At 40.5% G+C, this 72,089-nt stretch overlaps 2 protein-coding genes and 1 pseudogene across 2 annotated transcripts; 2 read left to right on the forward strand and 1 right to left on the reverse strand.

Moving 5' to 3' along the window:
• Nucleotides 1–9,914: 9,914 nt before the first annotated feature.
• LOC149246681 (putative aquaporin PIP1-4 pseudogene) lies at nucleotides 9,915–11,825 on the forward strand (annotated as a pseudogene).
• A 6,146-nt stretch (nucleotides 11,826–17,971) lies between these two features.
• Nucleotides 17,972–19,558, reverse strand: LOC149246682 (uncharacterized). The gene is made up of 2 exons (XM_089442219.1): nucleotides 18,936–19,558; nucleotides 17,972–18,596 (listed from the first exon to the last, which is right to left on the reverse strand). Exons 1-2 carry the CDS (start codon nucleotides 19,556–19,558, stop codon nucleotides 17,972–17,974), a joined length of 1,248 nt encoding a protein of 415 aa, XP_089298345.1.
• Nucleotides 19,559–29,724: 10,166 nt separating this feature from the next.
• On the forward strand, nucleotides 29,725–30,344 carry LOC149246683 (uncharacterized). Its single transcript, XM_089455737.1, has one exon. The coding sequence runs from the start codon at nucleotides 29,806–29,808 to the stop codon at nucleotides 30,100–30,102; it is 297 nt and encodes a 98-aa protein (XP_089311863.1). The 5' UTR covers nucleotides 29,725–29,805; the 3' UTR covers nucleotides 30,103–30,344.
• The last annotated feature ends 41,745 nt before the right edge of the window (nucleotides 30,345–72,089 follow it).

Genomic DNA, 72,089 nt, shown 5'->3' on the forward strand with positions numbered 1-72,089 from the left:
AGTAGGTATAATACTCCTTGTTTGGCCACAAATTATTCAAGTTGGAAAAATTAAATCATCTTATTTTGGATTTTGAGTTTTCTCTGGCTGGAAAAATACAGATTTCAATTAATCTTCTTCAATTGCACAGTTCATCAGTACAGAGAAGAACAGGGAAAAGTACTGAGCAAAAATGTATTTCAGATACAAATGTAAACAGATTTTTCGTGTAATATAAGTTGTATCACTGGAACATATGACAACAAAATTTGAATTCTTTTGACAACTTTTTATTTCACTTTGCATTGTGGATTAATTATTTTCCTTTTCTTAATGTTCTCCAATTTTATGTCATTATAACAAGAAACCATATTACGAAAGGTGTGCCAAAAGTGAAAACAGATGCCAATCGGTGACTCATTGGCATAGGACCAAAACCGCTTAGTCTGATTATCAAATCCTTGTAAGCTGCATAGAATTTGACACTAGAAATACAAGAAACAAATCACCGTGAGATTTCCCCTAATAAAACATTGCACTGAGAACCATGCAGGGTAAAGGTTGGTTCTTAGAGTTGAACAGAACAAGCACCAATTGTTTGAGATTGATTTGAACTAGGAGCCATGATAACCCTACAGATTCACTACAAAACACACCCCTTAAAGAATGAACACAATCCTCAAATAATCTGAGTTGCATGCAACTTGACAGCAATATCAATAAGAATGAAGATTATCCAATTGAGAGATGAAGATCAAACTTACCATGACTGTCATTTGTAGAATTTCCACGAAATTCTGATCTGCTGTTATGAATAATCTGAAAATAATTTTTCTTTTCACACGGACACAAAATTTCTCTACCAAATAGCAGCGAAATAGAACAGAAATAATTTCACAAAAGCAACACAAAAACAACACAGTTTTTCCAGGGAACCCAACAGGGAAAAGCCTTGCTTGCTTCAGAATTTTATTGAAGAAAAATAGGGTACATATCTCTCACAAAATCCAATTGTTTCAATAGAGAATGCAATTTGATCTCTCAGCCTTGAACTAGGCTTGAAACAACTCTGCAAGAATATTGATCTGCTTCCCAAGGGAAATTCTCCTCCAACAATTCGCACAATATAAATCCTCTTGCTTGTTCCTCTCACAAGCTCTCTTGCTCACAAACTCGTGCGCAAGAATTAAATGAACAATTGTGTGCCGTCGATCTCCTTATAAGCATTTCAATTAGGCTATTGTTAGTGAGTTTTCTAAATTAAGAGTTGAACTGGAGCTTTTTTAGTTAAGAAAAGTCAACACACTTAGTCAACTGGATCCTCCTAAAATTTAGGAGGCTAACTCCACTTGTTTACTCAGTTCCCAATTTAACTAACACTAGAAGACAATTAACTTAGTCTTCCACAAATTCACACTAGTCAAACAGCTTCTTGAACTCGTCCTCCTCACTGGAACTCATGCATGATTAAGAAGATCACAATTTTGATTCCTTAAATTAAGGCACAAATCAAGGAATCTATTCATTCACTATTTTCAGCACTTCCTTTAATTTGTTGGTAGGTTAAATGATTCTACATTTATTTTTAAGTAAATTGGAATAGTTAACCAGGTTAATAAGTTATTGTTTGGAATGTGATTTTCTATCTCTGGCTGTTGGCTTGAATTAATTAACCAGGATAATAGGTTTTTTTATGTCTATAATTTTATGTTTTAAAGTAGGTATAATACTCCACGTTTGGCCACAAATTTTTCAAGTTGGAAAAATTAAATCATCTTATTTTGGATTTTGAGTTTTCTCTGGCTGGAAAAATACAGATTTCAATTAATCTTCTTCAACTGCACAGTTGATCAGTACAGAGCAGAACCGGGGAAAACACTGAGCAAAAATGTATTGCAGATACAAATGTAAACAGATTTTTCGTGTAATATAAGTTGTATATCACTGGAACATATGACAACAAAATTTGAATTCTCATGACAACTTTTTATTTCACTTTGCATTGTGGATTAATTATATGACAACTTTTTATTTCACTTTGCATTGTGGATTAATTATTGTCCTTTTTTTAATGTTCTCCAATTTTATATTATTATAACAAGAAACGATATTACAAAAGGTGTGCCAAAAGTGAAAACGCATTATTAAATCCTTGTAAGCTGCATAGAATTTGACACTAGAAATACAAGAAACAAATCACCGTGAGATTTCCCCTAATAAAACATTGCACTGAGAACCAAGCAGGGTAAAGGTTGGATCTTAGAGTTGAACAGAACAAGCACCAATTGTTTGAGATTGATTTGAACTAGGAGCCATGACAACCCTACAGATTCACTACAAAACGCACCCCTTAAAGAAATGAACACAATCCTCAAATAATATGAGTTGCATGCAAGTTGACAGCAATATCAATAAGAATGAAGATTATCCAATTGAGAGATAAAGATCAAAGTTACCATGACCATCATTTGTAGAATTTCCACGAAATTCTGATTTATAAACAATTTGAAAATAATTTTTGTAGAATTTCCACGAAATTCTGATTTATAAACAATTTGAAAATAATTTTTCTTTTCACACGGACACAAAATTTCTCTACCAAATAGCAGCGAAATAGCACAAAAATAATTTCACAAAATTCACACAAAAACAACACAATTTTTCAAGGGAACCCAATAGGGAAAAGCCTCGCTTGCTTTAGAATTTTATTGAAGAAAAACAGGGTACGTATCTCTTACAAAATCCAATTGTTACAATAGAGAATGCAATTTGATCTCTCAGCCTTGAACTAGGCTTGAAACAACTCTGCAAGAATATTGATCTGCTTTCCAAGGGAAATTCTCCTCCAACAATTTGCACAAGATAAATCCTCTTGCTTGTTCCTCTCACAAGCTCTCTTGCTCACAAACTCGTGCTCAAGAATTAAATGATCAATTGTGTGCCGTCGATCTTATAAGCTTTTCGATTAGGCTATTGTTAGTGAGTTTTCTAAATTAAGAGTTGAATTGGAGCTTTTCTAGTTAACAAAAGTCAACACACTTAGTTAACTGGATCCTCCTAAAATTTAGGAGGCTAACTCCACTTGTTTACTTAGTTCCCAATTTAACTAACATTAGAAGACAATTAACTTAGTTTTCCACAAATTCACATTAGTCAAACTGTGTCTTGAACTCGTCCTTCTCACTCGTGCATGATTAAGAGGATCACAATTTTGATTCCTTAAATTAAGGCACAAATCAAGGAATCTATTCATTCACTATTTTCAGAACTCCCTCTTAGCGAGGAAGGAATTCTGTACAACTCCCAACTTATCTTTGTGATGAACAAAATTGCTTCTTGCCAATGCCTTGGTAAAGATGTTTGTTGTTTGCTCCCCTGTTGGAATGTATGGTAGCTTGACTATCCCCTTTTGCACGTAATCTCTAAGATGGTGATACCATATTTTGACATGTTTTGTGTGATCATGAAACACTGGATTCTTAGATATTTTAATGCAACTCTGATTATCACAATGTATCATGGTAGTCTCCATCTTTTGTCTGAAAAGTCCCACAAGTAACTTCCTCATCCAAATAGCCTTGCAAGCTGCTTGACTAGCAACCATGTACTCGGCCTCTGTTGAACTGATCGCAACTGATCTCTGCTTCTTGTTGTACCAAGAAACTGCAACCGACCCAATGCTGAAGATGCCACATGAAGTACTCTTCTTGTCTGTGGAGCTCCCTGCCCAATTTGCATCAGTGAAGCCCTCAAACTTCACTCCAACTTTTTTGTACCATAATCCATAGTCTGTTGCGCCTCTAAGATATCTCAACACATGCTTTGTAGCAATCCAATGCACTTTGGTTGGTTCAACCATGAACTGGCTCAATTGGTTGACTGCAAAACAAATATCAAGTCGTCTGTTGACCAAGTACATCAATGATCCAAAGAGCTGCCTGTATATTGTAGGATCCGCTTGCTCTGTTGTAGTAGCATCCACCTTCCTCCAGTTTGTGACTAGAGGTGTAGCATCCACCTTCCTCCAGTTTGTGATTAGAGGTGTAGCCATGGGCCTGCAATCTTGCATATGAAATCTCCAGAGAATGTTTGATGTGTACTTGCTTTGTTTCACAAAGATCCCACCATTACCCTGCCAAACTTCCAAGCCAAGGAAATAGTGCATTAACCCCATATCTTTCATCTCAAACTCCCTTGCAAGGTCCTCCTTGCAATCCTAGGTCAAGCTCTCATCTCTAATCAGTATAAGGTCATCGACATAGAGAACTAGAATGAGTGGAAGCCCTCCAACCATGATGTAGTATAGGTTGGCATCTGCCTCACTCTTAGTGAAGCCCAATCCTCGAAGGTAGCTGTCTATCCGAGTGTACCATGCTCTCGGAGCCTGCTTGCACACATGTGTGTCTCTGCTGATTTGCTCGAGCTCCTTTGGCTGCTTTATATAGATCTCCTCCTCAACAACTCCATTGACAAAGGATGTCTTCACGTTTATCTTGTGGATCCTTTACCCCATCTATGTTGCAAGTGCCAGAATTGTCTTGATGGATGAATACTATGATGTTGGGGCAAAAGTCTCCTCATAGTCTATGCCCCCAATCTGTGAAAAGCCTTTGGCCACAAACTTGGCCTTGAACTTCTCCACGCTCCCATATGCTCCATGCTTCAGCTTGTACACACATCTGGATCCAACTATTGATTTCCCCTCAGGCCATGGAGCAATCTCCCAGACATCATTCTTCATGATAGAGGAATACTCCTCCACCATGGCATCCTACCAAACCTGTTGAGAAGTTGCCTCATCATAAGAAGAAGGCTGAGTGTCCACCAACTCTGTCATTAGTGCTGTATAACCTGTGTATTGTTGTGGTTGTTTACTCTGCCTAAACATGGTGTAACACCCCCCTCCCACATCCTACCCAAGTAACCATGCTAACCGGGGTTAACATGCGAAGAGAGGCTACTATCTGGATTCGACCTCTTATGTGACCTTAAGGAAGTTGAATCGACGAAACATGACTCTCAGGAACCAATCCAACACCTCAGACAGCTTGCCCTTCGGTCCTATTGAAGTTTTGACCAACTTAAGACTTAGTCGCTCTCATGCTATAGACATGACAACGTCCAGAAACTCAGAGTTGCTCTCACAGGCTTGCCTGCCAGCATCCAGAGACTCATTTTGCCAGTTCTGTGCTAGCGTCCCGGAGATTTAAGCCACTTTTTCAGGCCCAAAACGTAGGTCACTACCCAGAATGGAATGATAACTTAGGAACAGTAAAATAACAGGGAAACAATGATGCAAAAGAAATAAGTTAAACAAGACCTTAATCAGACCCCTACTAGCCATGACAGACATTTTGTTGAACTTGTCACAAACATGTAATCTACAGGTGTAACCAACAGAATTAAACATAGGGATCTTGTACTTATCTGAGAATTGCTAAAAACATGTAATCGACAGGTGTAACCAACAAAATTAAACATAGGGATCTTGTACTTATCTGAGAATTGTTAAGAACCATTGTTCCCTCATGTCATTTGCTGCATTACCATCTATTAGACCATAGATACATTATCCATTCATTTACAAGTAAAAACATGTTGAGAGTCATACATAGCTGTTGTCATAAAACACACATATAACCAACATAATAACAACATAAATACTCATGAAAGTACAACCATATAGACCACATATAATCCATCAAAATGCTCATAAAAATACAAGGAGAAATAACTTTTCATTAATGATGCAAAAACCAAACTCGGGATGTGACTTCCACGTTCCACCTGACCATAGAATGGCTGAGCCAAATCTCTCTTCAACCATTCACCCCTGTGGCATATTCCAAGCATGAATGTGGGACTCAAACCAAAAGAACCAACCAGGGCATACCGAGGTTAAACCACTTCACCCTCATTAATAAAAACCAGACTTTACTGTCATCCATCCCAGATCATTAGGCCAACACAATGAACACATCATAACAGGCTTTATTGTGATGTCCACCTGTCACTAGGCCATACAAGCATGGATGCCACTGGATTTCTCCATCTACACTGTGAGGATTTTCTTGTCTCCTAGTCTCTTAGGCTTTACCGCAATCCAAGCCCGAATTACTAGGCCCTAAACTGAGACCCACTCTCCAGAGTTCACTGCATATCCCAAACCTGATATTACTAGGCCCAACAGAGAACAAACCACTTCTTGGCTTTACCGTATATCTTGCCATTCACTGGCAAGAATTCCTAGGCCATCTGATGCTGTTAGGGTACCACCCTAACCCCCTTATTTATGTAATGGGATCACGTCATAGTCAAGAGTCAATAAAGCCCATATTAATAATTGTAAGTGGTTAATCCGCAATTAATGACGGGACCACAGTTAGTTGCAAATGGGCCGTAGTATTAGATAGATGGTATTAATAAAACCCACGGCATTGGCCCGTGGTATTGCATGTATGAGTCATATATAAAGGATAGAGACTCCCTCCGAGGAGCATCGTGTCTTATTTTGTAATCGAGCTCTGCTCTATTGGAGGTTGCCCCCTCGAAGAGGCAAGTGAACATTACTCTCTGAATAATAAAATCATTGCTATTCTGTGTTCTGGGTATCTTTTCTTCGCATATTCTGTATTTGGGTATCATTTTGCAGGTTAAGAGCATAACAAGTGGTATCAGAGCACTTTCCAGGGCCGGTGGGATCTACATTTCTTAGCAATTTTTTTTTTTGGCTAGAGACGTGTTCCGGCGTCTTTAAACCACGAGATCTGTCGTTGAGCGCATAAACTTGCGGATTTGGGGTGGCATGCACACAGGAAATACAAGAGGTGGTCACATCTGTTGGACTCCCTTGTAACCCCTGTGGGTACCCCTTCGAGTAGTAGCGCATTAGACAGAACCGCGCACGGACTGTCTTCCACGTACCCTCTGGGTATATCAGAAGCCCCCTAGGCTCCATTGAAACCTCGCCATAGATAAACCGTCAGCCGTCTTGCGGCTACAGTACACCGAGAATAGCACTCGGAGAGATTACTTGCCCGTACGATAGGGTAGTCGGGTTGTACGGCTAAGGGTACGGTTGATCCTCCTTAGTTAGAGCCCAGAAACATTGGGCCGAGTACTACTGCCAGACCCTTATGTATATTGCGATCTGTAGCACCTGACACTCCTCAAGACCATAGTTCCCTTTTCTATCGGGGGATCACACATCATCTCTTCCAGATCCGCTTGTGCAAAGGGGTGCAACAGCAACAGACATTAGTCCCGACGTCTCGAGTTCGCAGATCAGCTATTTCGATCTATTAGATCCATCAGATCCGCAGAAGCAGTCTGTTCCGCCGCCCAAAGCTATCAGATCCGCCATTCAGATCTCTCAGCTCCACCAAATCGGAGTCGTTCCTATATCGGGGTATAATTTTCGCAGGACTTTTGGCCGCATTGACATTTTGAGGATTTGGCGACCGCAGTATTGATAAGGAAGGAGTAAAACTCCGTTGGGAGTTTTCAAAAAAAAAAAAAAAAAAAACACCCTAAAGCAAATTAGAATTGACTGTGGGGTCCAATTTTCCCCCAAAAATAACTCGTTGGTCATGCGTGTGGGTTGCTGGCCGAGCTGGCCGGTTTGTTACCGAGCCGACCGAGTTGGTGACTGGCTTGGCCAGCTCGGTAACAAACTGGCCAGCCGGCCCGTTTCCTCCACTGAGCCGAGCCGACCTGGCCAAGCCTTGGCTCAGTCTGGCTCGGCCGAGTCGGAGCCGGCTTAGCCATTTTTTAAAACATTGGGACTTTATAGTTTGCCTCTCGATTACCATGGTATTGTTCTTTCCTTTGATCATTAGAGTGTTCATCCCCATAACCTTGCTTTGGTGGGCGGCTTGAAACCTAGAAATTGGTTGCATATGACAAATTTCATCTAAACAATATTTTCTCCCACTTGACCTGGTGATTGGCCTTTTGTTTGCTAGGAGCTATTGGCCTAAGGATATTTGGCTTGGCTTCATTGTCGATCTTGACCATTGATCCAATGAGAGGTCTTTCCTCCAAACAATTCTTATTCATAGTCCTTTGTTTCCTCTACCTCCATGTTACGCTTACATCTTCACTATTCAAGTAGTTGTTTTTGCTGGGCCCTCTTCTTCCATTGACTCAAGGCACCTTTGGGAGCTTAGCCCTCTTCATGTATTTGTGCATCTACAAGCCACCACTCACCTAAGGTCCACCTTCTTCCCTTTTAGATTATAGGCTTTCCGTTCCAAAAAATGGCCTTTTATACTTGTAGGTCACCATGCCCAAACACAGGACATTCATCATCTCTACCCTCGAGTCAACGCGCCTCTACACTCTACCATGCATGCACCAGCAACAGTCACATAGCTACGCGTTCTAGGAGCGAAATGAAATATTTGACAACATAGGCATCCACAGATCACTCTTGTTAGAGAAATCCATGGATCACAGCATGTTCTCTCATATGCTCCAAATCTTCTACAAAATAACCTGGCAAAATAACAAGGTGTGGATAGTTTTCTGCTTTCTCTAGACATCCTCTTGATCTACCTGTACTAGATGGCTGCTTTGATTTTGATCCCTGATCCTGCTTCTCTTTTTTGCTGCTGCTCAGCTTTTTGTAGGAGCTTGCATTTCCTGCCAGAATTTCCTTGTAGGAAGGAGGAAGGGCAGCACCCCCCGCAGAGGAACTCATGGATGGAGACTAACCAGAAACCCTCACCTAACCAAAAACCTTAGCCCTTTACCAGCTCATCTCCTCGAGATTACTGATTAATTGGTCTTACATTCCTGTGTTAATAGTAAATATTGGCTGTTTACAACATACTTCAGCTGCAAGTTGGTGTTATCATATGGGGATCATTCTTTAGTTTAAAATTTGAATTTGTAGGTGACCTTATTACCAATTTGGGTTATCTGCATAAGCATGAGAAGGATATTGTTTTTGTCTTCTGTGTGGTTCTTTGACGGTAAACTAATGATGTTCTATTTCGGTAATAGTTTTTTCAAAGGTCATGGCACCCTATTGTAAAATTTTGAGGCTTTTCGTGTTTGAAACTAATAGAGTTGAGCCAATTTGGTGTGTATCAGATTCAGTTAGTGACAACACTAAAACTATTTGTTTTGGTAAAATTTCCAATTCCAAGTTATTTCGAAGTGATCGTGAATTATGATTTGAAAATCAATTGATAAAGAGATTTTTTTTATTGAAGCTTGGCCTCTAGCCCTAACAAATGTACTTTGTAAGAAGTCGAATCTCCAACAATGTGTTTTATGAGTCATTAATGTGTGACATAAACAGTTCTGTATTCTCAGCTTGGATCTCTTGCCAAAATCTGCAAAACAACTCTGTAGAGCAGAAATTAAGAGTCTTTCACAGCAGGGATAAAAAATTCCGTTACAGACAGGCAATGGGAGTTGGAATAACCTCCAAACCAAAAATCCCCTTCTTTTTATTTCTCAATGTCCATGATAAAAACAAAAGAATTCTGTGATTATATGATAAATTCTCCTATTTTGAGCAAATACTGTTGAAACAGACTCCACAACTGTACCTAAATTTCTCAACTAAAACTATTAACTATCCACCACTGGACCATAAACATAAAATTTATTAGACATGACTAATTTAAAACATTTCCCAGCGATGTCATAACAAGCGTACAACTCTATAAAACTTGAAAATGACCTCACTTCATCTGAAATCTGTGTACGTAACGGGCAGTGCATGAAGCTGCCTACTGTTCCTAGGAAAATCTGCATAGTGGTCCAAAATGTTTATCAAAGTCATTGAGTCATATTGGTCATATAAGCTTTCAATGTGGGCCATTTAGAGTCAAAGCAAGTCAAGTGCTGCCCTCTCGTGTTTATTGAAGGCTAATAGATTTCCAGATAGGTATATATGTTTATCACATTAATTGAGAATGTAAATGGGGTTGGATGCAATGTGGTTAATTTTGATTTGCAGCATGATTTTAATTTCTAAATTTCAGAAAATAAAAGGAAAAATTTCTTTGTTCTTTTGTATTTGAAGTTTTGGAAAATAAAAATTAATTCTCTTATAGTTGAGATTTTGGGTGGCATTGATTGTTATGGAGAGAATGGTAAATGGTATAAAATCCAATGTCCTCAGATGCATATATGGATGTTATGAAATATATTTTTCAGATTTTCGTTCCTATACATTTATTTGTAGTTCTTAGTGGGTAGTTAGGAAAAGTTTGCCAGGACTAGTTGGGTTAGCCATTAAGGTTAGTTTTTATATCTTGACTATTCAATTAGATAGCTGAGTCTACATACGTGCTCTTAAAATTGTGAAAACTAAAGAGTTAGTGGTAAATGAGCAATAATTTCCAATTTCTTTAACAACGACAAGAAAATTTTAGCCAACTGGAAAAGGGCTTCAGTTACCAATTAATTTTCGGAGTAGTCTACCTAGGCGGTAGAATGGCCCGTTTTCCGGCACCGGCCGGAAAATCGTCCGGCTCCAGCCACCGGGAATGTCTCCGCTCCGCCACCCTCCTTCTCCGCTTCTCCACCACGCTCCCCTGGCAATCCTGACATTCCCTGACACGGCCTGACAAAAAATCGGATTCGGATCGCAGGGAATGGGGCCTGACATCCCCTGACAGACTACTCCGATCGGGGACGAGCTATTGTAGCCGCGGTGTATTGTTCCGGGGAGTTGCAGACGTTAAGGTCGGGGCGAACAAGTATTCCGAGAGGCAGCCGCTGGGGACTGCGACACAGACGAGGGAAAAGGATTACAAGGAGCCGGATCCCGCGTCACTGTTCGAACCCGGGGAGTTGGCGTCATGGTCCTTCTGGAGGGCGGGTATTGCAGAGTTCATGGCGACTTTCTTGTTTCTTTACATCATGATCCTCACGGTCATGGGTGTCAAGAGGGCCGACAATGTTTGCACTAGATCTGTTGGAATTCAGGGGATTGCATGGACCTTTGGGGGAATGATCTTCTGTCTCGTCTATTGCACAGTATTTCAGGTGGTCACATTAACCCAGCCTTGACCTTTGGGCTGTTCTTAGCCAGAAAGCTGTCTCTGCCCCGGGCTGTGTTCTACATGATATGTCAGTGCTTGGGAGCCATCTGTGGCGCTGGTGTTGTGAAGGGCTTCATGGAAGGCGAGTACCAAGCGGACGGTGGAGGTGCTAACTCTGTGGCTCATGGCTACACCAAGGGAGATGGCTTGGGTGCTGAGATTGTGGGGTGGAGGTGCTAACTCTGTGGCTCATGGCTACACCAAGGGAGATGGCTTGGGTGCTGAGATTGTGGGAACCTTTGTTCTGGTCTACATCATTTTCTCTGCTACCGATGCCAAACGAAGCGCCCGTTATTCTCTCGTTCCTCTGCTAGCACCACTTCCAATAGGGTTTGCAGTTTTTCTGGTTCACCTTGCCACAATTCCCATCGCTGGAACTGGCATCAACCCTGCCCGAAGCTTGGGAGCTGCCATCAACTACAACAAGTCTCATGTTTGGGATGACCATTGGATTTTCTGGGTCGGTCCATTCTTGGGCGCTGGCTTGGCAGCTATTTACCACCAGATGATCATTCGTGCCATTCCCTTCAAAACTCGCTCCTAGAAACAGCCCAGCCTAGCCCAGCATATTGGAGAGGGGGCTTAAACTTTAAGGCTGAGAGGTCTGTTAACGCATGTGTATTGTCGTCTGATAAATGGTTTTACAGGATGGATGATATCCATATATTATGTTTTAAGTGTGATTTAGGCCAGCGGAAGCCACTGGCAGATTCTGCTCTCGTGGGCTTCAGTGGAGTGTATTATTCCTCTCACTGTAAAATAATGGACACTTTGGTTGTTGCACTCAGTGGGTCTGTCTGTAAATTTCGTCTTTATCTTCTTTTTTAATGGAAGTTATAGCCAGTGTGGTTGAAAAAAAGTCTAGTTTCTGGAACAGCTAATTCTGGTTTCTGAAACGAGTTTAACGAACAACAGGCGTGACTTTAGTTAGAATACCATCTTCTCTGGTTTCTTTTCATTTATATAACATACATTGTTATTGTTATTATTGTGCCTGAATGATATAGTGTGTTCATTCCTTACCATCTGTGAGTGATTTAATAGTTTTCATCGTTATCATCATCTTTGAATTTTATAAAATCTTCTGTTTCTGTCTTCATTGCATTCTTTCCTGATATCTGCAATGCAAAAGAAAAGTAAGGGAGCCATCAACAGCAGGGGCTGTCATCAAATGTCATGCGCAGAAGAGGATTCAGGGTACTCCCAACTTGAGAGAATATTTACAGGATGTACCCACTTTTGGAAATCCTCTTATGCATAACCAGTATTTTCACCCCATTGAAGAGTTTTTTGTGACTGAGAACGATATGGTAATGGAGGACATTGTTGTGGATATCCAGACAATGTCAAGGGAAACACAAGTACTATATCACAGAGCAGGGCCTCGGTCTAAGATACGTTTTAGCCCTGATGAAGTCCATGCTGCCATTGTTACATGTGGGAGGTTATCACCTGGCGTTAACGCAGTCATCGGAGAGCTTGTAATTGGTCTCTGGTTTCGGTATGGAGTAAGGGATATAAGAGGGATCAGGTCAGGCTATCGTGGGTTTTATTCATCACTACTCCTTTTCATTATGAATCAACATGTCTCTAGTGGAATCATATCCACCAATAATGTTTCCTATTATGGTCTTTGCCAAGTCAATTGATTTAGAGAATGACCCCAGGTCATTTAGGACTACTATGAGCAAAAGCTTGAGCGAGTGAACTGCGATGACAAATTCATAAATGGCTAGTACTGACCTCCAAAGCCAAGGTGAGAATGTCGGTGCTTGATAAGAATGGAGCTACATTTGAGCCCTTGGCTTATGAGCTCAAAATTGAACTCAAATCATAAAGAGATTCTATTTAATGTCAATAGCATTCTTACAGATCCCCCCACACCTTGATGGCTATTAGTACTCTGCTTCTAGCAGCTAATGAGGCTAAGGCAACCGATGTTGTCGATAACTGGCATTCTGCTTGCTGGCTACTAGAAGGTCGTGGATGAACACTACCTATGGCATTGCTGCTAGCAACTAGCCCTCATCTAGTCAATTACGTACTTACCTCTAGTGATTCTAAAAAATGAGATGCAACCAATGCCCTTATTTGCCATTAACTCGTCATTTACTCCTATTTTAGTTGATCCACATGGTACTTAATGGCTTTGCGCAAGAATAACAATTAGTTCTTGACTCAATAGTTCTTGAATCTTCAAAGTATCAAGATTCACGTTAGTACATCCAAAAAGTCATTGTGACATGTCGCTATCTTTGCCGTTGAACCTTGGTGTGTGGTCTGGCATGCCACATTCTTCACCGCTGAACCACAACCCCATTAGCCTTTTCATAGATAATGGCTAAATGCTTTAATGTAATTACAATCTGATGGACTTAGAACCTTTAGACCTTCACGGATTATCAAGGGATTACTGGCCAGCCTGGTTTTATGTGGTTGACATGATTTATTAACTTGACTGGAGATGCTAAGTGAAATTTTCAGGATGCAATTTTTAATATGAACCCCATAAAGGGTATCCTATTTATTGTTGTGAGTGTTTTATAGAAATCACATTTTCTGATATCTCCAAACTTCAAAGTGATTAACTGAAAACAGGGTGCACAATTTGATTGATAACAATTATAATATATGTGTGAAAGTAGCTCATCTGCAGAATAGGTATTATTGAAGGATGAGCATAAAGTAACAGGAATTGCCACAAAATCTAAGTAGGGCAGTGAACCTCTCCACTCATGTTTAGATTCCAACTCGGTTGACAGTTAAAATGAATGATTTCATAACTTTTTTTTTTGTAAGCTGCAGTGTTGCTCTACTTTTCTATTACTTCAAATCAAAAATACACAGTATGAGTAAGGTTGCCTTCAACTCGCCCTCTTGGGGAAACCGAGTATTTCAGCCACCTAAAGTTTTTGATAGCCAACCAAAAATAGAAAATCCATAGTCTGATTATCCAAGCTAAATACACTAAACAGTCTTGCAGATTTCTAATTCTACTTGCATGCATATATCTATTTTCCTCTTCTAATACTTTAAACAAACTGAAATTATCTATACTATGCAGCTTCATAAAAAATAATACATATCTATCTTTAATCAGCTTCTGCCTTTGGTCGCTGGTTTGTCTCCTTGTTTGCATTCTGCTGCCCTTCCCTTATCATTTGCTGAATCTCCTCAAGCTTCTTCTCTTGCATCTCCAATGTAATCTGAATGATCCTCAGCTCCCTCCTTAGGTTGGGGACTCCTTGCGCCAGTTCTGCCATCTCTGTTGCAGCTTGTTCCAAAGCTTTAGCCAACAATCTCTTCATCACCCAGTAGATATGCAAAGACTGTTTAAATAGGGACATTCTTCCCCTAGTGTTGCCAGGGTCGTGGAGTAGAAACTCCCAATCTTCCATCTCTGAGTCAGACTGAGCTTGCAGCGCATCTTCCTCCATATTCTGGATAATTCTCCTGATTCTTGGATTCGTGTTCTGATTATACGCCTTTTCTGCTTGTTGAATTTTCTTGTCCAACGACCGGCTTGTCTTTTTACCCGGTCTCCCTCTCTGCCCCTGTCGTCCTCCCCTTACTCCTCCGTATCTGCTCGTTCCTCTGCCTCTCCTGCTGCTCGGCTCCAGCCCACTACCCGCGCCTCTTCTTGCTCTCTGTCTGCCGCGCTGCCTTACCTTTCCCTCCCGCTGTCCTAGCTGCTCGTCACTGGTTTGCTGGGTGTCCCAGCCTCCTACGTTTCCGCCTCATTCCTTACCTTGCCTGCCTTGATCTTGCTGGTCCTCCTCTTCCTCAGAGTCATCATATATTTCATATATCTCCTCTACAATCTCTTCCTTCGCTACCGCCTTGCCCTTCCTATCCCTGTCTCTGCGCTCCGCGGCTTCCAGTTCCTCTATTGCCCTTGCTCTCTTCCTGGTTTCCATAGCGTCCTCAGTAAGTTTTCGACGCAACCTCGCTCTGTGCCAGCTCTCCACCACCTTTTCTCTCCTCGCTCTCTGAGTTCCTAAACAGTTTCCTCGTTGTCGATTCTTTCGCTGCCTCCCGTTTATAGTCTTCCTTGCTCTAATCCGCCTACCTGTCAACTTGGCCTTCCGCTGCCACCTGTTACTTTGTCCTCTGCCTTTCCTATCACTTATCCTTCTTCCCTCATTTCCATTTATGGATTCTGACATACCGTTTTTTCCTCCTCTCCGATCACTTGCGTTTATTATCTTGCTGCGTGGTGGTTGATTCTTACCTATCGTCGCACGCTTCTGCTGTACTGTAGCTTGCCTGCCCATTATATCATTCCCCCGCCTTGACTGACACTCATTAAATTTCTGGGATTGCCGATCCATCTCACCTGTCCGCCGCACGAATGCTATGATTCTCGTTTGCTGCTTGCCCTTTATTTCCATTTGTTGCTTGTTCATGGTCATAATTAATAATACCGCCTCCCATTCTCTATTGGGCCGCAACGTTCTCCACTGATTGTCTATTTTGCTGTTTCGACCCTTGCAGCCCCAATTCGCAAGGAAATCTGCCGCTCGATTTCCATTCCTTTTCACATGATTAAAGATTTTATAGTCGATTCTTTTTAGTAGGTCCGCCATTTCTTGAACAATCCCTGCCGTTCGCCAGCTATTGGTGATCTGCTCCCAGTTCTTCCCGTTGTTAAGTTTCTTTAGTATTTCAATTGCTATCTGAGAGTCTCCTTCTATCTCCAGGTTTCTATAGCCATTTCTAATCGCGATTCTGAGGCCTTGGTGGATCGCCCATAACTCGGCCTCATTATTTGTCATCTCCCCGCCCCACTCTGCATAGATCCATCTGGTGTTTCTCTGGCTGTCTTGCAAGATACCTTCGAATCCGGCATTACCTGGGTTCCACTTCGATGCCCCGTCAAAGTTTAACTTCATAAAATTACCTTTTGGATATGCGAACTTGTCATAGCTTTGAGATCTCATACTATTTCTGCCAATTTTTTTGTTATGCACCATTTCAAATTTCAAATTTAATTTCTTTAAAATTTGCTCCTCTCCCTGATCTACTTTCCAATCATCCGCATCCCATTTTTCCACCAGAATTGATTCTCTGGTTAAGTTCACTACTCTGTTCCATATTGTTTCCGCGTTTTTAGCTTTGTCTTGGAATACTCTGCGGTTCCTTTCTTTCCATAACATCCAAATCACAAAACCTGCAATGAGATCCCAGGCCTTTCGGACTACTTTACATTGGAATTTTTCCTTTTGCCAATGAAAAATTACTTCATTTATTTCTCTCGGGGACCCCTCAAGTTTCTGGAATAGTTTTCCGGTTTCAATCCATAGCTTCCTGGCATAAACACACTTGATTAATAGATGATCTTGAGTTTCAGCTTCCTTATTGCATAGGTAACATTTTGAAGGTCCACTGAAACCTTTCTTTTGGAGTTTATCCCACGTCAGGATCTTGCCCTTAGCTACTGGCCATGCAAATAAGATAATTTTCGGCCACCAATTGTTACCCCAGATGACCTTCCAGTCTTGGTTTTCTTCATTGGTCCCCTGTTGGTCTGCCAGATAGTATGCCTCCTTGACTGTGAAGGATCCTTTCATTGAATTCCCCCATCTGAGGATATCCCTACCCGTTCGAGCTTTTATTTTCCTGGACTCTACCTCTTCCATAAACGCTTCCTGTTGCTCTTGATCTATCTCGAAACCCCATTCCTCTGGTGTTATCCATTTCCGCCAGATTCCATCCAATTCGTCCTCTTTCCAATAATCTTTGACATATATACGGTTATCCCCTATTTTTTCCTGTATGTTTTGGATTTTTTGTATTCTGCTCATTTTCTCTCTTTGCTGCCATTTCTCATCCCAGAATTTGGCTTCCCCTCCTCCTCGAATTTCCCAGAAAGCATTCTTTTCTACTATATCACGATTTTGTCGAGCTAGATCCCAGATTGCCGAGCCTTTCAGGGTTTCCTGCATCCGGTAGATATCCTCCGTAGTGTTTGGCATATTGTACTTGTGCCTCCATAGTGTCTTCCATAGGTCATTGCCCCCTCTTAGCCATCGCCACCAAAGTTTTGCACCAAGCACTTTGTTGAGTCTATCCGGATCGCGCAGACCCAAGCCTCCTTCCTCCTTTCGTTTCGTTAGGTGTTTCCATGATACTAGGGCCCACTTCTTCTGTTGGGTCGATCCTCCCCAAATGAACTTCCTCATAATTTCTCTGATCTTGGTGCAGACTCCTTGTGGTACCGCCATAATCGATAGCGGATATATGGGGATTGCCCACAATACTGATTTTACTAAAACAATCCTTCCAGCAATATTTAAAGTTCTGAAGGCCCAGTTAGCCACTCTGTTTTTTAATTTCTCTAAAGACTCCTTGCCAATTTTTCTGCCTTTTAGAGTTGAAATCCAGTAAGTTTCCCAAGTATTTAGTTGGGAGATCCCCTTGCTTAAAACCTAGCATCCTGGTCAAGTGGATTTTGACTGCCTCCATGGTATTGAATATAAAGGTGCATGACTTTTCCTTGTTGATCTCCAACCCAGATGCTTCCGCAAATAAGTCCAAAACCTTCTTCAGATTTCTCACTTCTTTTACGGTTGGCTCCCCAAATAACATGATATCATCAACGAATTGCTGATGGGTTATAGGAAATTCATTACCCCATAGTCTTAGCCCTTTGATTTTATTTGCTGCTCTTTCTTTTTTAAGATACCTACCCAGACCCTCTGCTGCTAGTATAAATAGGAAAGGAGATAAGGGTTCACCTTGTCTTATTCCTCTAGATGCCTTAAAGGTTTTCGAGGGAGTTCCATTGACTAATATTGAAAAGTTTGGAGTTGATATGAGACTATGAACCCACTTTATCCACCTAGTACCAAAACCGAAACTTCCCAAGATTTCTTCCAAGTATTGCCAGTTGATTCTATCATAAGCTTTCAACAAGTCCAGTTTAATCATCATTCCTTTTGCTTCTTTGCCTTCAGTGAATGAATTACTTCTTGAGTAACCACTAAACCATCTAGAATTTGTCTACCTTCAACGAAACCAGTTTGTTCAGGGGATATTAATCTATCTAACAGGAGTTTCAGTCTTTTGGCCATCAGCGATGCAATTATTTTGTAGATAACATTACATAGGGCAATGGGTCTAAATCCCTTAGCATCCTCTGAATTGTCATTTTTTGGAATCAAAGTGAAAAAAGTAGAGTTAATGGTTGGCCATACCTTTTGATTTATACAGGATTCTTCTATCAGGTCCAGAATCTCCCATCCCATAAAGTGCCAACACGCTTGATAGAAATCAACCGTAAAACCGTCCGGTCCTGGCGCTGTACCCTTCTTCATGCTCATCACCACATCCTCCACCTCTTCCAAACTAGCTGCTCTCATTAGGGCTCTATTCTGGTCTTCAGTTACTATGCTGGGAATGGCCTTGCAAACTTCTTTTATAGCTTTAGACCTGTCTATGTGGGGTTCAGTCAATATTCCTTTGTGGTATTCCATCAGCACTTTTTCAATTCCTTCCTGTTCAACAATCCTCTCTCCACTCTCGTTCTTGATAGATAGTATCGTATTCCTTTGCCTGTGTTGTATCATTGCTTGATGAAAAAATTTAGTGTTCCTTTCCCCCTCCCTAAGCCACTTTATTCTAGACTTCTGTCTCCATAAAACTTCTTCCTGCTTTCTCCTCTCCTCCAGTTTTCCTATAATTATCCCTTCTTCTCTGCAAGTTTCCTCTGTCCTACCTTCATTTATTATCCTTTGTTGCAGAGCTTCCATTTCTTCTTCCAACTTCTGTTTTTCCTCCATGATGTTTCCGAATTCTTCCTTGTTCCATTTCTTTATCCTTCCTTTTAACTCTTTAAGTTTAAGTTGGAAGGTATGCATTTTTCCCTTTCCCTGTACTGTGCTTTGCTTCCACCATTCTTCCATTTTTTTTATAAATTCCGGGTCTCTAAGCCAAAAAGCTTCAAATCTGAAGGGCTTCTTGCCAAGGTTATTCTTAATATCCACTTCCAGTCTAATTGGCCAGTGATCTGAGCCAAGGGATGGCATGATCTTTGCTTCTATGAATACATCTTTGTTCATAATTGTTTCTGATACTAAGAACCGATCTAATCTGGATGCTATTTGATTCCTTCCCCCTCTCCTGTTATTCCATGTATAGACTCCGTTGATAGTTTGTAAATCTACCAGCCTCAGACCATCTATCATGTCATTGAACATTTCCATATATTGATCTGTTTTCCTTATACCTCCCTTTTTCTCTTCTAGAGACCGGATTAAATTGAAATCTCCTCCTACAATCCATGCTGTCTCCGGATGTAATCTTCGAGTTGCTTGCATATTTTTAATGAAGTTTTCTCTGTCTCCCGGAGTATGAGGACCATAAACCCCTGAAATAATAACCCTTTCCTTCGTCCCCGCTATTCTTCCTGTGCCTGTAAGGATTCTGGTCATGCTGGTCCAGCTCTCAAAAATTATCTCGTTTGGGTTCCACAATATTGCAATGCCGCCCGCTGATCCGATTGCATCTTGTCCCATGACTTCGTATTGGAGTTTGCTGTTTTTGATTATTCCTTCCATCTGCTGCATGGTGATCTTTGTCTCTTGGAGGATCATAATACTTGGTCTGTCTTTTCTAAGTTTCTCTTTCATATATCTCTGCTTACCCTTACTATTCAGACCCCTAATATTCCAACTGATAATAATCATTTTAAACTTTTGGAGGAGTGGAAAAATACCTGTGACAGAGGTATCACTTTACCTGAGTTTATCAATACTTCGCCAACTGTTTGGATCGTTTCATTCATCGTTTTCCTCCCTCTTTTCCTGCTGCTTTTGCCAGCACCGCCAATTCCCATCTGACCTCTTTCCTGTTCTCCTGATGTGATATCCTGTTTATCCATATTCTCCCCTTTTTTGTCTTTGTATTTTTGAAATGCCTCCTTATATAATTGTTTTTGACTGTCTGGTATGAATCTTTCGTCCAAGTTTTTCCATTCCTGAATTAGTTGTCTCATAATCCTTTCTTCCTCTGCCTCGTTTTCCTTCTGGATTTCCGTCTCCATTTGGGTTTGGTTAGTTAGTATTTCTATCTTTTCAGCAGCTTCCTCTTCATTCATTACTCTTGCTCCTGTGTCTTTCTCTCTGGTTTCCTTGACTATTTCCATGGGTTCATTCTCTGGATCTTCTTCCTCTTCCACTTTGTCCTCACCCTCTTCACTATTTTCCTGGAGGATTTTGAACTTGTTCTGACTTTCGATGCTCAGTGATTTCGCTTGTTTCTGTGTTTTTAGACCTTCTTTACCAGCTTTCTTCTTTCTGGTACCCTGTTGGAAACCCTTGTCTGACTCCTCAGTTCTCTCTGCTTCCCTTTGCTGTTCTTCCTTTTTCCTTATGTATTCTTCCTCCTTGTTTAATGGGCATTGTCTGTATAGGTGTCCATACTCATGGCATCTTCTGCATCTGAAGGGGATATGCTCATAATCTAATGGCTGTTGCCATACTTCATCATGATATTCTAGTTCTATGTATTCCGGCAGAGGTTTGGCTATATTCATGTATACACATAATCTTGCATATGATGTATACTTGCCTTTTTTCGTTGCTTCCGCTACCTTGACAAAGGCACCAATCGTGTTGCCTATCCCCTCCATAATCTCAGGATCCCAAAATTCCACTGGTAATCCAAACAGTCTGACCCAGATCGGGGCTTCCAGCATCTTTTCATTATCAGGGTTATATCTTTCTTCCCAGTACTTCATGAACAGTCCTGCATTGTTCATGAAATATGGCCCTTCCTCGAAAACCCTTTCTTTATCCCCCAGATTCGCAAATATGGCTGTAAAAAACCCTTTTGCTCCTAGTTTCAGCTCAATGTGCCCTTTTGGCCTCCATCTTTGGTAAATCCACCTATGTAGTTCTTTTTCAGTAGGCCAATACCCTACGAACTTGCAGATCAATGCATGATCTTTCATGTAGCTGTTGTATTCCTCCAGCTTGTTGTTGGGTATTACGTATCTAGGTTTTTTCTGAGCCCTTGGTAAGCACTTTCCTCCGGTCTTCATTTGCCACAAATTGCCCATCACTGGTGCTTCTTTATTATTCTCCCTGGCATCGTTCTGGTTGCCGCTGCCGCTTGCCTCTCCTGCAACGATATTCTTATAGGAGGGGATCTCTCCCCTCCCTTGCCGATTTTCCATTTTTGCCCTCAGCACAAACTGACTTATGAGCTTCCGCTCCTGTGCTAGGGTTTCTTACTATCCCTTTCGCTCCAACCCCGGCTTCTCCTGCTCGTTTCCCCTGCGCGCGTTTCTTCCAGCCCTCCCTGCTATTTCGCCTGCAAACCCTAGCCCGCCGATTGCAGCCGACTCTCCTGTTCCTTCATCACCTCCCGGTCCAAGAATCTTCAAAATGTGGCCATCTGTGGTCGAATGATTTCATAACTTAAGCCTTCAGACCTGGCAATAATAATCATAAAGCATACATGTATCAAACCCAATTGGGCTATCAAGTATTATTGATTGATAAAGACACCAAATCTCTGTAAACTTCAAAGAGCTGTTGAAATAGTTCCCTATTAAGCAGATGTGAAATCACTACACATCAGAACTTGAAGTCCCTAGATTTATTAATGAAGTCTTCTTGTACGACTAATAAATTTATCTGAGCTCAGATATAGCTAGATTCCATGACGTCAGAATTAAGAGGGCATAGATATGCTTCATCTAGGTCATTATCCATATCTAACACAAACAAAGATTGATTTCAAAGTGGTGTTTTCCAAGAATGTATATGAATAATGAAAAATGCACCTGTTTAAAGCTACTATGGCTTTGTTTCATTTAACATTCCATGTAAACTGATAAAATAAACTAACAGTTGTTTATTCAAAGAAACTCAGTTAGCGAGATTAATATGTTTCCAGAGGCACAAATATGACAATTATCGATAGTACATAACACAAACTTAACCTGAAAATGTGTACTATAATTAAGTGAGGATTTATTGTAAGCATGCTACATGGGTTAGATTTTGTTTAGCAAAGCAATCAACACCCTTTTCTTTGATTTTTGGTAGACTACTCCCTTTGGCCTGAAAGCCAACCCCTATTACATTGAAAATGATCAACTTTACAGAGAAATAAAGCTACTAGCTTTAAGGAATGAAATCCTAACAATAAACTAAAATAAAACAATCTCTGGCATGTTACAGGAAATCTGGAAATGGAATGCTTCAAATCTGAATTAGATCCACAGTTGATTGCTGACCCAATGCCTTGAAATCTGATATATACTCCACAATTGCTGATTCTTCTCCATAAAATCTGAGACATGAAGCTGTTCCCTGAAAATCTGTCAGATATCCTTTAAACAACGCAAATTTTGCCACCTATCTGTTGTCACACAACACCTTTTTCTTTTACCAGGAGGAGTATTCTCCCTTGAGGAAGAGTAACTCAAATTAAATCTTGAGCATTTTGCTTGTTTAAAGCATCAGGTGGTTTTGAAACATGAACTACAAAATGAGTGCCCAAAGGAGCAGATTCAAAATACATAGAGGCGCCACTGGTTTGTGTGTCTAGCTTTCGACGGCTCTCCTCTGGCTCACATAGCTTCGCTTTTCACTTAATACATTCCAAAACACCGTTGGTTCATCCGCAGACTTTATCAAATCCTTTGACAGTCTATTACCCACTACAACACTGTTTGTTCCTCTGAAGATTCATTTGCAGATTTCAAGAATCTGTTCACTTCCATTCCTGCCCTTCCAGAGATGTAGTGTATAGATACAAAAGGAAGTTACAAATTTACAACATACACTTTTTAAGCTTGAAATGAAGCCATAGAAAATGGATGCACCGTTAGAATTAGTATTCAAAATTTCTCATTTTGTGACCAAATCACTCTCTTTGTTTAATGCTTTAGAAAATCAAATAACCGTATTCTATTACCGTGCCACAACTGAATGATATACAGACAAAATCAATAAGAGCCATGCTAAATATGAGCTATAACTCATTCATATAGTTGAATTACCAATGTCAAGCCATTCATAGGCAAATATAAAAGAGATCAACGCTGGTCCATAAGGCAAAGTAGAAAAGAAAAGAAAAGGTACCTTAGATCACTAATTCACTCACTGAATGCTAAAAAGGACTAAAACAAGTATATAAGCAATGGGTGAAACTGTACACAGAATTGAACATCTTCATTTAATCTCAATCTAGTTCTCACATTTAGGTTTGTAAAATATGTGAACATGTCTTTGATCAACCAGAGTTTGTTGATGGAGAGGCAAATCACTTCAACAATTTCATAAAGGTGACTTAGACACTATAACCTTGATATGAGATTCAATCAATATTTAACAAAATATATTTTCTATATTTCCCAATCATTTGTGTCATGAGATGATATAAAACTATGATGATGTCAACATTGTAGTATGTTACTATGCCAAGAAATTTGAGGCTGGAGGCCTATAACCCTCCTCAATGTCTCCCACAAGGTTATTACAAACATTTTAAGAAAATGATTCAAGTCGCAAGCTTCCAAAATCATAAGAAAGAATATTATCTCCTTGCAGAGCATCAAATTGGCCAGGGAGATGAGTAAGAAGGCTCACTTCCTTGAATTTGATCTTGACAAGTCATATAATATAATTAAGTGAGGATTTATTGTAAGCATGCTACATGGGTTAGATTTTGTTTAGCAAAGCAATCAACACCCTTTTCTTTGATTTTTGGTAGACTACTCCCTTTGGCCCGAAAGCCAACCCCTATTACATTGAAAATGATCAACTTTACAGAGAAATAAAGCTACTAGCTTTAAGGAATGAAATCCTAACAATAAACTAAAAATAAAACAATCTCTGGCATGTTACAGGAAATCTGGAAATGATGAAATGGAATGCTTCAAATCTGAATTAGATCCACAGTTGATTGCTGACCCAATGCCTTGAAATCTGATATATACTCCACAGTTGCAAGAGATCACAATATCTAAAAATTCCAAATTTCAATGGCATTCTTTTTATTTGTGGGTTTCTTATTTAGTTTTCTTCTGCTGTGTATTTAGCTTTTATCATCACTGCCATAAGCAGTTTTCAGAACTTCGATTTGCTTTGCTACTTTGTCTCATGATGCTGCCTTCCTTGTGTGATTTAATTTATAAAGTTTTTCCATGCATTTTTCCACAATTTGTTCTTCTAGAATTAGGAGTGTAAGATTCTGTCCCACTACAATTTTCCCCTGTTGATGAGCAGCATAATTATAATTGCTCAATCTGGCCGACTCTGAACAAAGAGCAGCATTATCATTTTTCATTCTTGTCGGCAAATATCACAAGGCTTTTCAATGCCTTAGTTACATGACTTGGACTTTGGAATGACTTGACAAAGGCACAGAGTAAGAGGCTCTAGAAAATTTCAGGGAAAACACCACATATGACTCCAGTTATAAAAAGACAAAATAATACTAGTCTTATCTATCAAAATGATAAACGTGGTCAAACTCGTTGAGTAATTCTGTCAAGCTTGATCAAATTCATGGAGTCCTGGTCAGAGTCTCCAAGCCTAGGTCAAATTTTCTCAGTGTTGGCAAGTAATGAAAAGAAGATAAATAAGGTTCACACTTCTTTCCCTAATGCTAGCAAGAGACCACAATATTTGAAAATTCCAAATTTCAATGGCATTCTTTTTATTTGTGGGTTTCTTATTTAGTTTTCTTCTGCTGTGTATTTAGCTTTTATCATCACTGCCATAAGCAGTTTTCAGAACTTGGATTTGCTTTGCTACTTTGTCTCATGATGCTGCCTTCCTTGTGTGATTTAATTTATAAAGTTTTTCCATGCATTTTTCCACGATTTGTTCTTCTAGAATTAGGAGTGTAAGATTCTGTCCCACTACAATTTTCCCCTGTTGATGAGCAGCATAATTATAATTGCTCAATCTGGCCGACTCTGAACAAAGAGCAGCATTATCATTTTTCATTCTTGTCGGCAAATATCACAAGGCTTTTCAATGCCTTAGTTACATGACTTGGACTTTGGAATGACTTGACAAAGGCAAAGAGTAAGAGGCTCTAGAAAATTTCAGGGAAAACACCACATATGACTCCAGTTATAAAAAGACAAAATAATATTAGTCTTATCTATCAAAATGATAAACGTGGTCAAACTCGTTGAGTAATTCTGTCAAGCTTGATCAAATTCATGGAGTCCTGGTCAGAGTCTCCAAGCCTAGGTCAAATTTTCTCAGTGTTGGCAAGTTTGATCAGGTTTAACCAAGTTTGGAGCAGACTCAGGTTTATACCACTGTCTTGATCTATCTTTGTTCTTGGCTTTTACCTTTTCTATTGTTTTCCATCAGCGAGAATTTTTTGTAAGACCAATTTGGACTGAACTGTTGCATCAATTGAAATGGTGACATGCATAGCTTTCATAAGAACACTGATGCATGAGTTATGACATTTCTAGTTAAATTTTTATTTGTTATTATCTCGATTCTCTATACATCAATGGTAGCCATATCAATGTGGAATGAAATCCTCAATGAAGGAATATGCCACTGGGATTCATTAACCTTCTTGCATTTAAGACGACATCATAAAAACAACCACCACAGGCAAGGGGAGTCCACATGACACTCGGGCAATGTTCCACCAAGACTCTGGTAAATGTAGTAGGACTTCTATTGTAATTTATCTTGAATATGTATATGTAGGGCTTAAACCGATGAACAGTTATTTTTTAGGGTGGATACATTGGAGATCCATAGTTGGTTTGACGTTAGACTTAGACATAGTGCAGATGTTGAGTGCTGCCATACACATGCTTATGTGTATTTTCATTTTTCCTTGAAACAGAACTGATTGAATTTCTAGATTTTCATACATGGTGTCATTATACCAAGGTATCCTTTTTTGGCCTCTAAATCAGACCTTGTATGCTTGAGGTATATTCCAAATTGCAGAATCTATAACCTTCTTCTAATAATCCAGAATTTTTACCCTCTTTGAATAATCAGGTCGTACGTTAATTTACTTCTAATTAAAAGCAGATGTCTATGACAAAACCCTTGTGTTGATGGAATCAATGTAATTGATTGTGCCATGAATCATGACTAATAGTAATGGGAAATAGATAATCGACAACTGATATTTGACAAAACTCAGGGATATAAGTTGGAGGATCTGTTTTGAAAATTACTTTTTACTTTTAGTTGATCAAAGCTTTTGTTAGGTCCTTTTGCATTTCAATGAATGAAATGCACAAGTCTAGGTGCACACACTTGAACACACACATCATGTTGTGCTCTTGTTATTATGTCACGGCTCATAATGCTTCTAATATTTTTACTTTAACAAACTGAAAATCCTGCATTGCTAACAAAGTTAAATGCCCAGCATACTATTGACTTTGAGCTGTTATAGTTGATCTCCACTTTATTTCACTTTATATTTCCTTCTATCTTCTATTTTTTCCTGGTAGGGGAAAATTGGAAATGCTTCCCTGCATTAACATGGGCATAGTACACTGTCAATGGCCCTAATAGACGCACTCTGAGTAAAACTGAAGATGAAAGTTGAGTCTGAAGCGATGGCCAGCACCATGATTTCTTATGTAAAGGAGACAAATGTGTTGGTTGGTATGGACATATTTTTTATTTGTGTACTTTATAAAACTACAAACTTGTATTTATGTAAGCATTGAAGGTTATAGAGTATGGACAGGATGTAACCTCTGCTCACTATTTTTCTGAAGGCATATGAGGTTGGTTGTGCTTGTGTGATGCATTACCCTTCTGGTTACTTGCTTATGGTGGCCAACAACTCTTTTCTATGTTCAGGTCTAGTTTCAAGACTTCACTGATTTGAGTGCTATGAAAACCAAGGCTAGTTCTCGACAATGGAGCACCCCACTCATCAAAATAGTTCTAAGCATATCCAGTGCTGTTTCTAGTGGTTCAATGTGTTGGCTTTGAGATGCCAAGACAATGCTCTGTACATGAATGGCTACAACCAGCCTCTGTAGGTGATGTCCACTAGCAACAAATCTACAACCTAGTCAATGCCCCTGGATTCCTTGCATGTGTTCAAGCCCAGTGGGAACAATGCACCAGTTTAAACAATTTCCGAGTTGGGAAACAAGGCATGAAGGTGAGAATGTTCACATTCTGAATTGAGGGACCCAATGATCATCAATATTCAAAGTCGGTTACCTCCTGTTGTCGCACAAATTGTCACGACAACGCTCAGATCGGGGGCTGTCACTCTGATCCCCGATCTCTCCGTTTAACCCTGTCTCCCGCGGCTAAGGGGGGTAGACCCTGTAGGGAAGGACGACCAACTGTGAACCAGTTGGGTTGGGAGACACGAAAGGAAACCAGCACTAAATAGATTTTATTAGATTAACAGACCAGTGCCACCGTCGAGAGTATCCGATCCGCAGACAGGTTAACCTTCACACGAATAAATCTTTCAGCGAAACCCAGCTTCTAATCGATTCCTTCCAGCCAGAAATCCTCAATGACTGCAATCCGTCTGTCGTCCTCACCATCCAGCCAGGTAATTGCTTGAATCTACTGCGTATTATCGGTAAGTATCAAATCGATTTCATAACCTCCGCTGTCGACTGTGTATTTTTCGTCTGTGACTTAGTTTACTCATGCAAATCGTATTGTAAGTCAAAATCGAAATACGTTATGTTTTAATTAGATTATATTTTAATGCTTTAGATTTAGGTTTTAAACTTTATCATTTAGATTTTAAATTCATAAAAAATAAAAAGGGTCAGACGTAGGTTAACTTTAGATTTTAGTTTTATTTTAAGGATTTTTTTTATTTAAATATAACATAAAAATAAAAAGAAAAGGTTTTCATTTAGGATTTTATTTTTCTGATTTAGTTTAGTTTTTGGTTTTGATTTAGATTTTAATTTAGAAATAATATTTATTTTTGATTTTGATTTTAGTTTAGTTCAAATTTCTTTTTTTTAGGTTTTGGTATAGTTAGGATTTCTTTTAAATTTATTTAAAAAAAAGAAAAAATTTTTGGAAAATTTTCTCTTTTGCTAAATCCATCTATTTTCAGGAAATTATCATGCTGAGAATTCAAATTTATCGATGCGGAATGAATGTTTATCTGTACATGAATGATCATCTTAAAGATTAGCTGCATATGGTATCTGGTTAATGATTCATGATTTATAATTGCGTTGTTATTTCCTTAATTGCTGGGTATTGTTATTGAGATTTGGTCATTTCAAGATCTTTGTAGTTTTAGAAGATAATCTTGCGTTGTTTCGAGTTATTTGATGACAAATGATTGTTGTTCATGGTCTATAGTTCTATATCATCTAACAAGTAATCGTTTAAATATCAATCTTTTAAGGCACTGGTCTGTTAATCTAATAAAATCTATTTAGTGCTGGTTTCCTTTCGTGTCTCCCAACCCAACTGGTTCACAGTTGGTTGTCCTTCCCTACAGGGTCTACCTCCCTTAGCCGCGGGAGACAGGCTTAAACGGAGAGATCGGGGATCAGAGTGACAACCCCCGATCTGAGCGTTGTCGTGACAATTTGTGCGACAACACCTCCCAAATCTTAAACCTCTCCCACAACAGCCCAGCATGCATCTTACTATCTTGGCTGGAAAGACACTTTAAAGCCAATTCTCTGTCACCCAACAATATTAAATGAATCAGCACAGGATGATTCCCAACATTCAAGAAAACATTCAATGCTTCTTGTATAAGATCCTCTAGTTTATTCACAAAAGGCTACTTGTCAAACTGATAGGTGTACAATCCAAATGTATAAAACTTAGAAGCAGTCTTCTAGAATCAATATGACTCGTGTTCATTAACTGACGATGTTCAACAAACAATGAACATGTGAAACAAATTCATCAGATAGGTTCAACATCGCAGATAGCACCATCCTTTGAAATATAGCTGTCGAGCTTCAATGTTTTTTGAAAATGCTTGCTAGAAGAACAGAGTCCTGAAATTCCACACAAGAATAAATCCTCCCAAATGTGAACCATTAGCGCACATATTTCCCTTGACCCAGCCCAGGTGATGATAGAAATTCACTCAGGCAATGAAACGACCGGATAGCAAGGAAATCGACAAGGGAAAAATAGAAGTTGTTTCAGGAACGCAACCAGGCCGGGATGTCCTCGGATTTTGCACAGAATAAAGAAAACACGAGACCTACTTGCAGGATCAAAGGCAAACAGGCTTTTCAGTCTGATAGCGAAGGGTACCTGCGAGCTGAAGAGTACCTGGCCTCCGAGCTGCAGAGCGGAATCGCAGAGCGGTAAGCCAGCACAGCGGAATCGCAGAGCAGAGCGGGAAGTGAGCTGCAGAGCGGAATCGCGCGCGAGTGACCATTTCGAACCGGCCATAATACTCCCCCGCATGAATTCTAGCTCGTCCCCGATCGTTCAAGGGATGTCAGGGGCTCTAACTGCATTTGGATTTTTTTGTCAGGGAATGGCAGGACTGTCAGGGAGGGTGGCGGAGAAAGAGGGTGGCGGAGCTAGGAGATGGTGGCGGAGGATGGAGAGATTACCGGTAGCCGGAGCCGGATGATTTTCCGGCCGGTGCCGGAAAATAGGCCATTCTACCACCTAGGTAGACTACTCCTTAATTTTCTACTACTAATTCTGTTTTTTTTTCCAATGCTCAACAGAGAAAGAAGCTTAGTAGTAAGGAGAAATTGCAGTTTCACACTTGGACTTCGGTTGTATTTCTCAATTACAGTGAAGTATTGAAGGTATAGAAGATGTCTTTGAGGCAGTTCTTTGGCTTGTCTAATGGGGAGCTGATGAGGCCAGATGCAAAGCCCTGCTCAGCCATGATGAGACAGACAGCTAGCATCTTCTGCATTGGGGGAGCTTTAGCATTTTGGACTCTCTCTAGGGTACACTACGGTCCACGCATAACATTTCCCAGAGCTGTCAGGTGGGGCTTATGTGGAGCAGTCACTTGTAGCAGTAGCACAGCTTTACTTGTTCGTCTCTTTTCAACTGAATGTGAGCCACAAAATATAGCTGCATACGACAAACCTACTTCTCCATGATGTTGCCAAGTATTAAATTTTGTTCAAAATATTTGATGTCTTGAAATAAATAGGTTGGGTTGAGTATCCCTTTTAACCACATCTGCCATTTCTATCTCCATAATTCTAATGCTTGTACCATGTTACAACTTACATCATTGGCATAGTTTTAACTTTTTGCATTGTTCATGTCACGACGTAGAGACCTTTTCGGTTAAAGGAATGTGAAAGCTACGAGCCCTTTAATTTGTTGGTAGGTTAAATGATTCTAAATTTATTTTTAAGTAAACTGGAATAGTTAACCAAGTTAATAAGTTAATGTTTGGAATGTGATTTTCTCTCTCTCTGGCTGTTGGCTTGAATTAGTTAACCAGGATAATAGGTCTTTGTATGTCTATAATTTTATGTTTTAAAGTAGGTATAATACTCCTTGTTTGGCCACAAATTATTCAAGTTGGAAAAATTAAATTATCTTATTTTGGATTTTGAGTTTTCTCTGGCTGGAAAAATACAGATTTCAATTAATCTTCTTCAACTGCACAGTTCATCAGTACAGAAAAGAACAGGGAAAAGTACTGAGCAAAAATGTATTTCAGATACAAATGTAAACAGATTTTTCGTGTAATATAAGTTGTATCATTGGAACATATGACAACAAAATTTGAATTCTTTTGACAACTTTTTATTTCACTTTGCATTGTGGATTAATTATTTTCCTTTTCTTAATGTTCTCCAATTTTATATTATTATAACAAGAAACCATATTACGAAAGGTGTGCCAAAAGTGAAAACAGATGCCAATCGGTGACTCATTGGCATAGGACCAAAACCGCTTAGTCTGATTATCAAATCCTTGTAAGCTGCATAGAATTTGACACTAGAAATACAAGAAACAAATCACCGTGAGATTTCCCCTAATAAAACATTGCACTGAGAACCATGCAGGGTAAAGGTTGGTTCTTAGAGTTGAACAGAACAAGCACCAATTGTTTGAGATTGATTTGAACTAGGAGCCATGACAACCCTACAGATTCACTACAAAACACACCCCTTAAAGAAATGAACACAATCCTCAAATAATCTGAGTTGCATGCAACTTGACAGCAATATCAATAAGAATGAAGATTATCCAATTGAGAGATGAAGATCAAACTTACCATGACTGTCATTTGTAGAATTTCCACGAAATTCTGATCTGCTGTTATGAACAATCTGAAAATAATTTTTCTTTTCACACGGACACAAAATTTCTCTACCAAATAGCAGCGAAATAGAACAGAAATAATTTCACAAAAACAACACAATTTTTCCAGGGAACCAACAGGGAAAAGCCTTGCTTGCTTCAGAATTTTATTGAAGAAAAATAGGGTACATATCTCTCACAAAATCCAATTGTTTCAATAGAGAATGCAATTTGATCTCTCAGCCTTGAACTAGGCTTGAAACAACTCTGCAAGAATATTGATCTGCTTCCCAAGGGAAATTCTCCTCCAACAATTCGCACAATATAAATCCTCTTGCTTGTTCCTCTCACAAGCTCTCTTGCTCACAAACTCGTGCGCAAGAATTAAATGAACAATTGTGTGCCGTCGATCTCCTTATAAGCATTTCAATTAGGCTATCGTTAGTGAGTTTTCTAAATTAAGAGTTGAACTGGAGTTTTTTTAGTTAAGAAAAGTCAACACACTTAGTCAACTGGATCCTCCTAAAATTTAGGAGGCTAACTCCACTTGTTTACTCAGTTCCCAATTTAACTAACACTAGAAGACAATTAACTTAGTCTTCCACAAATTCACACTAGTCAAACAGCTTCTTGAACTCGTCCTCCTCACTGGAACTCATGCATAATTAAGAAGATCACAATTTTGATTCCTTAAACTAAGGCACAAATCAAGGAATCTATTCATTCACTATTTTCAGCACTTCCTTTAATTTGTTGGTAGGTTAAATGATTCTACATTTATTTTTAAGTAAATTGGAATAGTTAACCAGGTTAATAAGTTATTGTTTGGAATGTGATTTTCTCTCTCTGGCTGTTGGCTTGAATTAATTAACCAGGATAATAGGTTTTTTTATGTCTATAATTTTATGTTTTAAAGTAGGTATAATACTCCACGTTTGGCCACAAATTTTTCAAGTTGGAAAAATTAAATCATCTTATTTTGGATTTTGAGTTTTCTCTGGCGGGAAAAATACAGATTTCAATTAATCTTCTTCAACTGCACAGTTGATCAGTACAGAGCAGAACCGGGGAAAACACTGAGCAAAAATGTATTGCAGATACAAATGTAAACAGATTTTTCGTGTAATATAAGTTGTATATCACTGGAACATATGACAACAAAATTTGAATTCTTATGACAACTTTTTATTTCACTTTGCATTGTGGATTAATTATTGTCCTTTTTTTAATGTTCTCCAATTTTATATTATTATAACAAGAAACGATATTACGAAAGGTGTGCCAAAAGTGAAAACGCATTACCAAATCCTTGTAAGCTGCATAGAATTTGACACTAGAAATACAAGAAACAAATCACCGTGAGATTTCCCCTAATAAAACATTGCACTGAGAACCAAGCAGGGTAAAGGTTGGATCTTAGAGTTGAACAGAACAAGCACCAATTGTTTGAGATTGATTTGAATTAGGTGCCATGACAACCCTACAGATTCACTACAAAACACACCCCTTAAAGAAATGAACACAATCCTCAAATAATCTGAGTTGCATGCAACTTGACAGCAATATCAATAAGAATGAAGATTATCCAATTGAGAGATAAAGATCAAACTTACCATGACCATCATTTGTAGAATTTCCACGAAATTCTGATTTATAAACAATTTGAAAATAATTTTTGTAGAATTTCCACGAAATTCTGATTTATAAACAATTTGAAAATAATTTTTCTTTTCACACGGACACAAAATTTCTCTACCAAATAGCAGCGAAATAGCACAAAAATAATTTCACAAAATTCACACAAAAACAACACAATTTTTCAAGGGAACCCAACAGGGAAAGCCTCGCTTGCTTTAGAATTTTATTGAAGAAAAACAGGGTACATATCTCTTACAAAATCCAATTGTTACAATAGAGAATGCAATTTGATCTCTCAGCCTTGAACTAGGCTTGAAACAACTCTGCAAGAATATTGATCTGCTTTCCAAGGGAAATTCTCCTCCAACAATTTGCACAAGATAAATCCTCTTGCTTGTTCCTCTCACAAGCTCTCTTGCTCACAAACTCGTGCTCAAAAATTAAATGATCAATTGTGTGCCGTCGATCTTATAAGCTTTTCGATTAGGCTATTGTTAGTGAGTTTTCTAAATTAAGAGTTGAATTGGAGCTTTTCTAGTTAACAAAAGTCAACACACTTAGTTAACTGGATCCTCCTAAAATTTAGGAGGCTAACTCCACTTGTTTACTTAGTTCCCAATTTAACTAACATTAGAAGACAATTAACCTAGTTTTCCACAAATTCACATTAGTCACACTGTGTCTTGAACTCGTCCTTCTCACTGGAACTCGTGCATGATTAAGAAGATCACAATTTTGATTCCTTAAATTAAGGCACAAATCAAGGAATCTATTCATTCACTATTTTCAGCACTCCCTCTTAGCGAGGAAGGAATTTTGTACAACTCCCAACTTATCTTTGTGATGAACAAAATTGCTTCTTGCCAATGCCTTGGTAAATATGTTTGTTGTTTGCTTCCTTGTTGGAATGTATGGTAGCTTGACTATCCCCTTTTGCACGTAATCTCTAAGATGGTGATACCATATTTTGACATGTTTTGTGTGATCATGAAACACTGGATTCTTAGAGATTTTAATGCAACTTTGATTATCACAATGTATCATGGTAGTCTCCATCTTTTGTCTGAAAAGTCCCACAAGTAACTTCCTCATCCAAATAGCCTTGCAAGCTGCTTGACTAGCAACCATGTACTCGGCCTCTGTTGAACTGATCGCAACTGATCTCTGCTTCTTGTTGTACCAAGAAACTGCAACCGACCCAATGCTGAAGATGCCACATGAAGTACTCTTCTTGTCTGTGGAGCTCCCTGACCAATTTGCATCAGTGAAGCCCTCAAACTTCACTCCATCAACTTTTTTGTACCATAATCCATAGTCTGTTGCGCCTCTAAGATATCTCAACACATGCTTTGTAGCAATCCAATGCACTTTGGTTGGTTCAACCATGAACTGACTCAACTGGTTGACTGCAAAACAAATATCAAGTCGTCTGTTGACCAAGTACATCAATGATCCAATGAGCTGCCTGTATACTGTAGGATCCGCTTGCTCTGTTGTAGTAGCATCCACCTTCCTCCAGTTTGTGACTAGAGGTGTAGCATCCACCTTCCTCCAGTTTGTGATTAGAGGTGTAGCCATGGGCCTGCAATCTTGCATATGAAATCTCCAGAGAATGTTTGATGTGTACTTGCTTTGTTTCACAAAGATCCCACCATTACCCTGCCAAACTTCCAAGCCAAGGAAATAGTGCATTAACCCCATATCTTTCATCTCAAACTCCCTTGCAAGGTCCTCCTTGCAATCCTAGGTCAAGCTCTCATCTCTAATCAGTATAAGGTCATCGACATAGAGAACTAGAATGAGTGGAAGCCCTCCAACCATGATGTAGTATAGGTTGGCATCTGCCTCACTCTTAGTGAAGCCCAATCCTTGAAGGTAGCTGTCAATCCGAGTGTACCATGCTCTCGGAGCCTGCTTGCACACATGTGTGTCTCTGCTGATTTTCTCGAGCCCCTTTGGCTGCTTTATATAGATCTCCTCCTCAACAACTCCATTGACAAAGGATGTCTTCACGTTTATCTTGTGGATCCTTTACCCCATCTATGTTGCAAGTGCCAGAATTGTCTTGATGGATGAATACTATGATGTTGGGGCAAAAGTCTCCTCATAGTCTATGCCCTCAATCTGTGAAAAGCCTTTGGCCACAAACTTGGCCTTGAACTTCTCCACGCTCCCATATGCTCCATGCTTCAGCTTGTACACACATCTGGATCCAACTATTGATTTCCCCTCAGGCCATGGAACAATCTCCCAGACATCATTCTTCATGATAGAGGAATACTCCTCCACCATGGCATCCTACCAAACCTGTTGAGAAGTTGCCTCATCATAAGAAGAAGGCTCAGTGTCCACCAACTCTGTCATTAGTGCCATATAACCTGTGTATTGTTGTGGTTGTTTACTCTGCCTAAACATGGTGTAACACCCCCTTCCCACATCCTACCCAAGTAACCATGCTAACTGGGGTGAACATGCGAAGAGAGGCTACTATCTGGATTCGACCTCTTATGTGACCTTAAGGAAGTTGAATCGACGAAACATGACTCTCAGGAACCAATCCAACACCTCAGACAGCTTGCCCTTTGGTCCTATTGAAGTTTTGACCAACTTAAGACTTAGTCGCTCTCATGCTATAGACATGACAACGTCCAGAAACTCAGAGTTGCTCTCACAGGCTTGCCTGCCAGCATCCAGAGACTCATTTTGCCAGTTTTGTGCTAGCGTCCCCGAGATTTAAGCCGCTTTTTCAGGCCCAAAACGTAGGTCACTACCCAGAATGGAATGATAACTTAGGAACAATAAAATAACAGGGAAAAAATGATGCAAAAGAAATAAGTTAAACAAGACCTTAATCAGACCCCTACTAGCCATGACAGACATTTTGTTGAACTTGTCACAAACATGTAATCTACAGGTGTAACCAACAGAATTAAACATAGGGATCTTGTACTTATTTGAGAATTGCTAAAAACATGTAATCGACAGGTGTAACCAACAGAATTAAACATAGGGATCTTGTACTTATCTGAGAATTGTTAAGAACCATTGTTCCCTCATGTCATTTGCTGCATTACCATCTATTAGACCATAGATACATTATTCATTCATTTATAAGTAAGAACATGTTGAGAGTCATACATAGCTGCTGTCATAAAACACACATATAACCAACATAATAACAACATAAATACTCATGAAAGTTCAACCATATAGACCACATATAATCCATCAAAATGCTCATAAAAATACAAGGAGAAATAACTTTTCATTAATGATGCAAAAACCAAACTCGGGATGAGACTTCCACGTTCCACCTGACCATAGAATGGCTGAGCCAAATCTCTCTTCAACCATTCACCCCTGTGGCATATTCCAAGCATGAATGTGGGACTCAAACCAAAAGAACCAACCAGGGCATACCGAGGTTAAACCACTTCAACCTCATTAATAAAAACCAGACTTTACTGTAATCCATCCCAGATCATTAGGCCAACACAATGAACACATCATAACAGGCTTTATTGTGATGTCCACCTGTCACTAGGCCATACAAGCATGGATGCCACTGGATTTCTCCATCTACACTGTGAGGATTTTCTTGTCTCCTAGTCTCTCAGGCTTTACCGCAATCCAAGCCCGAATTACTAGGCCCTAAACTGAGACCGACTCTCCAGACTTCACTGCATATCCCAAACCTGATATTACTAGGCCCAACAGAGAACAAACCACCTCTTGGCTTTACCGTATATCTTGCCATTCACTGGCAAGGATTCCTAGGCCATCCGATGTTGTTAGGGTCCCACCCTAACCCCCTTATTTAGGTAATGGGATCACGTCATAGTCAAGAGTCAATAAAGCCCATATTAATAATTGTAAGTGGTTAATCCGCAATTAATGATGGGACCACAGTTAGTTGCAAATGGGCCGTAGTATTAGATAGATGGTATTAATAAAACCCACGGTATTGGCCCGTGGTATTGCATGTAGGAGTCATATATAAAGGATAGAGACTCCCTGTGAGGAGCATCGTGCCTTATTTTGTAATCGAGCTCTGCTTTATTGGAGGTTGCCCCCTCGAAGAGGCAAGTGAACATTACTCTCTGAATAATAAAATCATTGCTATTCTGTGTTCTGTGTATCTTTTTTTCGCATATTCTGTATTTGGGTATCATTTTGCAGGTTAAGAGCATAACAAGTGGTATCAGAGCACTTTCCAGGGCCGGTGGGATCTACATTTCTCAGCAATTTTTTTTTTTGGCTAGAGACGTGTTTCGGCGTCTTTAAACCACGGGATTTGTCGTTGAGCGCATAAACCTGTGGATTTGGGGTGGCATGCACGCGGGAAATACAAGAGGTGGTCACGTCTGTTGGACTCCCTTGTAACCCCTGTGGGTACCCCTTCGAGTAGTAGCGCATTAGACAGAACCGCGCACGGACTGTCTTCCACGTACCCTCTGGGTATATCGGAAGCCCCCTAGGCTCCCTTGAAACCTCACCATAGATAAACCGTCGGCCGTCTTGCGGCTACAGTACACCGAGAACAGCACTCGGAGAGATTACTCGCCCATACGATAGGGTAGTCGGGTTGTACGGCTAAGTGTATGGTCGATCCTCCTTAGTTAGAGCCTTGAAACATTGGGCCGAGTACTACTGCCAGACCCTTATGTATATTGCGATCTGTAGCACCTGACACTCCTCAAGACCATAGTTCCCTTTTCTATCGGGGGATCACACATCATCTCTTCCAGATCCGCTTGTGCAAAGGGGTGCAGCAGCGGCAGACATCAGTCCCGCCGTCTCGAGTTCACAGATCAGCTATTTCAATCTATTAGATCCATCAGATCCGCAGAAGCAGTCTGTTCCGTCGCCCAGAGCTATCAGATCCGCCATTCAGATCTCTCAGCTCCACCAGATCGGAGTCGTTCCTATACCGGGGTATAATTTTCGCAGGAATTTTGGCCGCATTGACATTTTGAGGATTTGGCTACCGCAGTATTGATAAGGAAGGAGTAAAACTCCATTAGGAGTTTTCAAAAAAAAAAAAAAAAAACACCCTAAAGCAAATTAGAATTTACTGTGGGGTCCAATTTTCCCCCAAAAATAACTCGTTGGTCATGCGTGTGCGTTGCTGGCCGGTTTGTTACCGAGCCGACCGAGTTGGTGACTGGTTTGGCTAGCTCGGTAACAAACTGGCCAGCCGGGCCGTTTCCTCCACTGAGCCGAGCCGACCTGGCCAAGCCTTGGCTCAGTCTGGCTCGGCCGAGTCGGAGCCAGCTTAGCCATTTTTTAAAACATTGGGTCTTTATAGTTTGCCTCTCGATTACCATGGTATTGTTCTTTCCTTTGATCATTAGAGTGTTCATCCCCATAACCTTGCTTTGGTGGGCGACTTGAAACCTAGAAATTGGTTGTATATGACAAATTTCATCTAAACAATATTTTCTCCCACTTGACCTGGTGATTGGCCTTTTGTTTGCTAGGAGCTATTGGCCTAAGGATATTTGGCTTGGCTTCATTGTCGATCTTGACCATTGATCCAATGAGAGGTCTTTCCTCCAAACAATTCTTATTCATAGTCCTTTGTTTCCTCTACCTCCATGTTACGCTTACATCTTCACTATTCAAGCAGTTGTTTTTGCTGGGCCCTCTTCTTCCATTGACTCAAGGCACCTTTGGGAGCTTAGCCCTCTTCATGTATTTGTGCATCTACAAGCCACCACTCACCTAAGGTCCACCTTCTTCCCTTTTAGATTATAGGCTTTCCATTCCAAAAAATGGCCTTTTATACTTGTAGGTCACCATGCCCAAACACAGGACATTCATCATCTCTACCCTCGAGTCAACGCGCCTCTACACTCTACCATGCATGCACCAACAACAGTCACATAGCTACGCGTTATAGGATCAAAATGAAATATTTGACAACATAGGCATCCACAGATCACTCTTGTTAGAGAAATCCATGGATCACAGCATGTTCTCTCATATGCTCCAAATCTTCTACAAAATAACCTGGCAAAATAACAAGGTGTGGATAGTTTTCTGCTTTCTCTAGACATCCTCTTGATCTACCTGTACTAGATGGCTGCTTTGATTTTGATCCCTGATCCTGCTTCTCTTTTTGCTGCTGCTCAGCTTTTTGTAGGAGCTTGCATTTCCTGCCAGAATTTCCTTGTAGGAAGGAGGAAGGGCAGCACCCCCCGCAGAGGAACTCATGGATGGAGACTAACCAGAAACCCTCACCTAACCAAAAACCTTAGCCCTTTACCAGCTCATCTCCTCGAGATTACTGATTAATTGGTCTTACATTCCTGTGTTAATAGTAAATATTGGCTGTTTACAACATACTTCAGCTGCAAGTTGGTGTTATCATATGGGGATCATTCTTTAGTTTAAAATTTGAATTTGTAGGTGACCTTATTACCAATTTGGGTTATCTGCATAAGCATGAGAAGGATATTGTTTTTGTCTTCTGTGTGGTTCTTTGACGGTAAACTAATGATGTTCTATTTCGGTATTAGTTTTTTCAAAGGTCATGGCACCCTATTGTAAAATTTTGAGGCTTTTCGTGTTTGAAACTAATAGAAGTTGAGTCAATTTGGTGTGTATCAGATTCAGTTAGCGACAATACTAAAACTATTTGTTTTGGTAAAATTTCCAATTCCAAGTTATTTCGAAGTGATCGTGAATTATGATTTGAAAATCAATTGATAAAGAGAATTTTTTTTATTGAAGCTTGGCCTCTAGCCCTAACAAATGTACTTTGTAAGAAGTCGAATCTCCAACAATGTGTTTTATGAGTCATTAATGTGTGACATAAACAGTTCTGTATTCTCAGCTTGGATCTCTTGCCAAAATCTGCAAAACAACTCCGTAGGGCAGAAATTAAGAGTCTTTCAAGCAGGGATTAAAAATTCCTTTACAGACAGGCAATGGGAGTTGGAATAACCTCCAAACCAAAAATACCCTTCTTTTTATTTCTCAATGTCCATGATAAAAACAAAAGAATGCTGTGATTATATGATAAATTCTCCTATTTTGAGCAAGTACTGTTGAAACAGACTCCACAACTGTACCTAAATTTCTCAACTAAAACTATTAACTATCCACCACTGGACCATAAACATAAAAATTTATTAGACATGACTAATTTAAAACATTTCCCAGCGATGTCATAACAAGCGTACAACTCTATAAAACTTGAAAATGACCTCACTTCATCTGAAATCTGTGTACGTAACGGGCAGTGCATGAAGCTGCCTACTCTTCCTAGGAAAATCTGCATAGTGGTCCAAAATGGTTATCAAAGTCATTGAGTCATATTGGTCATATAAGCTTTCAATGTGGGCCATTTAGAGTCAAAGCAAGTCAAGTGCTGCCCTCTCGTGTTTATTGAAGGCTAATAGATTTCCAGATAGTTATATATGTTTATCACATTAATTGAGAATGTAAATGGGGTTGGATGCAATGTGGTTAATTTTGATTTGCAGCATGATTTCAATTTCTAAATTTCAGAAAAAAAAGGAAAAATTTCTTTGTTCTTTTGTATTTGAAGTTTTGGAAAATAAAAATTAATTCTCTTATAGTTGAGATTTTGGGTGGCATTGATTGTTATGGAGAGAATGGTAAATGGTATAAAATCCACTGTCCTCAGATGCATATATATGGATGTTATGAAATATATTTTTCAAATTTTCGTTCCTATACATTTATTTGTAGTTCTTAGTGGGTAGTTAGGAAAAGTTTGCCAGGACTAGTTGGGTTAGCCATTCAGGTTAGTTTTTATATCTTGACTATTCAATTAGATAGGTGAGTCTACATACGTGCTCACAATTTAAGCTAAAGAGTTAGTGGTAAATGAGCAATAATTCCCAATTTCTTTAACAACGACAAGAAAATTTTAGCCAACTGGAAAAGGGCTTTAAAAAAAAAAAGTCTGAGATCTTTCGGGGCGCTTATTGGTGATCTAGCCCATCAGAATCAGGACGCTGAGCATGGTGGTACCATTCACTTCTTAGTGAAATTTTTTTTAGGCGGTCCCAATTTTCGAAAAAAAAAAATCAGGTTGGTGTATGGTAGAAACTAGAGCTCAAGCGATGGCCAATGACAGGATGGACAAACTTGAAGAATCAGTACAAAACCTCCACATTCAGCTTACCGGACTATGTAGCATGGTCGAGAAAATAGTCTTGAAGGGCAAGGAGCAAGCCCATGAGGAGGAGTATAATGGCAATGAACACAATGAGGGTGAGTCTAGCCACTCTCCTCACGTCTGGCACACCCACCAACCACCTAGTCGGTGACCTCCCAAGTTGGATATGCATAAATTTGACGGTTCTCACCCATCGGCGTGGATAGCACAAATGGAGCAGTATTTCAAACTGAATCACATCTTCGATGATGCGACTCAGCTTATGTTGGGGAGCATGTACTTGGACAATGAAAGGTGGCAATGGTGGGAATGGCATCAACGTTGCACTGGATCTTTTAGGACTTGGACCAAATTCACCAAAGCTCTTCAAGACCGCTTTGACTAGGAATCATCTTTTTTGGGTCGTCTTACTAAGCTCCAACAGACTGGTACAGTGGATGAATATATTATAGCTTTTGAAGCCTTAGCCTTCCGCACTTGGGGTCTCTCAGATGTGTTCTACACGGAATGTTTTATCAGCGGTCTTAAAGAAGCTATCAAAGCCCAAGTCCTACTGCACCACCCTCCCACATGGACGGAGGCTTGCAAGGTTGCTCGTAACGTGGAACATGCATTAGCAGCCCAATACAGTCGCCCAGATTTCTCAGCTACAGGTCGCCCCCCACAGGCTCACAACACGACTCAAACACTTAAGGTCCAAAAGGTGTCACCTGCGGAAATGGCCGAAAGAAGAAAGCAAGGCCTATGTTACTACTGTGATGAAAAATACTCCCCAGGCCATAAATGCAAGGAGCCCAAATTTTTTCAAATTGATGCCACTGACTACAGCTCAACAGAGGAAGATCCACCACTTGAGGAACATGAGCCGCTAGAAGAAGACAACCAAAAGGACAATGTCTCTGACGAACCAGTTATTTCGTTGCATGCTTTGACAGGGATTTCTTCCCCTCAAACTATCAAAATCCGAGGTTTTATTAAACATCGCCCAGTAGTAGTCTTGATTGATAGTGGAAGTACACATAATTTCATCCATCAAAAAGTCGCAGAAGCAGTGCATTGTTTTGTACGAGCAGTTTCTAACTTCCAAGTTCAAATTGCGGATGAAGGCACAATGAAATGTGAAGACCGCTGTGAAAATGTCAAACTTCAAATGGGGGATTATCAGTTGAAAACCCACATGTTTGCCATACACATGGGGGGTTGCGACATTGTCCTCAGCGCTGAATGGCTCCGCACTCTTGGGCTAATCACAATGGATTTCTAGGAGTTATATATGAGTTTTAAGCAGAACAACTACACACATACCCTCCGTGGACTCCAGGCGGGAGCCCCCTCTATCATCAGCTCGCATAGGATGGAAAAATTGTTAAAAAAGGGCAATCATGGAGTTGTAGCTCAATTTAATGCCATCCAGGCAGTCGAAACCAAGCCTCTGCTAATTCATCCTGAGATGCAACAGATTTTAAATAACCATCTGCCGGTCTTTGACAAGCCTCATGAGCTTCCACCCTCGCGAGGGGAACATGATCATAGCATCACATTGGTTCCAGGGGCCCAACCCCCAAATGTGCGCCCATACAGATATCCGTTCACCCAAAAGAATGAAATAGAAAAAATAATCAAGGAACTTTTGGAAGCAGGTGTCATTCGTCCCAGCATTAGTCCTTATTCATCCCCAGTGGTCATGGTGCTCAAGAAAGACGGGGAGTGGCGGATGTGTCCCGACTTCAGGGCCCTCAATAAGTTGACAGTCAAAGATAAATTTCCCATCCCGGTGGTTGATGATTTGTTGGATGAACTCAATGGGGCTCAATTCTTCACTAAGCTGGATCTTCGCTCAGGCTACCACCAAATTCGCATGAAGGAAGTCGACATTCCCAAGACTGCTTTCAGAACTCATGAAGGCCATTATGAATTCCTGGTCATGCCATTTGGTCTTTGTAATGCCCCCTCTACTTTTCAGAGCCTTATGAATCACATTCTCAAACCATATCTTAGGAAATTTGTCCTTGTCTTCTTCGATGACATCCTCATCTATAGTTGCACTTGGGCCGCACATCTTCAGCATGTAGATCTACTTTTGCAACTGCTCTGCAAGCATAAATTATTTGTCAAGATGTCAAAGTGTTCGTTTGGCATGGCAGAAGTAGAATACTTGGGCCACATTATGGGGTGTGAAGGTGTCAAGGTGGACCCCAAAAAGATCTAGGCAATGCAGGAATGGCCTCAACCTAAGACCTTGAAGAGCTTGAGAGGATTTTTGGGTCTCACAGGCTATTATCGTAAATTTGTCCGCAACTATGGTCGCATAGCGAAGCCCCTCACCCAAATCCTAAAGAAAAATTCATTCTTCTGGAATGAGGAAGCACAACAGGCCTTTACAGCTCTAAAAAATGCCATGTGTTCCACTCTAGTCTTAGCACTACCTGACTTCACCAAATCTTTTGTCATTGAATGTGATGCTTCGGGTACAGGTATTGGGGCGGTCTTAATGCAGGAAGGGCGACCTTTGGCCTTCACAAGCCAACAACTAAGTGGGAGGAATCTGGGCCAATCTACCTACGAGAAGGAAATGATGGCCATCTTACATGCAGTCGAGACCTAGCGACCTTACTTATTGGGGCGATGTTTTCAAATCCGCACAAATCATCACAGTCTTAAATATTTTTTGGAGCAACGCCTATCCTCCCCACAACAAAATAAATGGCTCGCCAAAATGCTGGGATATGATTATGAGATCATTTACAAGAAAGGGAAAGACAATAGTGTAGCAGATGCATTATCTCGCCAATTTGAGGAGGAAAGTACTCTGCTAGCAATTTCCCTCCCCATTCCAGAATGGATTGAAGAGGCTCGCAGGGAATGGTTTTCACACCTCGGGCTCTCCCAACTCATTTCTCAATTGCAGGTAGATCCAAATTCCACCAAGGGCTACTCGTGGCAGGATGATATTCTTCGCTACAAGGACAGAGTCGTAATATCACCAACATCCACCCTCAAAAGTCGCATTTTGGCAGAATTGCACTCATCTCCCATTGCAGGACATTCGGGCTTTCAGAAGACGTATGCTCGCACCAGAAGATCATTTTTTTGGACAGGCATGAAAAAGGACATCCTTACTTTCGTAGCAGAATGCGATGTCTGTCAACGCCACAAAGGGGAAACCGTCAACACACCAGGCACATTACAACCATTGCCCATTCCAGTATCAATTTGGACGGAGGTTTCTATGGATTTCATTACAGGTCTTCCAAAGTCAGGGAACAAGTCAGTCATCATGGTGGTTGTTGACTGACTGTCGAAGTATGCTCATTTCTACGCCCTACCACACCCGTTTACACCAAGTTTGGTCGCTCAATCTTTCATGGATCAGATCTTCAAATTGCATGGCATGCCCACTTCTATTGTGTCCGACCGCGACCCGATCTTCACCATTAATTTTTGGCAGGAACTCTTGAGGATACAAGGCACTCAACTAAAACTCAGTACTTCCTATCATCCGCAAATAGATGGTCAAACTGAAGCCGTTAACAAATGTCTAGAAACCTACCTTAGGTGTTTCACTTCAGAAAAGCAACACCTTTGGGTACAGTGGTTACCTCTGGCGGAATGGTGGTATAACACCAACTATCATGCCACCACCAAAATGACTCCCTATGAAGCAGTATATGGTCAACTCCTGCCTTCACCTACTTCGTATCTCAAGGGGTGCTCAAAAGTCCAAGCAGTGGATCAACTCCTACAACACCGCGCAACCATGCTCGCCCATCTTCGAGAGAATCTTCATCAAGCTCAGAACCGCATGAAGCAACAGGTAGATCAGCATCGCTCAGAGCGCCAATTTCAAGAAGGGGATCAGGTCTTTTTACGGCTACAACCATATAAGCAAACATCACTCAAAGACAAGGGGTGTCAGAAACTATCTCCCAAATTCTATGGACCATATCAAGTACTTTAGCGCATTGGAGAAGTGGCTTACAAGTTGGCCTTGCCACCTACTGCAAAAGTCCATCCAGTTTTCCATGTCTCATGCCTCAAGAAAGTGATTGGGAACAATTGCAGAATTCAGACCAGTTTACCTGAATTAGACGAAGACGGGTCCATCTGGCTTCAACCCGAACAGGTCTTAGACACACGAGACAAGCAACTGCGCGACCGCATGATTAAGGAAGTCCTCGTCAAATTGAAAGACACCTCTCCGGAAGATGCAACTTGGGAACCAGCCACTATTCTTCAGCAGTTTCTGTAGCTTCAGCCTTGAGGACAAGGCTAGTCTTAAGGGGGAGGGCACGTTAGGGTCCCACCCTAACCCCCTTCTTTATGTAATGGGATCACGTCATAGTCAAGAGTTAATAAAGCCCATATTAATAATTGTAAGTGGTTAATCCGCAATTAATGACGGGACCATAGTTAGTTGCAAATGGGCCGTAGTATTAGATAGATGGTATTAATAAAACCCACGGTATTGGCCCGTGGTATTGCATGTATGAGTCATATATAAAGGATAGAGACTCCCTGCGAGGAGCATCATGTCTTATTTTGTAATCGAGCTCTGCTCTATTGGAGGTTGCCCCCTCGAAGAGGCAAGTGAACATTACTCTCTGAATAATAAAAGCATTGCTATTCTGTGTTCTGGGTATCTTTTCTTCGCATATTCTGTATTTGGGTATCATTTTGCAGGTTAAGAGCATAACAGATGCAAAAAAAAATTTGGCTTTACGCAACCCATAGTCTGGTTCAGGGGTTACTAGGTCATGTGTTCTATCATTTCGGAGATCTAACTCACTCAGCTTCGAATCCATTCAACAATCTAGCTCAACTAAAACATGAGAACCCCATCACACCATGGTTATTAAAAAATGGGAAGGCTAGGCTAAAAACACTGTTACACCTGGAAAAACCCATGCCACAACAGCAAAAGAACCACATGAAATAACATGCATGCCTAATCTAGTAAGGAAAATACACATGTAAATCGATACCTACAATGAATCCTGCTATAGCTGCTTGATCTTGCCTTTCCCTGCTTGATCTTTGCTTCTGCTTGCCTTATTTTGCCTTTCTTGATCTAATGCCAAAAATTTCTTCAAGAAAACTCTAAGTGTCAAAGAATGAGAGAGACAAATAATAATGAGAGAGCTCCAAAACTGAACTGACAAAAGGTTACTAACTGATCTTCAGAAGTCTTTTTATGAATGAGGCCTCTATTTTCTTCAGTTTCCATTATTTTATTTCAATTTCCTCTTCACATGCAACCTGTGACATTTCACTTCATTTTTCTCCTAATTTCCATTATTTTCATAAGTAAATGTGCCAAAAATGCCATTTTGCCTTTCCAAAGCCTTAGCCATTGCCTTAGCCATAATAAACCAAATGAACACCCCCTAGGATGTCTTGCCCAACATTCAGCTTCGAATACGTGTCCCATTAACAGTGGTTATTATTTTTCCCTTTATTTACTTTTATTACATGGAGTTTTCACTAGTGTTGTTCCAGAACCCTCCCCCTTGGGGAACACCATCCTCGCTGTTAAATCACACCAAGACCTCAACAAAACTGTTGAAAAACATACTACTCATGGAGCTTTATAACACAATTTGATGCAGTATTTACAATGATCAACCCTGCTGAAAAGCAAACCAACGTCATAACAACATGAAAAAATAATGACATGACACCCATATTGCTTATTGAAGCTTTATAACTTAGCTCATGGAGGTATTTACATCCATATACATATGTACATATAGCAACATCACCAAAACATATACCAAAACACCATACCAAAACTTTTGTGCCTCAACCGACAAACAATGAAGGACACATAGTCCGCATCTGATCCACCATCTCCCATGTAGCTTCATCGGGCCGAAAGTGCTTTCACTGCACTTTAACTTGCTCGATTGCTTGGTTCCGAAGCATGAGCACCTTTTTTCTGCAATATACACTGAGGCTCTTACTTGAATTCTCCATCTAGTTCCACCTGCAATACAAACCAGTCAATCACATAATCAATATCTTTAACATACTTCTTAAGCAATGATACATGGAAAACATCATGGAATTTCATTGTCGGAGGCAGTGCAAGTCGACAGGCTATTGGCCCAATCCTCTCCACAACGCTGAAGGGTCCACAAAACCGTGGTGCCCACTTGACACATGATCCAATCCATAAAGAACTCTTCTTCAGTTTGATGCGCAAATACACCTGTTCCCCAATTTGGAACTCCTTGAACAACTTGTTTTGATCTGCATAGCTCTTCTACCTATCTTGTGCTGCTTTTAAGTTCTTCTTGATCACTTGCATTTCTTGTTCCATGCCTGCCAACATGTATGGTCCAATCAATACCCTATTAACCAGATCTCTCCAGTTGATGGGAGTGTTGCAACTCTGCCAATACAATGCTTTGAAAGGACTCATCCTTAATGAATCTTGATAACCATTGTTGTATGTGAACTCAACCAATGGAAGGTACTCCTCCCATCTCCTCTACTGATGCATCACATACATCCTCAACATGTCCTCCAATATCCTGTTGACCCTTTCTGTTTGTCCATCTGTCTGCGGATGATAAGTTTTATTGAAGGCCAACTTTGTGCCCACGTCTGCAAACAACTCCTTCCAAACTTGGAAGTGAACTTCGCATCCCTGTTTGACACAATTTTCTTTGGAACACCATGCAATCTAATCACATCTCGAAGGAGTACCTATGCTACATCGCTAGCTGAGAATGTATACTTCATTGGAATGAAGTGTGCAACCTTTGTCAACCTGTCCACAACAACTATGATGGAATCATGCTGTCTCACTGTCTTAGGCAACCCTGTGATGAAGTCCATGGAAATGACCTTCCATTTCCACTCTAGAATTGCGATCGGCTGTAACAGTGCACTTGGGTGTTTACACTCTGCCTTTACACACTAACAATCAAAACACCTAGTCACAAACTCTGCTACATCCCTCTTCAGATTCGACCAACAATAAAATTTCTTCACTGTTGCCAGTGTCTTATCATAACTTGGGTGACTTGAATAAGGTTTTGTCTGAAACTCTCTCAAGATCACCTTCTTGAGCTCGCTGCTATTTGGTACATATATCTTGTCTCTGAATCTGACCAACCCATCCGTTGTAAGACAATAATCCACACCTTGTGCACATGCACCTGTACCTGTACCTGTTCATGTACTACCACACGTACTTGTACTTGCACCTGTACATGTACCTGTAATATCACCTGTATGTGTACCAACACCTGGCTGCAACCTGTGTACAATCTCCATATACTTGACATCTTGCTGATTTGCCTATAAGATCTTTTCTTGTAAGTCTGTCCCATAGGAGCTCATAGTTGCCAAGTGATTTACCTGTACCCCCTGCTGAGAGCATTTGCCACCCTATTCTCTTTACCTTTGATATACTTGATCTCGAAATCAAACTCACTGATTGTGGCCAACCATCTAGCCTGCCTCGTTTTCAGATTTGACTGATCGAACAAATACGTCAACCCAATATGATCACTCATCAGTACAAACCTCCTTCCAAGAAGATAGTGCCTCCACATCTTCAATGCATGTATAATCACTACTAACTCAAGATCATGCTTAGGGTAGTTCTGTTCGTGCTCATTCAGTTTCTGTGACTCATAGCATGCCACATGTCCATCTTGCATAAGGACTCCACCAAGTAGACTTCTCTTGCAAGCATTTGTACATATTACAAACTCCTTGTCCAGATTCGCAATCTGTAGCACTGGTGCATGTGTTAACAACTGCTTAAGCTGCTCAAAACTAGCCTCACACTCCTCTGTCCATTTGAACTTCTTACATTTTCTCTGTAATGATGTGATAGGATAAGCAATCTGCAAGAAGTTCCTGATGAACTTCCTATAATAGCCCGCCAAACCCATGAAAGATCTCACCTCATCCACATTCTTAGGAGCTACCCATTCCATGATGGCTCTTACCTTTTCTAGATCTACTACAATGCCCTCCTTGGAGACAACATGCCCCAAGTAGTGTATCTAAGTCTGAAAGAAACTGCACTTGCTGAGCTTAGCATACAACTGATGCTCTCTCAACAAGCCCAACACTTCTTCCAAATTCTCGACATGCTCTTCCTCATTTTTAGAATATACCAATATATTATCAATAAACACAATAACAAACTTATCCAAATATGGGCGCAACACACTATTTACGAAGTACATAAATGTATCTGGAGCATTAGTTAAGCCAAATGGAGCAACAACAAACTCATAATGCCCATACTTGGTCCTAAACGTAGTCTTGAAGATATCCTCTTCCTTGATGCATACTTGATGGTATCTCATTTTCAAGTCGATCTTGGAGAATACTGCTGCTCCCTTCAGCCGATCGAACAAATCATCAATTCTCGGTAAATGGTACCTACTTTTGATAGTCACTTTGTTCAATTGCCTGTAGTTAATGCACAATCTAAGAGTACCATCTTTCTTCTTTACAAACAATGCCAGTGTGCCCCATGGTGATACGCTTAGCCTAATGTATCCCTTGTCCAACATTTCCTTCAATTGTAGCTTTAACTCAACCAACTAAGGTGTGCTCATCTTGTAAGGTGCTTTTGATGTTGGCATTGCCCCTAACATTAACTCAATAGAAAAGCCTACTTCCCTATGCAGTGGCAACTTTGTAATGTCCTCAAGAAATACATCCTGAAATTGCTGCAAAACTGGGTACCTTCTCAACACATTTGTATCTTCAACTTCCTTACCCTTGTCACTAGAAATGTGTACTGCGAATAACATGCACCCTTTCATGTGGCTACACTTTGCTTGAATAGTTGTCACCATCCTAGCTGATGTGGCTTTCTTCTTGCTCTGCAAGACTCTTGGTTCCCCATTGTCATCAACACACTCAATGGCTTTGTGATAACAATCTACTTTGGTTCTATGAAGATACAACCAATCCATGCCCAACAACATACTGTATGATTCCAACGGTAATACATTCAAATATGTTGTTGTAGGCATACCATTCAAATCAAATGCACAAACTTTTACCCAATGATGAACTCACTTCTTTGTAGCTCTAGCCAACTCCACTAACCAAGACTCTGCATGCAATTCCTTACTCAAACAACACTTATCCACCAAGTGAGGACTAACATAGCTATAATTAGATCCATGGTCAATCAAAATAAAAATAACTTGATCACAAATATTACCATCCATCGCAATGATAGATGGCTAGTGTTCTACCTGCCCGTTGCCCACGACTGCATACATACGAGGAATGCTCTAGCCTACACCCCCAACAACCTGTGCCTCCTACACACTATATATCCGAGGCCTACCACCCTGATTCTATGGACAATCTCTCTTAAGGTGCTCCTTTCTGCACGTCCATCACTCCAATCGACCAATTTTAATACCTCTATGTTGTTGTTGTGATTCATGTCCTTGTCTAGCTGCATTAAACCTCTTTTGCGGTGCCACATTTTCTTTCTCATCTGCATTCTGAGGCCTTGTCCTCTTAGGCTGCCATTTACCTTTACCTTTGTCTTTTCCCTTCCATCCTTGCTGACATTCATTCTTATGCTTTCATTGTTCATAGCGATGCTTCAGTTTGCCAATAACATCCTCAAGTGACCGAGGCTCATTATACTTAATCCGATCTCTAAATGCTAATGGAAAACCACTGACAAACAATTGAACTTTAGCCTTCTCATCAGTAAGATACAGTACATACCTCAATAGCTCCAAAAACTTGGTCATGTACTCTTCGTCTGTCATCGATTCCATCTTTAGCTCATAGAATTCTTTGGCCTTAATGTCATAGTACCTTTATGGCATGTATTTCTTCCTGAAAAGCCTCTTGAACTCATGCCAACTCAAATCATCTGTCTTGATGTCTTTGACCCGTTTAACATCTTCCCACCAAATTTCTTCTTTACCTTTCACGCTGAAGATAAAAATTATGGCTTTCATGTTATCTGTGTACTCATGCATCTCAAAGAATTTGTTCATCCCAAGTATCCAAGTCTCTTCATCTTCCAGCTTCTTTATATCTCCATCAAAAGTAGGTGGCTTCTCTTTCTTAAACTCATATGGAAAGTATCCCCTATCACTCCTTCTGTAATGGTGATAATGATGACGGTCATGATATCTACCAGAATCAGAACTAGAATAGTGCCTGTACTCATTGTCTCTCCTATCCGGATTATCCAACAACCTGTCATCTCTCACCGCATCAAATCTCTCTGACCTATGTCTACCAGGAGACCTACTACCATATGCTCCATTAGTTCTATCTTCTTGTCCATGGCTGATCCGAAGTGGCCCATGTCGCTGCAATTCCGACAAACTCTGAAGAAGTATAACATTAACCTCTACTAGTTTCTCTTATCCCTGTAAGATCTTGTCATTGTCAGCCTTACAACTCCTTATTTCTTCCTTCAGGCTTCTCAATGTATCTGCGAAATCATAATAATGCCCCACACCATGTTGCTCATCTGATTCATAGGGAGAGTCTTTGTAGTCTACCATCTTGCTAGCCATTTGATCTCTTTCTTACAATACATACTATGTCATCTAAACCAAATCACAATAAATCAACATACTTTAGCATAGCTTGAGGAGGATGCCTTCTCCGCAAGATCAACAATTCAACATGATACATGTATAACATAAATATAACAACATATAGACATGCACAAAAAAATGCATCAACACATAAGCATCATTCTAGTTAGGGTCTAGTCATCAATGCAAGACCATATCAACAATGCATGCTATGACCTCATGCATGACAACAACCATTACTCCATTGTACACATTGCTACATACAATCATCAACATGCATAAGCAATGCCTAATCAACTACACATACACATAAACGCAGGTAGTTGAGCATAAGTGATCAATCCTTGTAACCAAACCTACAAGACTGATACATGTAATCAAACATACAAGAAGCTAATCAATTGACATATAATAACATGTAAGTGACATATAACAATATATAAGCGACATAACGATATGTAACCAGCCGTACACTCATGACAATGCATTCCACAAAATCAACATCAAATTTCACATGACAACATCACTACAACCATGATCAACATTATGCAAATGCAACAAGCACATGGAATGCAAGTGTAAGAGACACACATAAAACTGACATGCATGCATGGCCAACACATATCCCATTCAATCCGAGGGGTGAACCATGCTCTGATACTACTCTGTAACACCCTCCTCCTACATCTACCCAAGTAACCATGCCAACCGGGGTAAACATGCGACGAGGGGCTACTATTTGGATTCAACCTCTTATGTGACCTTAAGGAAGTTGAATCGACGGAAACATAACACACATACATTCAACATCAGCTTCAGGACTTTCAGGAACCAATCCAACACCTCAGACAACTTGCCCTTGGGTCCTACTGAAGTTTTGACCAACTTAAGATTTATTCACTCTCATGCTATAGGCATGAAAACATCCAAAAACCCAGAGTTGCTCTCACAGGCTTGCCTACCAACGTCAAGAGACTCATTTTGCCAGTTTTGTGCCAGCGTCCCCGAGATTTGAGCCAGTTATTCAGGCCTAAAGCGCAGGTCACTACCCATAATGGAATGATAACTTAGGAGCAGTAAAAGAACAGGGAAACAATGATGCAAAAGAAATAAGTTAAACAAGACCTTAATCAGACCCCTACTAGCCATGACAGGCATTTCGTCAAACATGTAATCTACAGGGGTAACTAACATAATTAAACATAGGGATCTTGTACTTATCTGAGAATCACTAAGAACCATTGTTCCTTCATGTCATTTGCTGCATTACCATCTATTAGACCATAGATACATTATCCATTCATTTACAAGTAAGAACATCTTGAGAGCCATACATAGCTGCTGTCGTAAAACACACATATAACCAACATAATAACAACATAAATACTCATGAAATTACAACCATAAAGACCACATTTAATCCATCAAAATGCTCATAGAAATATAAGGAGAAATAACCTTTTATTAATGATGCAAAAACCAATCCCAAGATGAGACTTCTACTTTCCACCCGACCATATAATGACTGAGCCAAATCTCTCTTCAGCCATTCACCCTCGTGCCATATTCCAAGCATGAATGAGAGACTCAAACCAAATGAACCAACTAGGGCATACTGAGGCTAAACCACCTCACCCTCATCAATAGAAACCATGCTTTACTGTAACCCATTATGGATCACTAGGCCAACATAATAAATACATCATAACAAACTTTATTGTGATCTCCACCCGATCACTAGGCCATACAAGCATGGATGCCACCGGATTTCTCCACCTACACCATGAGGAATTTTCCTGTCTCTTAGTCTCTTAGGCTTTACCGCAATCCAAACTCGTATCACTAGGCCCTAAACCAAGACCCACTCTTCAGGCTTTACTGCATATCCCAAACCCAGGATTACTAGGCCCAACGAAGAGCAAACCACCTCTTAGCTTTACTGTATATCTTGCCATTCACCGACAAGGATTCCTAGGCCATCAGAGGCAACACAAAATCTGGCTTTACCACAACCCACCATTTGGTTCAGGGGTTACCAGGCCATGTGTTCTATCATTTCAGAGATCCACCTCACTCAACTTCGAATCCATCCGACAATCCAGCTCAACTAAAACATGAAAACCCCATCACACCATGGCTATCTAGAAATGCCAAGGCTAGGATGAAAACATTGTTACACTTGGAAAAACCCATGCCACAACAACAAAATAACCACATGCAATACCATGTGTGCCAAATCTAGCAAGGAAAGTACACATGCAAATCGATCCCTGTAATGAATCATGTTGTAGCTGTGTGATCCTGTCTTTCCCTGCTTGATCTTTGCTTCCTTTTGCCTTCTTTTGCCTTTCTTGATCCAATGCCAAAAATTTCTCCAAGAAAACACTAAGTGTTAAAGAGAGAGAGAGAGAGAGAGAGAGAGAGAGAGAGAGAATAATGAGATAGTTCAAAACTGAATTGACAAAAGACTACTAACTAATCCTTAGAAGCATTTTTATTAATGAGGCCTATATTTTCTTCATTTTCCATTATTTTCTTTCAATTTCCTCCTCTCATGCAACTTGTGACCTTTCACCTCATTTTTCTCCTTATTTCCATTATTTTTCATAAATAAATGTGCCAAAAATGCCATTTTGCCTTTCAAAAGCCTTAGCCATTGCCTTTGCCAATTGCCTTAGCCATAATAAACCAAATGAACACCCCTTAGGATGTCTTGCTCAACATTCAGCTTGGAATAAGTGTCACATCAACCATGGTTATTATTTCTGCCTTTATTTACTTTTATTACATTGAGTTTTCACCAGGGCTGTTACAAAGCCTTGACCTGCTCCTGAGCCTCCTGGATCAACCTCTCGGCCCACTTGGCCTTCTTCCTCCCTATGGTGGGTGGCTTTGGATGATCTGTTTGCTCTCGACATGGTTTATCCTACTCATCTTGCTGCAAATTTTGTTGTGCTACCCTTTTGCCACTGGATTGTGGCTGTGGTTGACTTTGAGGTGCTGGTTGTGCCTCTTGTTTGGAAGTGAGTAGATCCTCCCCAGGTACTACAATCTACTCACGCTTTAAGGAAACTCTCGGAGCCTAGTCCTCCTAGAATCTCACATCTCGCCTAAGAACTATCTTCTCGAATCTTGGAATGTACACCTTGTATTCCTGAGATGTCTCACTATACCTCACAAAGATACCCTTCTCTATTGTGGCATCCAACTTCTTCCTATTATCTTTAGACACATGATAGTAAACCTTTGTGCCAAATATTTGGAAGTGTGAAACATCAGGCTTCTTGCCTGTGAAAGCCTTCTTTGGTGTGACTCGTCCAAGCACCTTGTGCGAACTCCAGTTTTGGAGAAATACTGCAATGTTGCATGCTTCTGCCCACAAGAACCTAGGCAGATCTTGATCATGCAACATAGCTCTAGCTACTCCAACAATTCTCCTATTCTTCCTCTTAGTCACCCCATTATGCTGAGGGTTATGAGGTGTTATCAACTCTCTCCTAATACCTTCTTTTGAACATAACTCCTTGAAGGCATTGGAGATATATTCTCCACCACTGTCACTTCTCATTGCCTTGATTTTCTTCCCGACCTGCTTCTCTACTAGGGCCTTAAACTCCATGAACTTATCTAAGACCTCATCTTTCTTTTTCATAAAATAAATCCAAGTTTTTCGAGAAAAAGCATCAATGAAAGTGACATAATACCTGTGCCTCATCAATGATGGAGAACAGAAGGGCCCACACACATCTGAATGCACCAGCTCCAGAATACATTTGGCTTTGTTATCCTGACCATTGAAGGAAGACTTGACATACTTGCCAAGTTTGCATCCCTTGCACACTCCACTCTTGTCAAGGCCTCTTGCTAGTAATCCCTTGGCAATTTGTTGAAGGATATTCAGTGCCCAGTGATATAAGTGTCCCATGCACCTGTGCTAAAGTTCACCTACTTTCACACATCTTGCCTTGCTGCTCAAGGCTTCACCAGTCTCTACATGCAACTTGTAGAGATTTCTCAACCTCACACCTATCTACTTCTTACATCCAGAAGCGAAGTGCTAGATGTAAGCCTTACCTTTGCTAAATATGACATCATATCCTTTATCCTCAAGGATAACTACTGAAACCAAGTTCTTCTTCAACCCTGGAACATAGAGAACATTTTTGAGATGAAGAGTGTTACCTAACTCCCTCTCAAAGATGACAGTACCAATTCCCTTGGTAGCATACTTGCCATTATCTCCAAGCTCGATATTCACTTGCATGTCCTTCTCATCCAACTGGCTAAAGTACTTGATTTCCAATCATATGGAAAGAGGCTCCTGAATCAATGTACCACATACTGATCCATATTGAGCTTCCCATGCAAGTTATCAATGAGAAGTCCTTCTCAAACTGAGAGGGAAACTCATCTACCTCAACTGATGTAGCTACATGATCCTTATTCGACCCCTTCTTCTTCCGGTTAGGACACTTGGAAGCATAGTGTCCAAAAGTATGGCAATGGAAGCATTTGATCTTACTCAAATTTGTCTTCTTCTTGTCACCCTTTTGACTGTTTTCACTCTTCCCTTTGCCTTTCTTGCCTTTGACCTTACCTACAAGAGCAAGATTCTCCTCCTCCCTCTCAACCTTGGAACCCTTGCCACTGTTGCTAGAAGTATCAACTAGCATGAGCCTCAGCTCCTCTTGGATGAAGTCACTCCATAGGCATTCCTAATTCGACAACTTATCTCGTCCAGTGACACTCTGAACAAAAGTATGCTAGTCTTTGGTAAACACATTCAGAGCCACACACACTAGCTCTGTGTCTATATGATTCTCTCTAACAATTGTTAGCTCATCACGAACTTCCTAAACTTTGGTTAGATAGGAAGTGACACCCTCACCCTTGTGCATTTTAATTGTCCTCAACATTTCATGGAGGACCATATTTTAGTTCTCTAAAGAGTTCTGGTAGATCTTGACTAAGGCATCCCACATGTCCTTAGTTGTATTTTTACCTGCAACATGAGGAACTATATGATCTTAAAGTCCATTCAAGATCATTCTCTTAGCCTTGGCCATCTGCCTTGGGAAGAGCTTCAACTCGTTTGGATCTGAAGGTTTTACAACACCTTTCTCAACAAATTCTTTCAGCCCAAAGTCATCCAACAAAGCAATATGTGGACCTTCCAAACACCAAAATTTGAAATGCCATCCAATCTATCCTGCTCTCGCAATCCCAATCCTGTATGAGTTGTCATCTTTGAAGACTATGTGCTGATTGATCTCTATTCACAACTCTAATACCATGTAGAATTTCCACGAAATTCTGATTTGCTGTTATGAACAATCTGAAAATAATTTTTCTTTTCACATAGACACAAAATTTCTCTACCAAATAGCAACGAAATAGAAAAAAAATAATTTCACAAAATCCACACAAAAATAACACAATTTTTTTAGGGAACCCAACTAAAGAAAACCCACACTTGCTTGAGAATTTTATTGAAGAAAAATGGACTACAAATCTCTTACAAAATCCAACTATTTCAATAGAGAATACAATCTGATTTCTCAACCTTGAACTAGGTTTGAAACTATTGGAATACTGGTGGGGGGGTGAATCAATATTCTTTTCAATTAGTATTATTATTAATCTTTTAGATGATTAGTTAATCTTCAATTATTATTAGTGTTTGTACGATGATAGCAATAAACAAAAGGAACACAAATGCACACAGTTTTTAAGGTGGAATCCTCCTTCGGGACAAAAACCACCTGAACGCTTTTCTAATAATTCTTTAATCTTCAACTCCAATTGAAAAAAAAGCTTCAACTTCCTAGAATCTAGAAAATCATTCTTCTCCATCTCCTACTGGATGGATGCTCCAATGCCCGAGATCCTTCAGTAGTCAACTGAACGAATGCCCCAACACCCAATGAGCTACAATTCACCATAACACCCCCCTACCACCCTGAATTTTTCACAGGCTTGAACCTGTTGGTGACTTCATGCTCCAACCTAGCACCAACCGACCACCCTATAGAAGAGTAAAAGAAGAATGGACTCCTGTGCCAGGGAAAATGTTCCACTTTACAATGATATAGAATGATGTAGAAGAAGAAGACACAATAGAGCATAACCCCAACTATGATACAACCACCTAATGATGATCGTAGACCTTCCGACACTACCTCTTCAACTCTTGGCAGATATACACTTGTACAAATTTTACAATGATGCTTTTACAATGACTCTGTACAATGATGCTTTTAGAATGACTGTATGCAATGCTGCTCACTTGAAGACTTCATGAGGTGAACTTCTTGCTGCTGCTCTGCACCTTGATTGCTGCTCTTGTCATGCTACCTTTCTCACTCTTCAAAACATTAGATTATGCATTGAGTCTTCTCTTGATGAATATATAATACCTGCAAAAAGTCTTCAAGGAAATACCCATGACATGATAAGAGAAAAACTTACCTCATCTTGCAGAGCATATGTGTTAATTTTAGGTATGTTCTATGCTTAGAGAAATTTATTTCAACTTTTACGGTTAGCTCAATATCTTTTCTAGATTAGCAATCACATCAGCATTAAAGTAAATTGCAGATAGAACATAAACATAGATCGCAGAAGACAAGCCAAGACAAGAGGACACAAGATGTGGCGCTAGCCAGGGACAAACCCCAATGTGGGGAAACCCTTGATCAATTCTTCTTATATGTTCTTCAATAGTTCAGCAGAGAGAGAGAGAGAGATAGTACATGTACAACATAAGTCAACACTTTGACTTATCTAAGTAAGAGCATAGATCATCTCTAAGTAGATGATACATGAGGTAGTTGAACTTAGTTGAAGACATGCTGCTTCAACTGATTCTCCCAGGTGACTCCATCGCCATGCATTGTGTTGTACCTCGTCATCACGCTCCACCTCACTGTGCTGCACCCTTCATCACTATGCTGGACCTCATTACCATAGTGCTTCACCTTATGTTGCACCTTCCTGTACTACAACATCTTGATGTACCTTATCATCTTGCTGCACTCACCAATGCTGCCTCATACTATACCTCACTGTACTGCATCATGTACCATTGTTGTCCCATGTGCCATTGTTGCACCATGTCATAGCGCTGTCCCATTTGTATTGTTGTTGTCCCAATTGTATTGCTGCTGTCCCATCACAGCTGTTGTCCCAATTGTGCCATGCCATAGTTGTTGTCCCATCTTCCCTTGCTGCACCATGTGACCTTGCTGTCCTATCTTCCTTGCTGCCAACACACCATACAAACGCTGCTGATTGTCACTTCATTACTGTTGTAATTTCTGGGACTGGTTAGGGCACACAACAGTCCCTAACCGTCCTCAAATCTGGCCCAGAATTGCCCTCATGAAATGCGGCCTATGCTAGTGTAAACCCTCTGCCTCCACGCTGAAGATGAGAGTATAACATGACCCCAAAACAACCCACGCTGTCCCATGTATCTTTGTTGTAGCTTACGACCCACACATCAAACCCAAACAACCCTCCTCTGCCTCGACCCTCTAGGAAGATATCTCGGCCCTCCTAACAGCAACTCGGCCTTCACATATGACCCTGAAACAACCTCCAAAAACCCACGTTGTTCGGTCTTCCTTACTGTGGCTAGGGCAGGATAGATCTGCGTATTTGGGTAGTGTGAATAGGTCTTCTTCACCATGCTATGTCTCTCCTTTAGGCAACATAGAGGGCAGGTTGGGCAGCGTATAGAATCAGGGGTCTTCTCCCTTGGACTACGGCTAGATCATCCACTTTAGGACTGCGGCTAGGGCATCCTTCTCCTAGATTTCTCTTCCACTAAAACCCAAAGCGAGTGGAGAGAAAATCAAGAGAGAAGTGTGTGTGAAATGACTCTCAAGTTATCTCCTCTTATACTAAAATGTTGAGCACATGTGGTGGTTATTTGGTTGCTAGCCGACCTTGAAGAATTGTCTTATAACACAAATAAATTCTTAACTCTATGAATACTTATCGGAATTGGATGATCTTTAGATCAATCCTACACCTCTCGATGAGAAGGATCCAAGAAAAATATCAGCTGCCATAAATAAGATGACCCACATGGAGTTTGGCCATAGTTTCCAATTTTAACACTCCCTCTCAACTAGGGAGAAATCCATCCGCTGATCCATCTACCAGACTGTACTATCTTTGCCATCAGTGCCCTGCACTACGCTCCTCTGCTGAACCATGAAGAAGAAGAATTGATTGAGAATGTCTCATACCATTATCTACTGACCCGAAGTCAGTTCATGTGAAGAGAGTGTGTCATACCACTCTTTACTGATTCTAGATCAGTTCCAAAAGAGAGTGAGTCAAATCACTCTTACTGACCCGAATTCAGTTCCAATTGATCCCAGATCAATATCAAAAGAGAGTGTCTCAAACCACTCATACTGATCCCATATCAGTTTCATTGATCCCAGATCAATGGAGGTCATCTTAGCATAGGGAGTATGGTAGATACAACGATGCATCCATCGATAGTACTACTATGGTCCCTAACCCCATTTCCCTGCTCATTGACCAGATGAGAGGTGATTCCCATGAGTCCCAGACTATATGGGTAGGATTCCTCAACAGGAAAACCACTCATCTTGTCCATAAGTTGCCACAGGGTATCACAGGGGAATGCTGAACCATTCACCCTGTACACAGTGCACCATTAGGGGAGGGTGAGTCGCCCTATGGTCACTTGTTGCTCCAAGAAGTACCCCAAGCCCCTGGAGCTGCCAGAGCTCAATGCATGCATCATGCAGGACCCTCATAAGAGGGTTTCTCAATGACTCCAAGTCGTTCGAAAAAGTAAAAAATTTGACCTTTCCCCGGGCCTTCGACAGAATGTCTCCGACTTGTACATGAGTCTCAATGCAATGGAGCCTTCTCGCTCATTGATGTACCATATCCCTGATAAGGTAGTATCTAATGTCTATATGCTAGAGAAATCATAGAATACAAGATTCCTCAATAATCAAATCCCCCCCTGTTTGACACAGAAAATCATAATGGTATTTATCATGTGTATAAACAACTCCCTAAAGAGCTTCCACAACCAAGCAACTTCACACGAGATCATACTCATAGCTATGTATTCGGTCTCAGCGGTGCTTAAAGAAACCAACTTCTGCTTACTGCTCATCTAGGATATCGAAGCAGAACCCAAAGAGAACCAACACTCAGAAGTGCTCTTGCGATCCTCCACACTGCCTGCCCAGTCAGCACTCGAATAATCATGCAGCTTCTCATTTCCGGCAGTGTATCTTAATCCATGAGAGATTGCGCCCCAAATATATCTCATAATATTCTTCGCACCAATCCAGTGAGGCTCAACCAAATATGTGCCCAATGTGCTAACTGCAAAACATATATCCGGACAGAAGTTCACCAAGAACATCAATGCGAATGAGTCTATGAACTCAGAGGCATTTCCCAAATTTGGTTCGGCATCACTACCACATAACTTCTAAAAGTTAAGCTCCATTGAGGTAGTCACAGGCTTGTAGTTTACCATTCCAAATCCGGAATCCAACTCCCTCTTACTTTTGCAAATGAGAGGGTCTATACCTGTCAGAAAGGGGTCGTCCTTAGAAGGTGTTGGTATGAGAGGTCTATCATCCACAACCTTCAAGCAATGTTTTGGGTCAGCTTCACTTCTAAGGAATCTCAGCTTCATCAAACAACTATCAATCCTCTCATTGTATGCCCAGGGTGTTTTGCTTCAATCCATAAAGGGTTTTCTTCCACTTGCATACATGAGATTCCTAATCATGAATCTCAAACCCTTCAGGTTGTTCCAAACCTGTGGACCTGCTACATGAGGGGAATGGTCCCCTTGTAATATTTTCCTTCGGTACATCTCAGACATGTACCTTCATGCTCCTTTTTAATTCAGGCATCCCAGTCACTCACATCGGGTAGGGCCCCATAATAAGTAGACCTCTGGTGCTATAGATGAGATGTGACAACTGACATGGTCCCCAATGGACTTCCTGCAACTTGATACAAATTGCCAACCCTGAACCCATGAGTAAAAACATCTTTGAAAATTTCATTTTCAAACACATACCTTTCCATCGATGAATGCCATCCTGTAACCTGTGACTTCCATTGTCGAAATTGACACTAGGTTCTTCTTGCGATCAAGTACATAAAAGAGATTCTTGTAAATGAATCGAGTTACCCTCATTCAATTGAGGGGTAACATGCCCTACACCCTTTCTAGGATAGGTGGCATCGACTCCAAGTATAATCCCATGATTGTTTCCATCTCTACCAAAGTAGAGAGAGCACCCTTCTATCCGATGAAGTGCCTTGAAGCACTATAATCAATAAGCTATATTCCCAAAGAGTCCGGGGGAGAGGGCCAATACAAGATAACGCTTCTGTATCTTATCAGAAACAACATTTCATTATTCATACCTGAGGTTCCTTTCTTTCTTTGAAGAGTCAGCTGTTTCCTTGATGACCTGCATTACCCTTCATTCCTCTGATCATTGAAGATGTCCCTGGAATGATTTTTATCATCATCAAGTGATGTGTCCTTACGATTCGGACACTCCTTTGCATAATGGCTGAACTTATTACAAACAAGGCATTTGCCTATCCTTACACCCTTGGATCCATACTTCCCAATGAAGTGATCTTTAGGTAGGCCATCAGAAGCTTCTGCTGCGTCATTTTGATAATATTCTCTGATTTTATTTCACCCTTGGTGAATTTGAAGAGGGATGAGGAATCCAATGATCCTATTGTCCTTTCCCAACTATCTTCGGTGATTTCTCTTTCACTCTTGCTTGGGCTTTGTCTTCACTTCATCTATGATACCATGTTAATTTTAGGTATGTTCTATGCTTAGAGCAATTTATTTCAATTTTCATAGTTAGCTCCCATCTTTTCTAGATTAGCAATCACATCAGCATTAAAGTACTCATAAATGTTGAAAAAGAACCAATTTACTGTACCTTGTTACAGGGAAAAGTGTCTATATAGAACTGCTCTATCCCACTAAGGTGTGACAGCTGCCTTAGAAACAAACAGAGTAAAGCTACTTTCGTTTTTTCTTTATGAATTATAGATAGAGAGGAACAGAAAGACCAACCTCTGTCTTGCGCTAATCTCCTGATTTGATTCCTCTCTTCCTTGATAGTCTTTCGCTACTTGTTCCCTTGCACGCCCAGCTTCACAAAGTACCTGTAAGATCACAGTAGCATAACACTATACAAAGACATGGATCTATAATCATAAACAATCTAGGATCAGATGTAATTTGACCATACAAATGCAACAAACAACAATGACACAAGAGTATGGAGGAAAACTTGAATAGCTTTTTGTTGATAAACAAGAAAGAGCCAAGAGGAGTTACAACCAGTTGTTCTGACCCAGCATCAACCTCTCAGCAAGGAAGCCCCTCTTCACCTCATACAAAGCTTAGATCACCCAACAATCTGATGTTTGTCTCAAGAAACCAACAACAATTCCTTACAATATGCAAAATTCCAGCCTCTGGATCTCTGGGATGAGGGATCCATATATAGATATCTGTAATGGAGATGAGTCAGCTTATGATTTGATTAGTGTCTTCCCTCTGATAGTTCTTGCTTCCACTTGGAGATTGATGATCTCTTACTCATCCTTGGTCGAATTAAGAGAGGCAAGTGTCACAGGAGAAGTTTCTGGAAGCTTCTAGTGCCTCTCCACCTCGCGGAATGACACTGCCATTTGTCATTTCTCGCCCATCGCACCCCATAGAAGGGATTTTTGAAATGAAATGCACCCACATAGTGTATTTAGGTGAGATGCAACGCACTTGGCCTGTGGAGCAGCTGAAATGATCCTGTTTTGACCAATTCTGAGCAGTTTTTAATGGAGAACTTCTGGGAGAAGCTGTAATTTGTTGACCTTGTTCCTTTAGGGGTTAGAACAACACTTTTAGGGACTTAAGAGCCCTTGGTTTATGGACATTTCATGCTTGGGGTTGTAGGGCCCAAAAATGTCTATAATAGTTTCCCCCTAAAGCATGAGGTCGTTAATCTTTTGATGTCGGGTGAAATGCTTTATTATGAGGATCCGAAGTTATTTCAAGCTGGGAGGAGACCTGTAATAAGATACAATACAATACATTATCTTCATAATATTTTCATGATCTAGCTGAGGCAGGCATTCCCATGCTTAGATTTATAAATTCATTTTCATGTACATAGGACAGACAATCGTCTGAGTGTAGACTGATGATTCTGGTGGAGCCATCATCCCTTTGATTGGATGATTATCTGTGCAGAAATGATGTACATTTGATGTCTTTATTTCCCTGAATATATATCGCAGCTCGGATGGATGAAACTAGATCCAGGGTCTTCAATCTCGTTCGATCTTCACTTGAAGTACAAGTCGATCCATGTGAAAGATGTTCTGGAGTCGAACATGGAAAGACATCGCTTGATTACCAGCCAATGATGTAAGCTGTTAACAAGCGCGAGAGGAATCACCGATAATGATAATGACCCTCAAGGTACTGCTGTACAATTCACGTGGTGTGAATAAAGGACTTGGCGTCGAACACCACGCAAAATCTTTCGGTCGAAGGCCATTGATGTAAACCTGTCGCCGTAAGTGAGAAACTTGCCATTGAGGCATGCAAGCTTCAAAGTACTGAATGGGGTGTTCCTAGATCGACTTCTTGGATAATGAGCTGATGTCGACAAGCAGCGATCCGTCACAGGAGGGCCTTAATGAATCCCACATCAATGACACGTAACGGAGCAAATTATTTTAATGGAGGTGAAAACGATCTGGTGATATAAGGTTCAGGGTGGCGGTCATGAAAGAATGGAGTATAAATGTATGGTAGTGGGTGAGACATAGGTGAATTCTCTGAATGGCTTCTCTTGAACATATCGGCGACACTGATGTAATGGATTATTAGCATTAACCCCAAATGTGGATGGTATGATGGGACCATGGTGATGTGACCAGTGAATGAAACAACCCAACCCGACTCGGACGCAGAGTGGAAGTGTCATGTTCAAGAGCGACTTGCTACCAACAAAGTTTCTTTAAGTTTTCTTCCCAATTTTCCCCAGTCATTGCTGACCAGTACCTCTTTATTTTTGTCAAGCTTGAGGAGGATAACATATGCTTGTTCTATAATTTTCCCTTCGAGCAAACCCATCGCTATGTTTTAACGAGCCTAGCGATAGTGAGACTCATTCTCGTCTATAGACAAGTTTGTTGCTATTAAAATTTTAACGAGTTTAACGACAAAGATAACTCGGTCCTTTTCAATTTTAGAGAGTCTGAAAAGGAACGTAAAGGAAACTCCAAAATTCCTTTTCGTCATCTAATCCCTTAAGTCCGAAAAAGTATAAAACAAAACAGAAGGGATGAATTTTCGATACTTTTAACGAGCCGAACAAAACAAGCGCTCGATCTTTTTGTGTAATAATCCCTCAGGTCCAAAAAGATTAAAATTTAGAGGAGGGATAGCACTTCCGGTCCCTTTAACGAGCTAGAGAGGCCAATGGCTCGGCAATCTTTTCATATTTTACGAGTCAGTTGAAAAGAGATTAAAGGAGACTCATCTTTTGAGGAACGAGTGATAAAATGGGTAGCAACTGATTCCAGGTAAGGTTTGGAATTTTCCAATCACGACAGTGTTACAAGGATGGCTAGTGAGATCACTCTTCGCAGCTGTTCCTCAAAATGGGTAAACAATCAAATGGAGGTGAATGATCGGCCAATGAAAAGTGGAGGTGACGGTGCAAACACGTCCAAGGCTTTAATGGCTGAAGTACTACATTCACGATGGTTATTTACCGGGGAATAGTTCATTTTTTATTGAGCTTAAACGCGGGGGGAAACACTTGCTCATGTCTTATGTTTATTTTTTAACGAGCTTGAACTATGCGCTAAAACTGCTCGATTAATCCAGTCGTGTGATAAGAATGTCTCATATATAAAAACGGAAACTTTTAGAGTTTTGCCCCACATCCTTTCTTTATGCAAGTTAGGAAACGGCCAATCCTACGAGTTTAAAGGGTTAGAGGACCTACAAATTTAAAAAATAAATAGTCGCTCTTCGCTTGCATGCCAAAAGGTTTGCATGCCCCCAGGTATAAAACAGAGTTTCAAGGTTACCTCTTCTTCTTTCTGTTAAAACATTTGTTTTACCGGGAGAGGTCTACCTCTTACAGGTCACCCAAAGATTGTTCTATTCACAGCGCAAACAAAACACTTCTTCGGCGGTGTCTACCGAAATAGACAAAGGTGAGTGAAGGAGGCTACTCCACTTACGTAACTTTGACAATAGAATCTTGTTCTAGAATAACCCCCTCTTCCAATCACGGACGAGAGTACAGACTAGTCATATTTTCTCGCGGAAACCTACCCTATACCCGAAGTTTTCCTGCCGAAGCAGACCAGGGTGCATGCCCCCTGGGTTTCAGTCATGTCCCCCGAATCACTCGCGCTCATCAGGCGGGCGGACTGGAGATTGAGACATTTCTTGCGTGAAAAGACCATTCAGGGATGGTATATGACTATTTGCTATGCGTGAACCGGGGAATGAAAGCTGGTCTACGAGCTTGACCACTCTTCCTTTGTGCGGAAAACACATTACTCTAAAGAGTGAGGAGACAATGGCTCCCATGCAATAAATATAGTCTCGTCCAAGGAGTAGATTATAATCTAGGGGTCCTTGAACTACCATTACATTCATTTGAACGGTTTTCCCCCTCAATGTTATGGGCACATTGGGAAGGATCTCTAATGGTCGACTGGTTCCTTTATCAAAGCCTGTTAGATTGCTCATCTCAGGCAAAAGCGATGGCGAACCAAGCGCTTTCCAAGCAGTCGAGGAAAGGATACTCACAAAAGCCCCTTCATCTATGATGGTACCATCCATAACCATTCTATATATTTGGACAATAATTCGGAATGGTACACTAGCTGGTAAACGGGGTCTGCCTAGTTGATTCCAGTCGAAGGAGACAACTAGGTTGCTTGGAGGTGGGACCGAATAGACGGCTGGGTATGACTCTGACGAACTTCCTTCCTGCGATAAAGGAACGGGTAAATTTCCCCCATGTTCATTGGAGTCTGTGCTTATGAAAAGAATTTGGATGGTGTCATCCTTGTTCTCTTCGATGGCTGTATCATCTGAAGATGGAACCACTGAAGGCAAGACTGGGTCAACTGCCGCCTCGACATTTTGACTTTCGTCTGGTATGGGTTCAGATGGTTTGTCTTCAATGATAGATTCTTCAGCCGACCACCTGAGCGGGCCAGCCGGATTTTCAACTAGTGATGGACTCGGCAAGAGTTTTTTATATCCAGGAGGAAGTCGTAACGGTGAAACCGGACGATCGTCCAAAACTCTTTTATCCTCATCTAAGAAGGGACAACGGTGGATGGCATGATCGCCTTCGCACAATTTACAAGGAAATCTATATTTCCCTTTTTGTCTTGGGGCTTCACTTTCACTAGTCGACGGTGTGTTTTCAACATGATCATCAGAGGTTGACGACACCGGGTTGTGCAAACGAGGAGACCAGTCCCTTAAGATCCGAGGGATGCAAGGACAATCTTTGTGATAGTGGTCTCCTTTGCAAATGACACATGGAGATTTAGGCCTGGTCGGTGCAGTGTGTGGATTTTCGCTAGACGACACTCGTTTTCCCCCATTCGCTTTTGGCTCCTTCTTCTTCTTCTTTTCCTTCTTCTTCTCAGGTTCTTGACTTTTGGCTTTACCAGCCCTGTCATGCGAAGAGGAAGGAGGAGAGGAAGAATTAGAGGAAGTAGAAGGTTGGTGGGTAACTCTGGACTCGTCTAGCTGCTGATTCGATTGTTCAGGAATTGCGGTGTTCTGAACGACAGAGGTTGAGAAGAGCCATACAGGCAAGCCGATTGTCAGTCCTGGAAGTGACAATGTGGCCATATGGGGTGCACCAACATCTCCCCAAGAGGAGAAGGGACTAGGATTTCCTCCAAGGGGAATTCCTTGGTTGGTGGATTCCATTTTCTCAACCCAAGATCAACGTAGGAAAGGGTAATGAATATTCCGTTTAAAATAAATTTTAGACGCTTTGACACAACTTGTTTTTTCAATTTTTAAGAGTCGAGAAAAAACAAAAGATGACTCTAGTCTCCTTCGATTTTTAATGAGCCTGAAGTGACAAGTGCTCAGATGGACCTTTTCTGTTAAAGAGTATGAAAAGGAACGAAAGGGACTGCACTGGAAATCTAGGTAGAGGGATTACCAAACCAATCGCAAAACTGCAGAATACTTTTTACGGTACGACAGTCAATCTTCCCGAATGCTATGTTCAGTGCATTGCGATCGATAGGGCGGCAAACACGGCTTCCTATGGATAAAGGATTAAGCCTATTGGGGTCTCCCAAAATATACTCGACGGTACGTGGGAGCACAAGTCCGTACTGGCACTTATCGTCTCAAAGTGGAGGAATCACCCAACCATCAGTGAGAACAACAGTTACTAGGCTTTACGACGCCGGAATACGTCTCTAGCCTAGACTTCTAAATGTTGTGCGTTAAGTTCCAAAGCGTTGTTAAATTCATTGAATTTATTTTATAGTTGATCTTGTTTATGAAGTTTTCCTTTCAGGTTCACCGCGAGATGTAGATGTAATTCCTAAAATGCAATCTAAGATGATAAACAATCTTTTTATCTTCTTTGAGCAATGAAAATCCTAGCTACTAAGGAAAGAAAGACAGAATCTTTTCACAAAGAGCAAAGAGCACACTCTAAATGCGCTTTCCTAAATCAAACCAATCATACTGTCTATACGCAAATGCACATGCATGTATTTGTTTTCGACTTTCTTACTATATGAATGATAAAAAGAAAGTTGATGCACAAATTTGAATTTCTTTTCAAGCGACAAATATCAACAAGTTACTTTTCGAAATAAAAAATGGAGACGATCACAACACCTTACGATTTTGAAATGAATACTTGTTCTTGACACTAGAAAATTTACAAATTCAGACCAAAAACAATAGTAACAGGATAATCGACCATCAACAGCAATCAAACTCTTTCCTATGATTGAAATCGACACTTGCGACAGTTTCAAATCAAAGGACGACAGTACGATTACGCTACTTTTGCAAAGGAGAACTGAAAATGACTCAACAAACACACAAAAACATTTACAGTTCTTTTGTACAAAGGAGGTGGAATAACAGCAAGGAAAAGGGGTTTCAAACAGACATATACTGATCACAGGCAGCAAAATTCAGGAATAGAACTGGAAAGAATGAATCACAGAAACCAAAACTGCACAAAGCCTAGTCTGATCAGCGCACCTGTAACACAGAGAATTTGAAATGCAGCGCACCTTCTCCACTCGGGAAGTGCGCTGAAGTTCAGATTCTCTGAACAGTACCTGCGCTGGGCTAGAAACGAGATTCTGTTTGGGTTCCAGGTCACAGTTTGCAGTTCAGTTCATGGGTTTTGGCCGAGCAAAAGGTAATCAGTAATGCAACAATCAGGGGTAGATCTAAGGAGGATCTAAGAGCTATCACAAGGGCAATCAGAGAGTTTGTGAACCAGTTGTTTAAATCATAAACAGGTCCTGTAGATGGACTGAAGTAGCATTTATCTACTTTGCATTTGCTATGACAAATGCAGTTCGAATGCTACTTGTAAGTTTATGAAATAGACAACAAGAAAGATAAACAAACAAACTAATTCTTCCCCAACGGAGTCGCCATTTTGTTACAGGGAAAAGTGTCTATATAGAACTGCTCTATCCCACTAAGGTGTGACAACCGCTTTAGAAACAAACAAAGTAAAGCTACTTTCGTTTTTCCTTTATGAATTATAGATAGAGAGGGACAGAAAGACCAACCTCTGTCTTGCGCTAATCTCCTGATTTGATTCCTCTCTTCCTTGATAGTCTTTCGCTACTTGTTCCCTTGCATGCCCAACTTCACAAAGTACCTGTAAGATCACAGTAGCATAACACTATACAAAGACATGGATCTATAATAATAAACAATCTAGGATCAGATGTAAATTGACCATACAAATGCAACAAACGACAATGACACAAGAGTATGGAGGAAAACTTGAATAGCTTTTTATTGATAAACAAGAAAGAGCCAAGAGGAGTTACAACCAGTTGTTCTGACCCAGCATCAACCTCTCAGCAAGGAAGCCCCTCTTCACCTCATACAAAGCTTAGATCACCCAACAATCTGATGTTTGTCTCAAGAAACCAACAGCAATTCCTTACAATATGCAAAATTCCAGCCTCTGGATCTCTGGGATGAGGGATCCATATATAGATATCTGTAATGGAGATGAGTCAGCTTATGATTTGATTAGTGTCTTCCCTCTGATAGTTCTTGCTTCCACTTGGAGATTGATGATCTCTTACTCATCCTTGGTCGAATTCAGAGAGGCAAGTGTCACAGGAGAAGTTTTTGGAAGCTTCCAGTGCCTCTCCACCTCGCGGAATGACACTGCCATTTGTCATTTCTCGCCCATCGCACCCCATAGAAGGGATTTTTGAAATGAAACGCATCCACACAGTGTATTTAGGTGAGATGCAATGCACTTGGCCAGTGGAGCAGCTGAAATGATCTTGTTTTGACCAATTCTGAGCAGTTTTTAATGGAGAACTTATGGGAGAAGCTGTAATCTGTTGACCTTGTTCCTTTAGGGGTTAGAACAACACTTTTAGGGACTTAGGATCCCTTGGTTTATGGAAATTTCATGCTTGGGGTTGTAGGGCCCAAAAATGTCTATAACACTAGGCTGAGTCATACCCTTTGCCTCCACGCTGAAGATGAGAGTATAACATGACCCCAAAACAGCCCATGCTATCCCATGTATCTTTGTTGTAGCTTACAGCCCACACATCAAACCCAAACATCCCTCCTCTGCCTCAACCCTCTAGGAAGATATCTTGACCCTCCTAACAACAACTCGGCCTTCACATATGACCCTGAAACAACCTCAAAAAACTCACATTGTTTGGTCTTCCTTACTGTGGCTAGGGCAGGATAGATCTGCGCATTTGGGCAGCGTGAATAGGTCTTATTCACCGTGCTATGTCTCTCCTTTAGGCAACGTAGAGCGCAGGTTGGATAGTTTATAGAATCAGGGGTCTTGTCCCTTGGACTATGACTAGATCATCCACTTTAGGACTACGGCTAGGGCATCCTTCTCCTAGATTTCTCTTCCAATAAAACCTAAAGCGAGTGGAGAGAAAATCAAGAGAGAAGTGTGTGTGAAATGACTCTCAAGTCATCTCCTTTTATACTAAAACGTTGAGCACATGTGGGGGTTATTTGGTTGTTGGCCGACCTTGACGAATTGTCTTATAACACAAATAAATTCATAACTCCATGAATACTTATCGGAATTGAATGATATTTAGATAAATCCTACACCTCTCGATGAGAGGGATCCAATCAAAATTTCAGCTGCCATAAATAAGATGACCCACATGGAGTTTGGCCCTAGCTGCCAATTTTAATAATATGTCAGTGCTAAACCAAAACAACAAATTATAATACAAATAACCTAATGAAATTAATAGATGAACATGAATATACAGAACATACTTACCTAGAGATTACCTTTGCTGCACCTTGCTCTTTGCTGCCCTAGAAAGTCTGGTCCTTTGCACCCCTTGACAACACTTGATCTAGTTTTTTTCTTGCCTTCTAGGAGCACGATATTGAATCTGATGTATCTATGTGATTTCAGATCCCCAATATGTGATCTTAGGTCTTGTAGTATATCTCCTAGTCTTCTTTCCAATGCCACATGTTTGACCCGATTTGGATTCTTCAAGGCAAAGTTATGCCCAATCTCTCACAATGACCTAATTATGGACAAGTTCAGTAGAGCGAACTTATATGGCGTTCCACATGTCACTATTTCTTCCTTCGACACTAAAATTGATATACATAAAACTACAGTCCATGCACTATCCACAACTTTTTACAGAATTCCAATCCGCTTCTCAGAGAGAGAGTTATGACGATTTTCCCAAGGTCGCCTCTTTGAGATGAAATTCGAGAGCCTGCAAAAACCCTAACTTCCACAGATCATATCTTCAAAAATATAAATAACCAAGATCTAAAATTTGGTCACGACGTTCATCAGGATTTCGGCTCAAATGAGGTTTAATTTCAGCATCTAAGACTTCGCAGAAATAAATTTATAGTGAAAATTCCACGATCACTACTTTTGGAGGATATATGAGATTTCTTTTTTTAGAGTTGTGAGGAGCTTCTATAGAGAATGTTGGAGGGATTTTAAGAACTTAAAAAATATTAATTATTTACTATTCAATGACAAAATTAATGATAAATTCCATGCCACAACCTCATGGGGTTTTAGCCCACTAATTGGGGTTACTAACTTCAATCTTGAATAACTTACAAATCTATGAGAAATTTTTCAGTGTA

The sequence above is a fragment of the Pinus tabuliformis genome, chromosome 7, assembly GCF_031772625.1.
Source record: "Pinus tabuliformis cultivar Carrire ecotype Pingquan chromosome 7, CPIR1, whole genome shotgun sequence".
NCBI classification, from domain to species: Eukaryota; Viridiplantae; Streptophyta; class Pinopsida; order Pinales; family Pinaceae; genus Pinus; species Pinus tabuliformis.

What these genes read in the sequence shown, in the direction of transcription:
- LOC149246682 (XM_089442219.1), bottom strand. Translation starts at nt 19,558, where the DNA reads ATGGGACAAGATGCAATCGGATCAGCGGGCGGCATTGCAATATTGTGG. An exon ending in ATAAAAAAAATGGAAGAATG is followed by an intron (nt 18,597 to 18,935) that starts GTGGAAGCAAAG and finishes GATACAACACAG; the next exon opens with GCAAAGGAATACGATACTAT.
- LOC149246683 (XM_089455737.1), top strand. Translation starts at nt 29,806, where the DNA reads ATGTCTTTGAGGCAGTTCTTTGGCTTGTCTAATGGGGAGCTGATGAGG.